This window comes from Rhinichthys klamathensis, unplaced genomic scaffold, assembly GCF_029890125.1.
Source record: "Rhinichthys klamathensis goyatoka isolate OS25496 unplaced genomic scaffold, OSU_Roscu_1.1 h1tg000223l_1, whole genome shotgun sequence".
Lineage (NCBI taxonomy): Eukaryota > Metazoa > Chordata > Actinopteri > Cypriniformes > Leuciscidae > Rhinichthys > Rhinichthys klamathensis.
The window spans coordinates 566,826-638,914 of record NW_026606747.1 but is presented as its reverse complement, the minus strand read 5'-3'; positions in this window follow the sequence as shown (position 1 = coordinate 638,914).

The following is a 72,089-nucleotide window of genomic DNA, read 5'->3' as shown; positions in this document are numbered from 1 at the left end:
TGAAACAATTTTGCAAATTGAGTTATGCCATTAAATTTATATTGCACACAAATTTGCTCTGCTTGTTATTCATAAATGAATTGTGTTTTTACTCAAACAGAAACTGCTTACTACTTCTAATTTAATGGAGATTCAACTTTAAGCTAAAATAACTCCACATTTATTTATTCTGTGTTCTGTTTATGTTATTTTGTTAATTCTTATATTATTGCTTTCCGTAAAGCTGATGCATAGAACAAAATGAACAGATTTGTAACTAAATCTTTGACATGGTTAAATAAATTATTATCTGTGTTCCAAACAAAGAAAGAAAAAAAGAAGAAAAAAAAGGTGAGACAGGTTAGACAATTTAATTCCATAACCTCTGATTGGTTTCACTTTATTTTGATGGTCCCTTTAACACATAGTCTAAGAACATCTTATGATAGCAGTGTAATTTGGTGGTATCATTTTCTATGAATGTTACAAATCCTTGCATGCACTGAATTAACATGTATTGAACCTGAGTAAAGAGAACTAAATAGTTACTAATTTCATCCACTGTCAATTTCAGGTCATTAGAAGGCCATGAATTCAAGCATTAATATATAACACTTAGACTAACATGATAAGCATGTTAAAGTGATACGTTTTAAATTACATTAAGATCTATACAATATTAATGTAACAGACAAGAGAAAGCAATATTTTCTTAGAATTATTATATAGTTATACAATTCAAAATTGTGATATCACATCCAAAACTAACTTTCTTTCTTTCTTTCTTTCTTTCTTTCTTTCTTTCTTTCTTTCTTTCTTTCTTTCTTTCTTTCTTTCTTTCTTTCTTTCTTCACACACGCACACACACACACACCTGTGTTGGTGTGCTGCAAGGGTTCTCAGGAGAGTCTGGTGCCTGCAGTACTGGCTGGTCATACCTTTACTGGAGAGCTGCTCTCTGCCCTCAGGCTACTGCTTAGCTATTCAACTCTGACTACAATCCACAGCCTGTGCCCTTTATAATGCGCCCATTTCAAAGATACAGTGCCGTAATGAATTTACAGACCTTGGGAAGCTCTGTCTGATATACTTCAGACAAGATGAACAGAAAAGACACACTCTGCTTCTCTTTATCTCTCTCTCCTTCGTCTAGCTTGTTGAAATTTGCCTACTTAACTTCATACTGGTGAGCTTCTATAAATACTTAAATTAAATTAATTTTGTAAATGTTGTTTCTGTAAATAGCTGACGCACTGAAGCAGAAAGAGAATAGTAGGACGTTTATAGAGAGCGAGTGAGAAATAGAGAAAAGAGAAAAAAGATCAAATAATAAAGAAGAGGGTGATAAACTGTATGTGTGAGGGTGGGGTGGTGACATTGTGCAGAGGTAAATTATTCTAAGAACACGCAGGAGTAATAAACGTAGATACACAAACAACATTAAAGGGGTCATATAATGGTACATGCACTTTTACAAGTTGATTGTACTGAAATGTGTGTTGGCAGTGCCTGTACACAACCATTATAAAATGATAAAAATACATCCAGTGTTTTTGTTTTAATCTCCTTATATGTTTTCCCCTGCCTCAAATCAAGCCGTTCGACCTTGTGACGTCACACGCTCGGAAGCCCCTCCCACGAGTGTTGATTGACAGCAGCGTTTCAACACAGACCCGCCCTCGCTCGTGAGCCAGCTGTCAATCATAGTCTGCGCAGACCGGCGCGCTCATTGTTGATATGCTGGAGCACTGTCTATGAGCAGAATGGCGTCTAAGCGATTGTGGTGTTCCGTTCTTGGGTGTAATAACGAACACAGCAGTCATTTTAATGTTCCTAAATCCGAACCACTGAAGACGTAGTGGCTGAGTTTGTTTTCGAAGGGAATATTCCCCACGAGCAACGTCAATGCTCTCATGTTTGCGCGAATCATTTCTCACCAGACTGCTTTATAAACGAGGATCAGTATAAAGCTGGTTTTGCTAAGAAGCTGCTCATGAAAAAAGGATCGGTACCAGATATTCGTGTTCCTGCTGAACCTCCAGAACAACTGAAGTGAGTGTAACGTTTTATTAAACTTTATATTTATATTAATCTTTGCAAATCGCTAGCTGCACGCTTCACAATGAATGCGTCTAAGGTTTACACTCAGGGTACATTACGGCATGTTTTCTATGTATGATGTTCTCAATATAATTCATAATCCCACGTTTATACTGAACAACGGTTATGGTTGTTGTGTTATTGAGTTACAAACGGTGTTCGCACAGAACAGAGAGGCGGAGTGAGCAAAGCTCATTATCATTTAAAGGCATATGCACTGAAACGGCGTGCTGAAAACAGAGCTGTTTTTGACCAGGTAAAATAAGTGTTTTCTTACAATACTAATGAGAGCTTTTAATTAAAGTATATTACAAACTTTTAATTTAGACCCTAAAGAATCATACTAGCTTGTACAAAAATGGCATTATATGACCCCTTTAACATCGATAACACTGAACAAAGAACAGAAATATTTTTTTCAAGATGTAAAATAAGAACGCATTTTGCACCCGAGACATTTACGTTTTTGGGGTGGGCAAAAACGCAACATTTTTGTGTGTCTACCTTTTAATACAAATGAGCTATTGCTCCCGGCCCCCTCTCAAGAAGAGGGCGGCGCTTCAAGAGTTCATGCAAAATCAAAACAGGACAATCTCAAGCACTGAAAATGTCAGAAACTGTCAGTAGCGGTGTTCAGTTCAAACCAGATTGACATGGAGATAAAACAGGTACAGTTTAGTTTAATTATGGTTTTGACTTATGTTGTCATCTTGCTTTTATCCACTATTAGTACAAGCCTGTTGTCGCAGACCCCTTTCGAATGATGGCCAAAAGTTTACCAATAAGTTTTATGAAGTTGTACTACTGTTATTGTTGCCACATAAGAAGAAAGTACTTCACACTTTTCACTCCAGAAAACCACAGTAAGAGCTGAACAAAACACAGTACAAGAAGTGCGGATTAAAGTCTTATACATAAACTCTCTCTCTCTCTCTCTCTCTCTCTCTCTCTCTCTCTCTCTCTCTCTCTCCCTTGCATTATCATCAATCATATACAGCGACTTACACAAAAACACTCATTACAACTAACAGTAAACAAATACAGACCTTATTCCTTTTCCGGGGTGCTTAATAAACTGTTAAACTTTATATCTATAATACAATTCTGTTGAACTGTAATAAAATGCATGCTTTCATTAATGCCATAAGCAGTATCGCTCCAGAGACCAGTATAACCAACAGTTGGTACTGATCCATCCTTGAGTAACAACTTTTTAGCAAAACCTGTGTTTTGTATCGTCCCTTTGTATTGACCCTCATTCATAAAGCAGTCTGGTGCAGATGGAGCGGACAGCTAAGCTGAGCTTTCCCCTCTGGGCTCTAAGCATTCAATAATCACTCCACTCCGCTCCGGGTTCACCATTTCTCGCTCACCGCTCCATCTTCGCTCCCTGAGGAAATTTGAGGGTAAAATATTTAAGTATATCAGTAAGTACATTTAAGTAAGTAATTTAAGTAAAATTCTGTTCATAATATATAGGCCTATTAAATGTGTAGTGTCCCCTAAAATATGCTTTTTTGTTTTGAAGTAGGCCTATGCTTTTCATTTTTTGTTTTGTTTAATTCAATGTGATATAACTACATGTTTTGTATCATATCCAATGAGATAATGTGTTGAATATAATGGTACTATTGCTGGCCAGGCCAGTGACTGTTGAGCATGTTTAAGTTTGCTTCATAACGTGAGTTACGTGAAGGGGGAGGAGGAGCATCGAGAGAAGACTGTCAGCAATTTCACTGCTTGTGTTAGAAGTGCGTCATTTTGGAGACTTCACATATTATGTGTAATATAAGGCCCAAAGTGTAGACAAACAATGCTTGTTTTATTTTGTTTTGCTATTTAAACCGTCCAGACTGTACTCTGGTACTCGTCCCTAATAGCTACTGGACTTGATTAGTTTAGACTGTGTTCTACCATATGTACTTCAAGAAATACGTATTGTAGTTCTGTCTGAAGTTAAAGTGCAACACAAAGGTAAAGCGCATTGTTGTTATTTATTATCGTATAGTAGGCCTATGTATCAAAGAATGACACTGTTGTGTTGAAATATTTTAGTTATTCAACAAGAAGTTCCAATTTCACACCATAGCTCGGAACGATAACCCTTTTACTCTTTGGTGTCACTCACTCTCACAACGCATGCGCACACAGAACCCCCGTAACCTTGGTTACCCTGAACTACAAAAATTGTGTTTCAACTTAAACTATAGTTGAGGAGAGATGGCCAAACACCTATACGTGAAAGTCTGTGATAAAGTCCTTCAAGTATGCTGGACGAGCCCTTGCTTGTCCAATGACGTCGACTGCGGCACATCTTGGCCACCCTGATAAGAATCGAGCAGTGGCTGAAGGGGTTGAGGCCCCAATGCTGGCAGAGATGGTTGCAGGGCCTCCCTGACAGGGGAACCTTGAAACTCCGGGCCTGGCCGTGGCTGAACTGGCTCCCGTGGAGGGGCCGGAAGGGGCATGTGCTGTGGCGTTCTCCCACTAGGCTCCCTCGCCGTAGGCACCTGGTTGAGTTGAAAGGGGCTGGCACTTTCCGCAGTCTGTTAGCATGCCAGCGAGAGCCATCGCTCAACAAGAATGTGGCAGACTGTAACTGACGATCCACCTGGAGGGGTTTAGACCAAAACGATGCCATTTTGCTGCTACGGTGGGGTCTGCGGACCCGAACCCAGTCCATCACCGTTATCTTACTCTCCTTGACCTTGTGCCTCTTTTCGAAGCTGTCCTTCATTCGCCTCTGGTTTGACGTTACCGCTGCTTTGGCTGCTACCCAGGTGCCATTCGCTGCTGCTGACAAGTCTTGTGCTCTGAGTCGGTCCAATGGCAATTCCATCTCCCGGCTGAGCATGAGCAAAACAGGAGAGTCCTGGGTGGTGGTGTACTGGCTAGCTTTGTAATGATTCAAAGTTAGGTTGAGTGCTGTTTGGAATGTGAACCCCTTTACAAGATGTGCACGAATGCCGTTCTTAAGGCTCTGATTAAACCTTTCGACCCCGCCGTTCGCTTGGGGGTGGTAGAGTGCAGCCCGGATATGCTTAATTCCCTTATTGCAAAGGAAAGTGGAGAAGTCTGCAGAGGTGAACTGCGGTCCATTGTCAGTAGTGATGGCACGGGGCATGCCCCAGCGAGCAAACAGGCTGTCCAGTATCTGTGTGATGGTCTGTGATGTGACCGTTCCGGCTGGTATTGCCTCAGGCCATTTAGAATGGAGATCATACACGACCACCAGAAAGCGGTGATGATGAGGAACTCTATGGTAATGAATTTCCCCACAAATGTCCTGTTGAAGGTGATTCCATGGGTGAGATGGCCATGGAACAGGTTGAAGAGGGGTTGGAGCTGGTAGTCCAGTCTTCCCACTGAGGAGACAAGGTTCACACTCCCTGACCAGCCCTTCAATGTTGTGGTCAATGCCTGGCCACCAGACCAGGTCCCGGCATCTTTGCTTGAGCTTAACGATGCCCAAGTGGCCCTCATGTCCATTGATAGGACACGTGCAAGCAGGCTGCCCGGCACCATGGTACAGAGGCCCCTGGAGACACAAACCTCACCCCAGCAGGACAGTTCATTTCGTACTTTAGAAAAAGGATTTAACTCCTCAGGCATCCGTGCTGGCCACCCCGAGCATATATATATATGCGGAGTATTGTCAGTGTGGGGTCGCACTTGGATTCCCTCTGCAGCTCCTCCAGGGAGACAGACGCTTTCAGAGGTGCATGGAGCATCTGGATGAGTTTTGGCTCCATGTCATCACTGCCTGGCGAGGCTGTCGGTGTGGGCGCATCAATGGATCGAGACAGAAGATCAGCCACCACGTTGTCCCTCCCTGGTGTGGATTTGAGTTGGTAATCATACTGCCTTAGGCGCTCTGTGCAGACGTAAGGGTTCATGACCTGAGCCGGAGGCTGACAAGAGCGTGATCAGAGCCTGATGGTCAGTGCGGAGGATGAAACGACGACCATAGAGGAAAAGGTGCCATGTTTCAGTTGCCCAGATACACGCGAGGGCCTCGCGTTCACCGACAGAGTAGTGCTGTTCTGTGGGGGTCAGAGCTCTGGAGGCGAATGCTACTGGTCTTTCCACTCCATCCTGCTCTTGTGACAGTACAGCTCCCAAGGCCTGTGTAGATGCATCACAGGTGACGATAGTCTGACTTTCAGGGTCAAAGTGGGTCAGGACAGGTGGTGTGGTAAGCTGTGACTTCAGTGTCTGGATGGCCTCAGAGCATGCTGCAGTCCCGTCTCATGGCTCCTCTCTTTTTTAGTAACTGGCAAAGTGGTGCTGTGGTTCGGGAATACTGAGGCAGGAAACCCGCAGTTGCCACAACTTGAAATGCGTCGGTTTCTCTGCAGCTGTGCAAAATGCACTGGAAAACCTGCATCCTTACTCTCACTTTTTCCTATGGGTAAGGGACTGTAGCCTTGGTGACTGGCAGGTCGGAGTTATTGCATAGGGATATCCACGCGCATCAGCGAGCAGTGTAGAGCATTCGACAGCTGCCTCCACTTGCAGCGAGATTACAACCGCTTGATTTAGTGTTAGTTCGTCAGATTCTAACAACAGTTTTTCCCGTGTTTTTTCACACAGTATCCCTTCAATAAGCTGATCCCAAACGATCTCATCTTGAAGTGTCCCATAATTGCACGAGCGCGCCAGGTCTCGCAGATTAGTTACGTACACCTGCACGGACTCACCCGGCCGCTGAAGCCATTTGCGTAGCTTGTAACGGCGTAGTATGAGTTGTTGCTGGCCCGTGAAGTGGAGAGCAAGCTGAGCGACCGCTTCCTCGTAAGTCTCCGCTTCCCCAAGAACGCGATATATCCTCTGTCCCTCGGCCCCCAGACAGTGACGAAGCAGGGCAATTTTCCTCCGATCCGGAATATCAGTATAGTCCATAGCCTCGAGATACACCTTGAAGCCATCAATCCAACTCGCCCACGGAATAGGCGGTTCACCAGGAATGGGAAGAAAAGGTGTCGGCGGTGGTAAGCTAAACTCAGCCATCCTCGTCGCCAATGTTGTGTTGAAGTTATAGTTATTCAACAAGAAGTTCAATTTCACACCATAGTTCGGAACGATAACCCTTTTACTCTTTTGTGTCACTCACTCTCACAACGCATGCACACACAGAACCCCCGTAACCTTGGTTACCCTGGAAACCTTGAATTATAATACAACAGACACATTTTTGGCTGTCATGGTGTGTGCATGAACGTGTGTGAAATGCCTGCTAATACGCAATATGCTGAATTCCAAATAAATTGGATTATTCTTACTGCTGATATTAAATATGATTTCTTCCTGGATATTTTAGTCTTATTTGCTAATTCTCTTTGAAGTACTTGTCCTGTTTTGATCTGTTTTCCTGGTAAATTTATTTATTTTTATTTTATTTTGTCATCATTATTCTGCTTTAAGGAGATAAAAATGATCCTTATCAACCTTGATTGCCATATAGCAATAAAATTATATGACATTATTTTGGCAGTTAAAGTTTTGGGCAGGTTTTTCCAACATTGGATGGGTTTTGGTGAGCTTTTAGGTTGGAGACCGTCCACCCAATCTGGCAACACTGGTCATTGCACTCGGTGGCCATCTTTGAAACATGGCATTCAAGTGCAGCTCTTATGTCTTTGAATGGGGAAACATTAAATTCTCCAAATAAATTTCATATTTGAAATCACCAATGAAATCTGACAACAACTATCTTATAAACCTTGTTTCTAAACACTTGAATCATGACAAAACACTGCATTTTTCAGGCTGGACTAAGAGCACCTTTACCTGCAAAGATTGCCGACGGCCCCAGATTATTGTTGTTCAACATTCACTGCACTTTAAAACATCACACTCTTACTTGATCTGGACAAACTGAGTATCATTAGAAAGATTAAAAACTCCAGCTTCGATATTTGACCACTGCTTAAGATAAAACTAGGTTGCAGTGATATTAATTTCTTAATTTATGTCAGGAGTGTAAAATAATTAATCTGTAATGTTTCATATTTTGAATAGAATATCGACACGAATATGACTTCCCTCATATCTGCTGAGGTTTATTTTTGTTCACATACACTACCGTTCAAAAGTTTGGGGTCGGTACGATTTTAAATACTTTTAAAAGAATTCTCTTCTGCTAACCATGGCTGGGCTTATTTGATTAAAAATACAACAAAAATCAGTTATAGTATTAAATATTATTCCAGTGTAAATCAGCTGTTTTCTGTGTGAATATATAGTAAAGTGTAATTTATTCCTGTGATCAAAGCTGAATTTTCAGCATCACCAGTGTCAGTGTCTTCAGTGTCAAATGATCCTTCACAAATCAGTATAATATGAGGATTTGATGCTCAAGAAACATTTATTATTATTATCAATGTTGAAACAGTTGTTGGTCTGTCAGTTGTACAGTTTTTTTTTTTTTTTTTTAGGATTCTTTGATGAATAGGAAGTTCAAAAGACTTTTGTAACATTATAAATGTCTTTACTGTCACTTTCGATCAAATTAATTATTCCTTGATAAATAAAAGTATTGATTTCTTTCCTCCAAAAAATAAAAATAAAATTCTCACTGACCCCAAACTTTTTAACGGTAGTGTAGATGCACTAGATAGTGTTTTTTTAGGGCTTTTAGTCCAAAGGTGTGCATATTTGGAGAAATATTGATTTATTCTCACATGTTTGCAAAATATTTCATCATACAGAATAGGCCTACCATTTGTATTCATTTCTCAATTAATTAAGCGACCTGAAGAACTAAAACAGGATGCACAGCGCGCTCTGTCTCTCCTCTTCCTGATTTGCGTCAGTTATGATCTCAGCACTCTCTCATTTGCCGTACAGCTGTCAATCATCTTACATGAATCAACGTGACCATATTCCCTGCCCTTCTGGATGACGCTGTTCTGTAAACACTTCCTCCTTCACAGCTCAGTGAAAACAAACAGAAAGAAACATTTCTACACATGAAACAAGAAGCTAATAAACACACGATTACGATAGTTTATGGTTTGTTTTTGATTTTCATGTGATTTGGTGTATATTCACATGAATAAAGAATGTTTACCGTATACATGGTGTTTCGAAGGTTGTTAAAACCGGGGGTGGAAGTGGGGATAAGCTCCCACTCCCTATAAAATGCCCTCAATGGGCCACTCAAACAGCCTCTGACAACCCAGTCCAGCTCCTGGCCTTCCCGTGTGGCTTAGCTACTAAGTCCGGCGAAACCGTTCCCACTAACAGGAGAAGGGGCAAAGGCGGTCCTCTGGCGCCTCAAAACCAGTTGCTTCGGGCAGATGGGGCTCGTCAACCTTGGATGGTAGCTCATCTAGGAGAAGGCAACTCTGATTCCAAACCTCTGCTGCCTTGCGGCATACCCCTTCAGGGGAAAGGCTAAGGGAGTAAACCCTGACAGAAAATCCGGAGCTGGAGTCCCTAAGGCGGCCTGACATAGTATCGTCTTCACCGGCAACTCCTGCGGCGCAGCTGGAGCCAAGCTGTATCGACTCTGTCTTTCCCTTGGATTCTTCAGCTTCGCGGAGAGGGGGGGCCTGCTGCATGGGCAACAGCTGGTCCTCCATATAACCCTGCCCAGGCTCTGTAGCTCCACTGGAGAGGACACTCCAGCGCCATCGCAAGATGTCGACTCAACACGGGAGGGGGCAGTTACCGGTTATAAGCTCGTCCGATTGGCGAAGGAAGCGAGCGCCAGGGGTCCCCTTCGACGGTGGGAGAGGTCATCGCGCCTCATTGGACAGCTACCGCCCGCCTCAAGCTGGGCAGCCCCCAGCCAGTAAGGTGCCGTCCCGCCATGGCTCACCTGCCCCACTGGGTGCGTGGGGATTAGAGAGGCACCTCTCGAAAAGTGGGCCACTAAACACTCGCACCAGGCAAGTCAAAGGAAGAACCAAGAAAGAAGCCTCCAGCTCTTCGTTTCGCTAGCTGGAACGTCAGGACCATGTGTCCAGGACTAACCGCAGACCTTCTGCAGATCGATGACGCAAGGAAGACGGCCGTCATTGACAGGGAACTGTCACGACTGAACGTCGACATTGCCGCCCTACAGGAGACCCGGCTGGCTGACAACGGCACCATCAGGGAAACAAACTACACTTTCTACTGGCAGGGGAAGTCCCCAGACCAACCCAGGCAACATGGTGTTGGCTTCGCTGTGAAGAACACACTTGTCAGTTTCACCGAGCTCCCCACAGCAGGCACAGAGAGGATACTCACCCTCCGGCTGTCAACGTCTTCTGGCCCAGTCAACATTCTCAGCGTGTACGCCCCAACCCTCTGCTCCACCGCCGAGGAAAAAGATGAGTTCTACCAGGCCCTAGATGAAGCGATATCCAGGTGGCCCAGCACTGAAGGCCTTTACCTCTTAAGAGACTTCAATGCAAGAGTAGGAGCTGACCACAAGGCTTGGCCCACCTGCCTCGGAAGCTTTGGGAGGGGGAAGATAAACGAGAATGGCCAGAGACTGCTCGAGCTCTTGTGCCACCATGGCCTGTGCGTGACCAACACCTTCTTCAAGTGTAAAGAGATCCACCAGGTGTCATGGAGGCACCCCCGATCCCGCCACTGGCACCAGCTTGACCTAGTCATCACCAGAAGAGCGGACATTGGTTGCGTCCTCCTCACCCGCAGTTACCACAGTGCAGACTGCGAAACGGACCACGCCCTCGTAGCAAGCAAGGTGCGCACTACACCCAAAAGGTTGCACCACTCCAAGAAGAAGGGTCGCCCACGCATAAATGCCTGCTATGCCAGCAATCCTGAGAAAACCCAGCAGTTCATCACCAGGCTGGAACACGCCCTCAGCGAGGGAGTGTCAGCAGATGACACCATCGACTCCAAGTGGCCCCGCCTCCGCGACGCGGTTTACAACGCCGCCATCACCGCCTACGGGAAGAAGGAGCGGAAAAATGCCGACTGGTACGAGGCCCACTGGGAAGAAAGGGAGCCTGTGACTGAGGCAAAGAGGAAAGCCCTTCTGGCCTACAGGGCCAATCCAAGCCCTAGTACCCTACAATCCCTCCGGACTGCCAGGAACAAAGCCCAGCAGACCGCCCGCCACTGCGCCAACACCTACTGGCTAAACCTCTGCAGCAGCATACAGAGAGCTGCCGAGACAGGAAACGCAAGAGGGATGTACGAGGGCATCAAGAAGGCAACAGGCCCAACCCCCTCCAAGACCGCCCCCCTCAAGTCCAAGACGGGCGAGGTCATCACCGACCAGGAAAAGCAGATGAAGCGATGGACGGAGCACTACCTCGAGCTATACGCGACGCTGAACGTGGTGACTGACACGGCTCTCAACGCCATCCCAGATCTACCAGTCATGGAGGAGGTAGATACCCCACCAACCATGGACGAGCTCAGCAAAGCTATCGACTGCCTTGCCTGCAGGAAGGCGCCAGGGAGCGATGGAATCCCTCCAGAGGTTCTAACGAGCGGGAAACCAGCCCTGCTACAACCACTCTACGACCTCCTCTGTCTCTGCTGGGAACAGGGCTACATCCCCCAGGACAAGCGAGACGCTAACATTGTCACCTTGTACAAGAACAAGGGAGACCGTAGTGACTGCAACAACTACCGGGGCATCTCCCTCTTCAGCATTGTAGGCAAAGTGTTCGCCCGCGTCGCTCTGGCCCGCCTGCAGACCCTCGCCTCCCGCGTCTACTCCGAGTCCCAGTGCGGCTTCAGGGATGGCCGATCAACAGTAGACATGATCTTCTCACTACGCCAGCTGCAGGAGAAGTGTCAGGAGCAGCACATGCCACTCTACATCGCCTTCATCGACCTCACAAAGGCATTTGATCTGGTCAGCAGAAGCGGACTCTTCAGGTTGCTGCAGAAGATTGGTTGCCCCCCACACCTGCTTGCAGTGGTCACGTCCTTCCACGAGAATATGCACAGCACAGTATGCTACAACGGCGCAACATCCGAAGGCTTCCCAGTCAGCAGCGGAGTGAAACAAGGCTGCGTCCTCGCGCCCACACTATTTGGTATCTTCTTCTCCATGCTCCTCCAACACGCCTTCAAAGACTGCAGCGAGGGTGTCTACATCCGCACCAGGTCGGACGGCAAGCTCTACAACATAGCCCGTCTCCGTGCCAAGACCAAAGTCACAGGGGTACTCATCCGTGAGATGCTCTTCGCTGATGACGCAGCCTTGACCTCACACACGGCAGACGGACTTCAGCAGCTTGTCAACCGCCTCTCACACGCCTGCAAGGAGTTTGGATTGACCATCAGCCTGAAGAAGACCAACGTCATGATGCAGGGAGCAGAGACCCCTCCAAACACCGTCATCGATGGGTACAGCCTGGACGTTGTTGAGAACTTCACGTACCTTGGGTCCACGATCTCCAGCTCGCTATCCATCGACTCTGAGATCAACAGTAGAATCGCCAAGGCAGCCGCAGTCATGGCCAAGTTGAATCAGCGAGTGTGGAACAACTCCAGTCTCACTGAGACGACCAGACTGCGCGTGTACCAAGCCTGCGTGCTCAGTACGCTCCTCTATGGCAGCGAGTCATGGACCACCTACGCAAAGCACGAGAAGAAACTCAACAGCTTCCACATGCGGTGCCTGCGTCGCATACTGCATATCAAGTGGCAGGACAAGATCCCCAACACCGAGGTGCTGGAACGAGCCAACATGAGCAGTATGCATGCAACGCTCAGCGAAAGACGGCTGCGGTGGCTTGGGCATGTCAGGAGGATGGACGCAGGCCGCATCCCCAAAGACCTCCTCTACGGCGAGCTGGCTGAAGGCACCAGAACCACAGGGCGCCCCAAATTGCGCTTCAAAGACGTCTGCAAAAAGGACTTGAAGCAATGCGGCATTGCCCCCAGCGCATGGGAGAGCCTGGCTGATGATCGCTCCGCTTGGCGACAAGCAGTCCGGCAGGCAACAATCAAAGCAGAAGCGGCACGAAACAACACTGCCGTGGCAAAGAGAGCTAGGCGGAAGCAGCGGCAACAGCAGCCTGACCAGCCATCCCCCTTCTCCTGCGCCCAGTGCGGCAAGGACTGCCACTCTAGAATTGGTCTGCACAGCCATTCCCGGCGGTGCAGATAGACACACCGAGCTACACCATCGTCTCCCGAGACGGACGGCTGCCGCCGACGACGACCGTATACATGCTAAGCAGGTGTAGCGATTAGCTAGATATAAAATACTAAATATAACATATTGAACAACATTATATGACTAAAATCCACATTACATCGCGATCGGAAGTTAATGCAAACACATGATGGTTGTTTAAAGTGAGTTTTGAGGAAAGGGGTAATATTAATCTTTTAAATTGTGTTAAGTAGCTTGATCCTAAATGTAGCTCTAATGCACCTGTCGCACAGGAGCTATTCTTTTCCATAATATCAAGAATACGCTTTTTTTTTTTTTCTGGAAAGACTTCAGGTAATAGGTGGATTAATGTATAGTGGGATGAAAGTGGTGTATATGGCCAATGTAATGGCAGAATAAAGGCTAATAATGGCTGACTACAAACAAAAGAATAACGATAAAAGAAAAATGAAGATTAAGTCTCATTCACAGCAGAAGTTTGAAAGGTTCATTGAGAGAGAACAATAGAACATGAATTAAGCAGTTGTCCTCGCCAGACATTAGATAATAGACTGCAAATGGGTGTTTAAAGGGCAGTAAATATTTTATTAGCATCTTGTCAGCCCTTCTCTAAAAAGTCACGACATGGTCTTACAAAATGTTTCAGAAAATGCATCGTTTTAGAGATATCATCCTCAAATTTCAAATGCATTACCACACTTGTGGCTTTACTTTATTTGTGGTTATAAGTTGTTATACTACATTCACATAATATTTTTAAACATTTAAAAATTATATTCTTAATATTTTTATTTTGTTTTATTTCCATTTTAATAACAGTCTTAGTATTTCTGTGTCTTGGACTGTAAACTCTCAAGTGTTGGCTTTCTAAATATATGGCTATGTCATTTATGCCCCACTTACCAAAATGGGGGGTGTGGGGTAAGGGGCTACATCGCGATCGGTGTTAAGCGCACATCTCAGAACACTGACTGTATCTATAGGAACCAGAGATTATAATGGCAGCTGCAGTGACGTGATGACTTCACAATCAGTAATTGGCTCTTTTCTTTAGAAAGTTTCTCCCATTCATAGTAATATGAGTGCACCGTCTTTCTGTGTATAAAGTCTTTGTTATACGTGATTCAGACACCATTCACTCTTAGGGCATTTCCCATAGTGTCAACACCAAAAAGCAGCGTTGAAGTTCCACTTCGAAAGGGAACTCAAAAGGTTCATTGTTGCACAGCAAAGAGTGAGTCAAATATTTCCAGCTGTTACAAATAAGTAAACCTGCATCCAGCTTGACAGGGGTGTGAGAGAGATAAGTTGTCAGGGAGAACAGCAGAGGATTTTGTACATTCTTTTGCTGTAAGCACTTTGTGTGAGACAAGGGATGGAAGCACTCAATGGAAATCCAAATGCTTACATGGCTAATATGGAGGTTGCATTACTAATTTTGTCCACTATAGGGCATCAGGATAAGAAATCTTTTTAGGTCTATGTTTCCCGTCAGTTTAAACAAATCAGTTTTACAAATTTAGAAATTATTTGTCTTTTTTGGTACTAGCATATATTTTGTCAGTGGTTCCATCCAACTTTAACTAACGGTATCAGTGGAGATGCAAGATTGTTTACTTTGCAGTAAAAAAAAAAAAAAAAAAAAATATTTGGAAAGACAAATGGAAATTATTTTACCTAATTGTCTACATGAGCTATTGATGCTTGGACCCTGATGGTTGTAATTTGTGGTTATTTTTTTGTTCTTGATTTTTCTGCCCTAAAAGTGTATGGGCATTTGAGACAGTAAATTGACCCCAAACTAATTGCAGTGTGGTACCAAACATGCACTGTTACTCAGGCACACAGACACACATCCATCCAACACTGAGTGGTCTATAAAGTTTTAAGTCTTTGACTCATTTAGTAACAATGGATTGCTTAAAATCAAGCAGCTTTACTGTATTAAACATAACAGTGTCAGCGTCCCATTTCAACAGAAGTACAATTACATTTTCAACTATAAAGCTGCTCTCCAGTGTGTCCGTGTTTTCACTTGCAGACGTCTGACCTCGATGGACTGTTCAGGAGAAATGAACCAGAAAAGATTTCCTCGAGAAAGAAGGTGGAGCCTCTGCGCACACCTACCTATTATGTAATCGCCATGGACCAATGGTAGTAAAAAGGTGTTTGCCAGTCGTAGCTACCTTTTCCAGAACTTTTCCTTTGGCAAGCTGTTTCAAACTCCCAAAACAAACTCCAAACACATAGTTTTGGTCTGATTTTGTTTGAAATAACATTGCATCAGTTCGTTCTTTGATTTCGCTTGATGTATTCTGGGGCTATAACTTAACATAAACTTAATCGGATAGCCACTTAATCCTTCTTGGTGAGGATTAACTTAATTTGTTCTACTCTGTTGACATTTGTTCTACTTTACCAGAGGTAATTTCTTCATGATGCAGAGCACAACAGTAATGCATAACCTTTTAGAAAATGATTATGGATTGGTCTGCTGCATGATGGTGCATTACTATTTAGTAGGTTTCAGTTCCTTTACTCTTCAGTATATTTTTAATATTTTGATTATGTAAAAAAAATTCTCACAAAATTTGTACCTTTGGTAATTTAAGTTTTGAAATATGAGAGCTGTGTGTTCTAATTCACTTCCTTTATGCTACTGAGCATGTTTTTTGCCATTCCAGTGCAGTACTAATGAGATGGAGCACACAGCAAGCTCTCCCATTAGCCTTTGAGTCGTAAACATGAACCTCAACTACACACACTCATGGCTGCCCAATAATCTTCTCTGACTTCTCTTTTAATTCCACAGAGCAGAATGTATCTCTGGGTATCTTTGTCACTGTTACACACACACACAGAGCAGAAGAGTGAAGTATGGTTGTGTAAATATAAAACCCTCACTTCCTTCCTGGGATTGGTTGGTTTCATTATGGCAGGCAGTAGGGAAACCTAATCGTGCTGAGGCACGGCCCTCTCATCACTCACTGAACTAGATGTCAGCAGTATTCCTCTCTATTCTTCCCTCTCTGTCTCTGTCTCACCAACAGAAATTATGTGAATCGTCATATAGACATAGACATCACATGATATGTGTTCATATGCATCCTGCTACCCATGAATTGAAAAACCGACTTCTATCTCTGGTGTTGAAGTCTACATATATATATGCCTCAATATGCACTTGTCAAGTTGGTCATCAGGTTTTTAATTCTGTGTTTTGCTAAATTGTACTCATGCAGTGTGAACAAAAGGGTGTCAACACTCGGTTTTTGAATATTATGAGCATGGTTTATGGATGGTTTATGATGCAACATACAAACCCCTGAGAGAATTAAAGACATGTAAGTGAGAGACCGAAAGACAGTCTACATAGAGCCTATATTTTCAGTTGACCTGGTCCAGCCTTTGCTCGCTGCGATTATCTAAGTTCCCTTTTTTAGCCTTGACCTTCTGTGAGCTCAGAGTGTTTCCCAGTCAGCAGAATGCTTTATCTCTGAAAGCAACAATCAATAAGGATAATTAATGATGCCTGCTGCAATGATAGCCTCAGCAGTCATTACAGTACATTAATCCATACAGTCAGCACAGGGTCAAGGCCAGTCGCCGCTGCTCACCGGGGGTGGGGCGCAAATTAAAATCATCTCCATGACAGGCTCCACTGTCTGCCACATTCTGATGCATTTAGCCGTCACACTTTAATTAAGACCCGCCCAATGCCCCTGCACCCGCACCAACCCCATGTTTAATATACAGCATTAACACTGCTGAGCAACACAGGACAAGTAATCAACATAACCAGTAACGTTGTTGTGATACTTTTATTCCTTAAAACATAAATCACCTATAGTACCAATTCAAGGACTGTTCACACCAAGATAAATGTTCATCACGCAAATTCAGTGCAATAAACATTTAATTTAAATCAAAGGCTGTTAATGCTACCTCTCAGGCCAACACAAACATTTGGATGCTATCAATGCAACAGAATTTTTTTATTTTTTATGGAGAGGCATCATAATCTCCTTTCCATCACACTGTGACGAAAACTGACCGAACAATAAGATTTGCATTTTTGGTCACGTGTCAAAGCCGCTACCATTACATAAAACTATGTCTTGGTGGCACTCACGCATTTTGCTAAGCCAAGTCACCAAGTCACATTTATATAGTGCTTTATACAGAGTTATACTTTTATACAGAGTTATACAGATTGTTTCAAAGCAGCTCTACAGTGATAACAGGAAAATAATGCATTTCAGTGCAAAAAATTTTTTTGCATATTGGTTGCTTTTCCTTAGCTCAGGACACTTTGTTATGATTCTCATATCTCTTATTAACAGCATTTCAGATGTTTTTTCCTAAAATCCCTTAGAAATAGATACAAATAGATACAAATGAGACGAGAAATAATGTCAAAACAGAATCTGGTAGAAGAAACCATTATTATCCTTTGTCATCTTTTATTATCTTTATTGTATTGCTGTAATCTCTCTAAAGAATCCACTATAGGAATATTGCTCAGAGGTTGCTCTTTTTAAGCTCAGGAGACTTAATTGTGATTCTCAAATATCTCTCATTTTAGTATCAACAGTGTCTCAGATGTTTCTCCTATACTCCTTTGTAAATAAATAAATAAAATAAAAGTAGACATAACTGAGACATGATAAAGTTCTGAGAGAAGAGAGTCCAAAATGAGAATGGGCTGTGAAAAACATGGGAGATCTCTTTATTGTCTTGCAGAGGTTGCACTTTTTTATTATTATTTTTATGGAATTGGGGTTTTTCACCTTTAATGTACAGGAAACAATGGGAAAAGTGAAATGGGAATAGGAGCAGGAAAGTACCTTTAGCTGGGACTTGAACTCGTGCTGTCTGAGGTGCAGTTGTGTCTCAATGTCGATGTGCTTTCCACAAGGCTATGGCTCTGACATAGATTTCTCTAAGCTCAGGATACTAAGTGGTGATTCTCTTATATGTCTCATTTAGGTATAAAATTTTATTTTAGGAGAAATGTTAAATAAATGAAAAAATATGAAAAAAAAGTATATTCCTAATATTGTAAATACTGAAACTATAATTTAAAAACCATTATGCATTTCAGAATATTAAGGGCCCTGCCATACACCCTTTTCAATGCGGCACCAAAACTAGACTTTTTTTTGCTAGTTTTAGCCCGACGCAGTAATTTTTTCACGTCCTGCACCATATTGTTTAAACAGCAAATGCATTTGAACCCATCTGTTCGCCCATGGGCTGCTGGTCTGAAAACGAGGTGTGTTCAGGCGCATTGTTGGTGCGCTGCTATTTTGAGGCAACTGAACTAGACAGCACCATTGACCAACGCAGTATATTTGGCCCAGTATATTTTTGGTTATTTAAAGGGCGCATTAGTAATATGTGCCTATAGGCGGGTGAACAACGCGCGTTAACTCTTCTTATTACACACACAGGGACATGTCAAACACAACACACTAACATGCCAAATATTAAATATAAAAGGATTACAATGTAAAAGATTATTATTGTGTACATAAAGATATGGTGGAATCGGGCTTGTCCCGTAGATGGTCTGCTTGCGAGCTTTAACCTCGCGCACGAGCAGATCTGTTTCCTCTCTGGAGAAGCATTCAGTCTTTCTGCTTGCAAATTACGCCATGTAAATAGCGAATCTGCCATGGAGGAAGGTCATGCACAACTGGCTTTTAAAGGGAATGGGAGATGGGACTCTGATTGGTTTATTGAACGTAACGCCCAAAATACGCTTAAGAGAATAGGGACAACCCTTTTAGACCATGCGCCGGGTGCGCCGACCATTTTCCCTGTGGTTAATTATCTGGGAATCATTCTCTAACAGCAGTCAAGTTGCCATTGTTTGTGTCAAACAAGTTGTGAATTTGTTGTAACATTAAAACAGGAGATCATGACTTACTCTGTGCTCAAAGTGATGCTCGAAGCTCCAGTGGTTTCATTCTGGTGAACGAAACTTTCGGAAGATGTTGTAGCAGAATCATGTGAACAATTCCAGGATATGTTTTTTTTTCATTGGTTGTTGCATTAAATCTTACCCAGATACAATAGTGCTATTTTCTGATTGGCTATTGTGTTGCCCTTTTCTTTTTTTCATTGGCTGATAAGTGGCAGGCTCAACTAAAGGAGACGCGCTTGATTCCTGCCGGTTCCAGTGAGAGCGACACGGCCAGAGACATTTTGGGCACTGCGGCATATTAAATATATTATAAATAGTTTTTCTTCGTGAGAAATACAATGTGTGGCGGGAGTGCGTGACAAAAGACAGAAATTAGTGACTGTCACTCTCAATGCGTGACACTTGAAAGCCCTGACATATAAAGCACATTTTCTAAACACATTAGAAAGACATAAATAAGGTTACATTAACATCAAATAGAGACTTTAGCTTGAGTCTCCTGCTTCTCACACTTGTCTCCTGAGACAAAAACTCTTAATGCTCTCAAAACGGTCTTCTTTAAAGTTTCAGAAGAGATGTCATCATCATCCTCACACACGGTGCTCAGATTTTTTGCCTTAGCTAGAGCTCTTACATTTGTCTCCTCTAAAGATAGATTTTTCTCCTTAGCTAGAGCTCTCAAATTTGTCTCCTCTAAAGATCATTTTTTTGTACCATATAATAGGTATTAATAATCAAATTGGTCAAGGATTGAGTCATAAGCCTTTAATGTGCCTTTCAGCAAAGAAAGCTCCAGGGTTACTGTTCTTTTAGTAAGACCTCTGTAAGTCAGTTTTGATAAAGGCATGAGGTACATTACAATTTCCAAGAACAAATGTTGTGGCGGTTTCACTTTATTTATTTTGATGGTTCCTTTAACACATTCTGTTGACTATAAGTAATGTTGCACTTGCATGTTAATTTACATTCCGTTAATTTTGTGAATTGGTATGTTCCGTCAGGGCAAAGAAATGTAGAGCTGAGTATCGTCAGCGTCACAGTGAAAACTAATGCCATGCTTCCTAATGATATCTCCCAAGGGTAGCATGTACAGCTGTGAAAAACAACGGTCCTAGTACTGAGCCTTGAGGTACTCCATACTGTACTTCATCGATATGACACCTCTTCATTTACTGCTATAAATTGGTAATGGTCAGATATGTATGATTTTAACCATGCCAATGCAATTCCACTAATGGCGACGTAATTTTCTAGACTATTTAAGAGAATGTTGAGGTCTATAGTATCAAAAGGAGCACTAAGATCCAGTAACACTAATAGAGAGATACAACCATGATCGGATGATAACAGCAAATCATTTGTAACTCTAATGAGAGCTGTCTCAGTACTATGATAATGTCTAAATCCTTACTGGAAATCCTTGCAGACACCATTTCATTCTAAAAAGGAACAACGTTTTGAAGATACTGCCTTTTCTAGTATTTTTTGACAGAAAAGGTAGAATCAATGAATGACAGCCAATAACAGCCAGTTTAAAAGTTGTTGGTATGTATCCTAATAACAATGATGAATAATATTCTGTCCCAGACTAAAATGCATATTTGAGCTGTTTTAACTGAAAGAAATTTGCACTGACATATCTAAAAATATGTCAGTGCCATTGTTTTGTTTTAAGATGCACACCAGTAATGTTTTCCTAAGGTATGATTAAAAGCTACTTAAATGTCCTAATTGAACTAAGGCATAATCCAGGCTTAATCTAAGCCTTGTCTGTGAAACCAGGTCATTCAGAAGAGGATGTATAACTTCTGGAAGCATCTCTTTCAGTAGTCTTGCATAGCCAGACTGTTACGTGCTAGGATTTTTGTTCCCTCCCCTTTTGTGGTTCAGGATATAAGGCACTCTGGATAATGGAAGAGGAGGAGCTTGGAGTGTTTGCTGGCTGTGTTACTTTTGTTGTTTGAAGCTACTGACTTTGTGGTGGTTCACTTGCTTGCTTGTGTTAGCTCTGAGGACTTCCTACCTGATCACCTGATCTATACTTCACCAGTCCGGAGAGAAGAGAAGAGAAATGGAAAGTTCATCACGTGACATACATCTTGCAAACATGAAGAATTACCTCTGTTAGACACACTAGGGAAGGAGCGTGTGCAACTCTGTGTAAGTCTTGTTTTAGTTAGTGAAGCTTTAGTTATGGTTAAATTATTATTTATTTTCTGTTTTTGTTTTCGGATAGTTTACAGGGTGGGGATTAGTTAGTGCGTGTTTTGGTTTTGTTATTTTTGTTTGTTTTATTTATGCTTATTTCAATCATCATTTTTCTTTTCTTTTTGCTTAAGTTCTATGTAGCTGTAAATAAGTTTATTTGTTTTTGTGATTTCATTTGTCAATAATTTTTTTCCATATTGTAAATAAAGAGAACCATCTGCTTGCAGTTATCTCGGTTGTCCTTGCGTTATTCACCCACAGTACTCCCCAGAGACCAAAACTATAGGAGTGTGTTAAAATTGTAAAATTATTCCTCATACCTCTATGCCATCAGGGGACGTAACACAGACCCTCGGACTGACGGCAGAAGGTCTGGACTCCATTGCAGCTTTCATTGGCCAAGGACCGCCCAAAGGCCGTCTGACTGACATGTAACAAACCAATCACAGTTTGTTTTGTTCCACATCATGTCCCTACAATAACAGAACCAATGTGCATCTAATAAATTATTCATTCAAGAACGCTGTGCAAGTTTACTGCAACAATGAAGCCGCGAACTTCACATACTTTTGAAAATTCAGCATTTAGTTGATCCTGGTAAGCGCTCATTGTCACAGTTGTAAACACGACAGCTTTCTTCTTACAGAAAGTTTGGCGTCACAACAGTTTGCTTCCAGACGGACTGAAAAACACGACACGCACATCCTGTAGAATTCAACCAATCAGATGACGACTTAGAAAATCCTGAAGTGTTTCCAGTTAAGTGTGTGTGCTATATGCATCAGACGTTCAGCCAAAGGCTGAGACTAATCTTTCAGTAGCTTAGTATGTATGGGGTGTCACGGGTGACGATTATGGAGGCGGAACCTTTGCGGCGGAACTTTTAATTCTGGCCGGAGTTTCCTATGGGGAGCTTTTTTTCGGTGCGAAACCGTGAAGACTTCGGTTCCGGGTATACCGGCCCATGATGGAGATGATTATGAAAGATTGAGAACAGGTGCGGGAGGAGAGTGAGCAGAACAGCGATTGGGGCGCGCCTTGATTGAGGGGAACATAAAAAGGTATTACATTCAAACCAGAGGGGGAAGGAGAGGAGAGAGGAAAAACGAGAAGAGCGCGAGGAGCGCAAGGGAAGAGGGGCTCGGCCATCGAGTTATTCGGGTGGGAGAGGAAGAGAGAGATTTGGATTCGGGCAAGGAGAAAGACGGGCTGAAGGAGAAAGGGAGAAGCTAAAAAGAAGTCAGCACCTCGGGTGAGATAAGTGTCGAACTCTAGCCGGATTATGGAACTTATTGACTTCCCTGTGAATTGTATGGAATAGTATGGTGAGTGAAAGTTCGCTGGAGGACCTGTACTACATTGAGTGGATTGTGCTTCACAGCTGTTTCCCAGCTAGCTTAACATCAGCGAGTGGTGAGTTGTGAGATTTGCAGTGCTTTATATATATATATATATATATATATATGTATATATATATATATATTCACGTGTGATTACTTGTGTGGGTTGCAGTGAAGCACGAGTGTGGGAGTGAATTGCGGAAGCATTGGTGGTCCCAGCCAAAATACTCTCTGTTTGAATCCAGTGGCAGAAGACGCTAAAAGCTGTGAAAGCCCATTGATGTGGTTGAAAATAGTGAATGAAGAGCCGGCTAAAGCCGTGAAGTGTACTCGCCTCCCTTCTCTCTGTCTGAGTCCAGTGAAGAGCCGGCTAAAGCCGTGAAGTGTTCTCACCTCCCTTCTCTCTGTCTGAGTCCAGTGAAGAGCCGGCTAAAGCTGTGAAGTGTACTCACCTCCCTTCTCTCTGTCTGATTCCAGTGAAGAGCCAGCTAAAGCTGCGAAGTGTACTCGCCTCCCTTCTCTCTGTCTGAGTCCAGTGAAGAGCCGGCTAAAGCCGTGAAGTGTACTCGGCTCCCTTCTCTCTGTCTGAGTCCAGTGACAAGCCGGCTAAAGCCGTGAAGTGTACTCGCCTCCCTTCTCTCTGTCTGAGTCCAGTGAAGAGCCAGCTAAAGCTGCGAAGTGTACTCGCCTCCCTTCTCTCTGTCTGAGTCCAGTGACAAGCCGGCAAAAGGCGTAAAGTGTACTCACCTCCCTTCTCTCTGTCTGAGTCCAGTGAAGAGCCTGCTAAAGCCGTGAAGTGTTCTCACCTCCCTTCTCTCTGTCTGAGTCCAGTGACAAGCCGGCTAAAGCCGTAAAGTGTACTCGCCTCCCTTCTCTCTGTCTGAGTCCAGTGACAAGCCAGCTAAAGCCGTAAAGTGTACTCGCCTCCCTTCTCTCTGTCTGAGTCCAGTGACAAGCCGGCTAAAGCCGTAAAGTGTACTCACCTCCCTTCTCTCTGTCTGAGTCCAGTGACAAGCCGGCTAAAGCCGTAAGGTGTACTCACCTCCCTTCTCTCTGTCTGAGTCCAGTGAAGAGCCGGCTAAAGCTGCGAAGTGTACTCGCCTCCCTTCTGTCTGTCTGAGTCCAGTGAAGAGCCGGCTAAAGCTGTGAAGTGTACTCGCCTCCCTTCTCTCTGTTTGAGTCCAGTGAAGAGCCTGCTAAAGCCGTGAAGTGTACTCGCCTCCCTTCTGTCTGTCTGAGTCCAGTGAAGAGCGGGCTAAAGCTGTGAAGTGTACTCGCCTCCCTTCTCTCTGTCTGAGTCCAGTGAAGAGCCTGCTAAAGCCGTGAAGTGTACTCGCCTCCCTTCTCTCTGTCTGAGTCCAGTGACGAGCCGGCTAAAGCCGTGAAATGTACTCACCTCCCTTCTCTCTGTCTGAGTCCAGTGAAGAGCCGGCTAAAGCTGCGAAGTGTACTCGCCTCCCTTCTCTCTGTCTGAGTCCAGTGACAAGCCGGCAAAAGGCGTAAAGTGTACTCACCTCCCTTCTCTCTGTCTGAGTCCAGTGACGAGCCGGCAAAAGCCGTAAAGTGTACTCACCTCCCTTCTCTCTGTCTGAGTCCAGTGACAAGCCGGCAAAAGCCGTAAAGTGTACTCACCTCCCTTCTCTCTGTCTGAGTCCAGTGACAAGCTGGCAAAAGCCGTAAAGTGTACTCACCTCCCTTCTCTCTGTTTGAGTCCAGTGACAAGCCGGCAAAAGCCGTAAAGTGTACTCACCTCCCTTCTCTCTGTCTGAGTCCAGTGACGAGCCGGCTAAAGCCGTAAAGTGTACTCACCTCCCTTCTCTCTGTCTGAGTCCAGTGTCGAGCCGGCTAAAGCCGTAAAGTGTACTCGCCTCCCTTCTCTCTGTCTGAGTCCAGTGAAGAGCCTGCTAAAGCCGTGAAGTGTTCTCACCTCCCTTCTCTCTGTCTGAGTCCAGTGACAAGCCGGCTAAAGCCGTAAAGTGTACTCGCCTCCCTTCTCTCTGTCTGAGTCCAGTGACAAGCCAGCTAAAGCCGTAAAGTGTACTCGCCTCCCTTCTCTCTGTCTGAGTCCAGTGACAAGCCGGCTAAAGCCGTAAAGTGTACTCACCTCCCTTCTCTCTGTCTGAGTCCAGTGACAAGCCGGCTAAAGCCGTAAGGTGTACTCACCTCCCTTCTCTCTGTCTGAGTCCAGTGAAGAGCCGGCTAAAGCTGCGAAGTGTACTCGCCTCCCTTCTGTCTGTCTGAGTCCAGTGAAGAGCCGGCTAAAGCTGTGAAGTGTACTCGCCTCCCTTCTCTCTGTTTGAGTCCAGTGAAGAGCCTGCTAAAGCCGTGAAGTGTACTCGCCTCCCTTCTGTCTGTCTGAGTCCAGTGAAGAGCCGGCTAAAGCTGTGAAGTGTACTCGCCTCCCTTCTCTCTGTCTGAGTCCAGTGAAGAGCCTGCTAAAGCCGTGAAGTGTACTCGCCTCCCTTCTCTCTGTCTGAGTCCAGTGACGAGCCGGCTAAAGCCGTGAAATGTACTCACCTCCCTTCTCTCTGTCTGAGTCCAGTGAAGAGCCGGCTAAAGCTGCGAAGTGTACTCGCCTCCCTTCTCTCTGTCTGAGTCCAGTGACAAGCCGGCAAAAGGCGTAAAGTGTACTCACCTCCCTTCTCTCTGTCTGAGTCCAGTGACGAGCCGGCAAAAGCCGTAAAGTGTACTCACCTCCCTTCTCTCTGTCTGAGTCCAGTGACAAGCCGGCAAAAGCCGTAAAGTGTACTCACCTCCCTTCTCTCTGTCTGAGTCCAGTGACAAGCTGGCAAAAGCCGTAAAGTGTACTCACCTCCCTTCTCTCTGTTTGAGTCCAGTGACAAGCCGGCAAAAGCCGTAAAGTGTACTCACCTCCCTTCTCTCTGTCTGAGTCCAGTGACGAGCCGGCTAAAGCCGTAAAATGTACTCACCTCCCTTCTCTCTGTCTGAGTCCAGTGTCGAGCCGGCTAAAGCCGTAAAGTGTACTCGCCTCCCTTCTCTCTGTCTGAGTCCAGTGAAGAGCCTGCTAAAGCCGTGAAGTGTTCTCACCTCCTTTCTCTCTGTCTGAGTCCAGTGACAAGCCGGCTAAAGCCGTAAAGTGTACTCGCCTCCCTTCTCTCTGTCTGAGTCCAGTGACAAGCCAGCTAAAGCCGTAAAGTGTACTCGCCTCCCTTCTCTCTGTCTGAGTCCAGTGACAAGCCGGCTAAAGCCGTAAAGTGTACTCACCTCCCTTCTCTCTGTCTGAGTCCAGTGACAAGCCGGCTAAAGCCGTAAGGTGTACTCACCTCCCTTCTCTCTGTCTGAGTCCAGTGAAGAGCCGGCTAAAGCTGCGAAGTGTACTCGCCTCCCTTCTGTCTGTCTGAGTCCAGTGAAGAGCCGGCTAAAGCTGTGAAGTGTACTCACCTCCCTTCTCTCTGTCTGAGTCCAGTGAAGAGCCGGCTAAAGCTGCGAAGTGTACTCGCCTCCCTTCTCTCTGTCTGAGTCCAGTGACAAGCCGGCAAAAGGCGTAAAGTGTACTCACCTCCCTTCTCTCTGTCTGAGTCCAGTGACGAGCCGGCAAAAGCCGTAAAGTGTACTCACCTCCCTTCTCTCTGTCTGAGTCCAGTGACAAGCCGGCAAAAGCCGTAAAGTGTACTCACCTCCCTTCTCTCTGTCTGAGTCCAGTGACAAGCTGGCAAAAGCCGTAAAGTGTACTCACCTCCCTTCTCTCTGTTTGAGTCCAGTGACAAGCCGGCAAAAGCCGTAAAGTGTACTCACCTCCCTTCTCTCTGTCTGAGTCCAGTGACGAGCCGGCTAAAGCCGTAAAGTGTACTCACCTCCCTTCTCTCTGTCTGAGTCCAGTGTCGAGCCGGCTAAAGCCGTAAAGTGTACTCGCCTCCCTTCTCTCTGTCTGAGTCCAGTGAAGAGCCTGCTAAAGCCGTGAAGTGTTCTCACCTCCCTTCTCTCTGTCTGAGTCCAGTGACAAGCCGGCTAAAGCCGTAAAGTGTACTCGCCTCCCTTCTCTCTGTCTGAGTCCAGTGACAAGCCAGCTAAAGCCGTAAAGTGTACTCGCCTCCCTTCTCTCTGTCTGAGTCCAGTGACAAGCCGGCTAAAGCCGTAAAGTGTACTCACCTCCCTTCTCTCTGTCTGAGTCCAGTGACAAGCCGGCTAAAGCCGTAAGGTGTACTCACCTCCCTTCTCTCTGTCTGAGTCCAGTGAAGAGCCGGCTAAAGCTGCGAAGTGTACTCGCCTCCCTTCTGTCTGTCTGAGTCCAGTGAAGAGCCGGCTAAAGCTGTGAAGTGTACTCGCCTCCCTTCTCTCTGTTTGAGTCCAGTGAAGAGCCTGCTAAAGCCGTGAAGTGTACTCGCCTCCCTTCTGTCTGTCTGAGTCCAGTGAAGAGCCGGCTAAAGCTGTGAAGTGTACTCGCCTCCCTTCTCTCTGTCTGAGTCCAGTGAAGAGCCTGCTAAAGCCGTGAAGTGTACTCGCCTCCCTTCTCTCTGTCTGAGTCCAGTGACGAGCCGGCTAAAGCCGTGAAATGTACTCACCTCCCTTCTCTCTGTCTGAGTCCAGTGAAGAGCCGGCTAAAGCTGCGAAGTGTACTCGCCTCCCTTCTCTCTGTCTGAGTCCAGTGACAAGCCGGCAAAAGGCGTAAAGTGTACTCACCTCCCTTCTCTCTGTCTGAGTCCAGTGACGAGCCGGCAAAAGCCGTAAAGTGTACTCACCTCCCTTCTCTCTGTCTGAGTCCAGTGACAAGCCGGCAAAAGCCGTAAAGTGTACTCACCTCCCTTCTCTCTGTCTGAGTCCAGTGACAAGCTGGCAAAAGCCGTAAAGTGTACTCACCTCCCTTCTCTCTGTTTGAGTCCAGTGACAAGCCGGCAAAAGCCGTAAAGTGTACTCACCTCCCTTCTCTCTGTCTGAGTCCAGTGACGAGCCGGCTAAAGCCGTAAAATGTACTCACCTCCCTTCTCTCTGTCTGAGTCCAGTGTCGAGCCGGCTAAAGCCGTAAAGTGTACTCGCCTCCCTTCTCTCTGTCTGAGTCCAGTGAAGAGCCTGCTAAAGCCGTGAAGTGTTCTCACCTCCTTTCTCTCTGTCTGAGTCCAGTGACAAGCCGGCTAAAGCCGTAAAGTGTACTCGCCTCCCTTCTCTCTGTCTGAGTCCAGTGACAAGCCAGCTAAAGCCGTAAAGTGTACTCGCCTCCCTTCTCTCTGTCTGAGTCCAGTGACAAGCCGGCTAAAGCCGTAAAGTGTACTCACCTCCCTTCTCTCTGTCTGAGTCCAGTGACAAGCCGGCTAAAGCCGTAAGGTGTACTCACCTCCCTTCTCTCTGTCTGAGTCCAGTGAAGAGCCGGCTAAAGCTGCGAAGTGTACTCGCCTCCCTTCTGTCTGTCTGAGTCCAGTGAAGAGCCGGCTAAAGCTGTGAAGTGTACTCGCCTCCCTTCTCTCTGTTTGAGTCCAGTGAAGAGCCTGCTAAAGCCGTGAAGTGTACTCGCCTCCCTTCTGTCTGTCTGAGTCCAGTGAAGAGCCGGCTAAAGCTGTGAAGTGTACTCGCCTCCCTTCTCTCTGTCTGAGTCCAGTGAAGAGCCTGCTAAAGCCGTGAAGTGTACTCGCCTCCCTTCTCTCTGTCTGAGTCCAGTGACGAGCCGGCTAAAGCAGTGAAATGTACTCACCTCCCTTCTCTCTGTCTGAGTCCAGTGAAGAGCCGGCTAAAGCTGCGAAGTGTACTCGCCTCCCTTCTCTCTGTCTGAGTCCAGTGACAAGCCGGCAAAAGGCGTAAAGTGTACTCACCTCCCTTCTCTCTGTCTGAGTCCAGTGACGAGCCGGCTAAAGCCGTGAAGTGTACTCACCTCCCTTCTCTCTGTCTGAGTCCAGTGACAAGCCGGCAAAAGCCGTAAAGTGTACTCACCTCCCTTCTCTCTGTCTAAGTCCAGTGACAAGCCGGCAAAAGCCGTAAAGTGTACTCACCTCCCTTCTCTCTGTCTGAGTCCAGTGACAAGCTGGCAAAAGCCGTAAAGTGTACTCACCTCCCTTCTCTCTGTTTGAGTCCAGTGACAAGCCGGCAAAAGCCGTAAAGTGTACTCACCTCCCTTCTCTCTGTCTGAGTCCAGTGACGAGCCGGCTAAAGCCGTAAAGTGTACTCACCTCCCTTCTCTCTGTCTGAGTCCAGTGTCGAGCCGGCTAAAGCCGTAAAGTGTACTCGCCTCCCTTCTCTCTGTCTGAGTCCAGTGAAGAGCCTGCTAAAGCCGTGAAGTGTTCTCACCTCCCTTCTCTCTGTCTGAGTCCAGTGACAAGCCGGCTAAAGCCGTAAAGTGTACTCGCCTCCCTTCTCTCTGTCTGAGTCCAGTGACAAGCCAGCTAAAGCCGTAAAGTGTACTCGCCTCCCTTCTCTCTGTCTGAGTCCAGTGACAAGCCGGCTAAAGCCGTAAAGTGTACTCACCTCCCTTCTCTCTGTCTGAGTCCAGTGACAAGCCGGCTAAAGCCGTAAGGTGTACTCACCTCCCTTCTCTCTGTCTGAGTCCAGTGAAGAGCCGGCTAAAGCTGCGAAGTGTACTCGCCTCCCTTCTGTCTGTCTGAGTCCAGTGAAGAGCCGGCTAAAGCTGTGAAGTGTACTCGCCTCCCTTCTCTCTGTTTGAGTCCAGTGAAGAGCCTGCTAAAGCCGTGAAGTGTACTCGCCTCCCTTCTGTCTGTCTGAGTCCAGTGAAGAGCCGGCTAAAGCTGTGAAGTGTACTCGCCTCCCTTCTCTCTGTCTGAGTCCAGTGAAGAGCCTGCTAAAGCCGTGAAGTGTACTCGCCTCCCTTCTGTCTGTCTGAGTCCAGTGAAGAGCCTGTTAAAGCCGTGAAGTGTTCTCACCTTCCTTCTCTCTGTCTGAGTCCAGTGAAGAGCCTGTTAAAGCCATTAAGTGTTCTCACCTTCCTTCTCTCTGTCTGAGTCCAGTGAAGAGCCTGTTAAAGCCGTGAAGTGTTCTCACCTTCCTTCTCTCTGTCTGAGTCCAGTGAAGAGCCGGCTAAAGCCGTGAAGTGTACTCGCCTCCTGTCTCTCTGTCTGAGTCCAGTGAAGAGCCAGCTAAAGCTGTGAAATATACCCACTCCTTCCTCCATTCGAATCCTGTTGAAGAAGAACGCTGAAGTGACTTCAGTAGTGGTTTTACAGAGATGTTTTAAAGTAAATAAAGAGATTTTTATACTTCCCATTTGTTGTCCTGCCTATTGTGTCCTGCGGTTTAGCTCCTCCCGGTGGCGTGCATGTCAGGGGTGCCGGCCCGTCACTGAGAGCTCACCCCGACCTGTGATGGGTCTAACATGCTTGTTGTTAATTTTGATGATTTAACTAGTTTAGACAATTCTTCATCTCCTAAAGCAAAGAATGAATGGATTTTTTTTTCTCAGGGGGCCTATAGCACAGCATCTGATTCGATACTGTAGTAGATGGTTGCATGGTTATAATTTTCTCTCTAATAGTATCAATCTTACAAGTAAAGAAATTCAAAGTCATTACTGCTGTGCTGTTTGGAAACCTCTGAAGTTGAGGCTTTATTTCTCATTAATTTAGCCACTGTATCAAATAACTACATAGGGTTGTGTTTGTTGTCTTCTAAGAGAGTTGGAAAGTAAGCAGATCTAGCAGTTGTTTAGGCCTTTCTGTGCACAATCGTGCTCTCTTTCCACGAAATGCAAAAAAAAAAACTCTAGTTTTGTTTTCTTCCAGCTGCGCTCCATTTTTCGGGGCTGCTTTCTTGAGGGCCAGAGTGTGCTCGTTGTACCACGGCGTCAGACTATTTTCCCTAATCTTCTTTAAGCACAAAGGAGCAACCCTGTCTAAAGTGCTGGAAAAGAGAGTCAATAGTTTATGTTGAAACATCGAGATCTTCTAAACTGTGTGCTATGCCGAGGAGTAGAAACTGATTAGGAAAATTATTTATAAAGCAATCTTTAGTGGTAGAAGTGACAGTTCTACCATATTTGTAACAGGAGGTTTGTTTTGCAGCCTTGGCTAAATTGAGTATACATGAGACTAGATAATGATCTGAGATGTCTTCGCTCTGCTGCAGAATTTCAACGCCATCAACATTGATTCCATGTGACGATATTAGATGTTACGGCCTGTGCCTTGAGTGTGTTTCTTCTCCTTACGTACGACGTCATGACTCTGTTTTTCTTTTCTCTCTGTCTGAGTCTGATTGCTAAGTCCGCCCCTGTGCACCTGCATCTCGTTGTACACGTTGGTGATCAACTATACTAAGGATGCTGAAACGGAGCATGGCAGGAGAGAGGAGATAAGTTAATACTGGTTAATAACAAGTTAATATGGTACTTGTTGCCTTTATACTTTAAAGTGTCTTGTTGTTTGTTTGTGTTTATCATAGTTTGGTAATTATCTTAGAAATATCTTTGCTTTCTTTTCGTTATGATACGTGTTTTCCTAGTTTTGTGATTTAAATAAATGGTTTAAGTGGCCCTTTGGGGCAGCAGTGGCTCAGTGGTTCATGTAGGTTGTCTGCAAACCGAAAGGTTGGTGGTTCAATCCCCGGTTCCACCTGACCAAGTGTCGAGGTGTCCATGAGCAAGACACCTAACCCCAGCTGCTCCCGACGAGCTGGATGGCGCCTTGTATGGCAGACACCGCCGTCGGTGTATGAATGGGTGAATGTGAGGCAAATGTAAAGCGCTTTGGTGGCCATTGGGTCTGTGAAAGCGCTATATAAATGCAGTCCATTTACCTTTTCTGCCAATTTTAAAGAGGGGTTCGTAACATAGATCTGAGTAACATCTGAGTTACAGAACAACATAGATCTGAGTAACATAGTAACTGAGTAACATAGAACACGACAATGAGTATGATTACGACAATGAGCATGTTTACATGCACACCAGTACGCTGATAACTCACAAATATCATTGAAATAACCTGTTGTCCGTGTTTACATGCAAACCAATGTAAGGTATCTGGGGTAAATCATTGACTCTGTCCTGAACGCAAATAAAGCACATTCTTCCTAAAACCCAAAGTTTTAGGATTAATGAAAATTACTGGACTTTGGTGCCAACAAGTCTGCTCCTAACACTTTTACGACCCTGCGACACTCGCCAGAGACTAACCCTAAATTCTCCCACTCACGTAGTCCAAGCTTCAAAGGAATTCCAGAGAACCCCCCCCCCCTGTTGGGTGCTCAATGCACGCAGATACAAACACACACACATATATGAACTTTTACTACTCTCCTCATTTAAAGACATTTACTGAGGTATATTTGATATGTTGTTATGTTTGTCGATTGCCCAGGTCATATGAAGGGATCTATGAGTGTGTGTTAGTTTAAAACAAACTGCAAGGGCAGTTAATTATGCTTTTAATGTAACTTTGCAATATAACTCTCCTTAAATGTCTTTCTTCCTATGTTCAGAATCCTTGTGACCTGACAAGGTCATTTATGTAATTGAACAAGCCATAAAATGTATTTTACTATGTTTTACCATCTTTGGAATGATTCTGAACAAATTCTGACTGATCGTAAAACCTGTGAATGCGGCCATAATTTAGCTTTGACAAGACAAAGAGAATTTTGCCGCCAAGAGTTTCGTTGAATGTCATTGGCCAGTTCGCACCTCAGAGGTGTGGACTCCAGTTCCTTTAAAGAGAACTGGACTCGCTCTTCCTGCCCTGTCTTCCCTCTCTGGCTGATACCCTGGACTGCTCTTCCTCCAACATGTGACGCGCGCTTGACTCTCTCGCTCGCTCATACTCTGGACTCTCCCTTCCTTCATCATGTGACTCCTTGGTCCATCGGGACCTCGTGTTCATGCGATGACCCATCTTTCCTTTGTTTGTCTAGTTCAGTTTTATTTTCCTTTTTGTATTCTCCTTTGTTCATTCTCACCGGCGAGTGAAATGAACTTAGTTTGAATCATTTCTTTGGCAACACCTTCAACGGACGATTTGAACATCCCGCCACACGGGCGCGCCGGAAAGGACCTCTGACCGGGTCCGGAACACACGCACACACACACGAGAGAACATGATCAGCAAGTATTCGTTTTCCTACCGAGATCTAAATACTGCTAAGATTGCCTGCCCTAATTAGGGTACGATTTGACTCTAGTTGTCTCTCTTAACGGTTCTGTGTCTGATGAATTTTGCCAAACTCACCAGCTCTCTCTCTCTCTCTTTCTATATGCATTCTCCTTCCTCGATGTTTTATTGTGTTTGTAAATACATTTATTCCTTGTAACGTTTATTAACCGTATACGTAATCACCTTTATTAAATACATATATTCATTGATTGATTCTGCCTGTGCTCATACTTTAAATCACTTAAATGTTTCGATCAGCTACAAGCTTTGAAATGGTATAATACTTTAAATAGTATTGTGACAAAACAGGAAAGCTATCTTTTACGGCCGTAAAGATCGTCTCTTCCTGCGAGTCTCTTAAAGGTAATTTCTCTGTGGAAATTGATGAAGATCCATGACCAGTTTGCTGGACAAACAGATTATTCGATACCAATTAATTCCATTGAGGAGTATCCTGAGAATCTATATATTCTAGACAATTTGTATATGAATATTGAATTATAATTCGTTATGATTTGATTATTGATAAATAAAATTGATCTATCTTGCCGATCTGTATGAATAATTGATTATACATCCATTATGTTCAGTCGTTCATAACAGATTGGCAACGTAACCCCCTTTGCCGGGTGATTTTTAAAATGTATTGTTATCTGGGTCAAACCCGTATCAATAGTTATTAATTTGTAATTACTAAATATTGAATACATATTCCCCAATGGCCCAAATACTTTACACCAATAACCCGACAACGCAAGTAAACCTCGTTTACAATACTTTATTATGAAAACAGGTAATTTCTCAGCAGTAATGTCAAAACTTAATAATTTGCTTAATAATCTGACTCTGAGTAATTCATTTTTTTATGTTGGTTGTTATGTTAAATAAAGCATTAAAAACCGAAGAAGAATATTGCAAAATGTCAGTGGGAAACTTACAGCTCATCTATGATCCTCTCATGCAGTTACAGATGCAGCATTTTCACTGTACCACTTCTTTTGCTGCATGAGATGAGAGCACTTATATAATTTTTTGGGTCAAAAAAGTGTCTGAGTTTGCGATATATTTCCTCCTTCCTTACTGCAAAATGCTCGCTCTGTCTGGATGCGCTTAAATCCACAGTAAGTATGCATTCCTGTCACATATCACACATGTGCACTTCAATAAGCCAACTGAAAGCAGGTCAATACGTTTACAGGCTGGGCAAAAGCGTAAGGGGCAAAAATCTAGTTGTGATGATTGGTTTATGCTTAAGCCGTTTATGGCCATACTCCGATAAAGGATAATGGGTTAACGTGTTTACATGATCACTTGCATTGTTGGGTTATTGAATGTCAATGTCATTATCTGAATTGAGAGAGTTAGGGAACCGGATGCACTAAGCTCTGTGATATTATTCTATTTAATATAATATAGCCGAATGTCAAATAAAGCTGTTTTCATTTTCTTTTTTTGTTGTTGTCAGACATTAGAACGAGTAGCTATAATATAGTGAATGATTACATTTTGTATAGGCCTATGTGGAACATTATCTGAATTGAGAGAGTTAGGGAAGCGGATGAACTAAGCTCTGTGATAGTGAGTGTTACAAGTAATAAGCACAAGAAAATAAATAAAATGAAAATGGTCAAACTAGATTCTTTAAATATAAAACAAAAGAAAAGCAGTCCATGGAAAAACACTGCTCATTCGCGTCTGTCAGCGCGGCCGTGCGCTCCTCTCAGCCATTCACTGAACAGGGGAGACGCAGCTAGAGAGAGTGACGACAGGGAGAAAGCAAGACCTCGCGCTCGCAGGACAGTACTGGCAACATTTGGAGGTTACTGAGGTTTGTCCAAAAAGTCGCTAAAATTGTCGCTAGTCGCTTTTTTGAAAAAATGTCGCTAAAGGGGTCTGAAAAGTCGCTAAAAATAGCGACAAAGGCGCTAAGTTGGCAACACTGATAGAGATTATACGTTTGGTTAGGATTAGTATGGCAAGCCAAGAGGTTCAGAATTACGCCATAAATGAATCGCGTTTACAGCCAAACGCCGTCATATACGGCATTTTAACATAATATGTGTTTATATATATATATATACCATATAGTAAGGGTAGGCTATATAGTAAGCTTGATGTGTATATTGCCTAATTGCAAGCTTGTTCAGAAATGGTAACAAAAACTTAAAATATAACTGCTTTTCCATCATATTGAACATCATTATATGAGTATTAGGTTGAATGAGTTAGAATTAACTGTTTTATTAATCATTAGAATATAGACATTAAGAGAATAAATTGTTATGCAAGTACTTTTACTTTTAATACTTAAAGTAAATTTAAAATCAGGTACTTTTTACTTTTTACTTAAGTAGGGTTGTCATTGTGGTACTTCTACTTTTACTAAAGTAAATATGTCTCTGGTTATTTGTACTTTTACTTAAGTACTGAGATTCGGTACTTCCTCCACCACTGATGACTGTTACGGATGGTGTATGGCTGGAAGCACGAGGAGACGAGGATACCAGGAAAACAGGATTTAATAAACAAAAACTCAGGAACCATACAACACACTCAACATTAACGCACCATATACAAACGAGAACCGACCAGGAGTGAGGGAGAACACAGGGTTTACATACACAGAGAACGGATCATGGGAACAAGACACAGCTGGGGCAAATTAACTAGAAACAGGTGAATGAACTGAACACAAACGAGGAGCGGGAAAACTGGGACACTGGACTGAACCAAAAATACTAAACAGGGGGAAACACAGGACATACATGTAACATTAGCTCCCCCTCCTGCAAGGCGCGTCCTCGCGCCGAGTAACATCAATAAGGGTGGGGGGGGGGGGGTGGGCGCCCTGGAGGCTGACGAGGGAGTGGCCTACCCGTAGCAGGAAGCCTCCAGGGCGGAGCAGGACGTGCAGGAGGCCAGGGCGGAGACTTTTCCTCGGGCGGCCATGGCGGAGAATCCCCTTCGGGCGGCCATGGCGGAGAATCCCCTTCGGGCGGCCATGGCGGAGAATCCCCTTTGGGCGGCCATGGTGGAGAAGCCACTTCGGGTGGCCATGGCGGAGAATCCCCTTCGGGCAGCCATGGCGGAGAATCCCCTTCGGGCGGCCATGGCGGAGAATCCCCTTCGGGCGGCCATGGCGGAGAATCCCCTTCGGGCGGCCATGGCGGAGACGCACCTTCAGGTGGCCTATATCCCCCCCCCCAAAACTTTCTTGGGGGGAATCACAGGCTCTGGGACAGGCTCTGGGACGTGGACAGTCTCAGGGTGGGCAGACGGGACATGGAAAGTCTCTGGCTGAGCTAGCGGTGAAGGCCCGGCTATGCTGGATGGAACCAGCGGTGAAGGCTCAGAAGGGCTGGACGGGACCAACGGAGAAGGCTCTGGCTCGGCCGGCGTGACGCGAAGCTCCGGCTCGGCAGGCGTGCAGGTAAGCTCAGGCTCGGCAGGCGTGCAGGGAGGCTCCGGCTCGGCTGGCGTGCAGGGAAGCTCAGGCTCGGCAGGCGTGCAGGGAAGCTCAGGCTCGGCAGGCGTGCAGGGAAGCTCAGGCTCGGCAGGCGTGCAGGGAAGCTCAGGCTCGGCAGGCGTGCAGGGAAGCTCAGGCTCGGCAGGCGTGCAGGGAAGCTCAGGCTCGGCAGGCGTGCAGGGAAGCTCAGGCTCGGCAGGCGTGCAGGGAAGCTCAGGCTCGGCAGGCGTGCAGGGAAGCTCAGGCTCGGCAGGCGTGCAGGGAAGCTCAGGCTCGGCAGGCGTGCAGGGAAGCTCAGGCTCGGCAGGGCTGCAGGGAAGCTCAGGCTCGGCAGGGCTGCAGGGAAGCTCAGGCTCGGCAGGCGTGCAGGGAAGCTCAGGCTCGGCAGGGCTGCAGGGAAGCTCAGGCTCGGCAGGGCTGCAGGGAAGCTCAGGCTCGGCAGGGCTGCAGGGAAGCTCAGGCTCGGCAGGACTGCAGTGGGGCTCAGGCTCGGCAGGGCTGCAGTGGGGCGCAGGCGGGCAGGCGACGTGAAGCTGCGGTGCAGGCCTGGCTGGGCTGGACAGAACCAGTGGTGCAGGCTTGGCTGGGCTGGACGGAACCAGCGGAGAAGGCTTGGCTGGGCTGGACGGAACCAGTGGTGCAGGCTGCTCTGGACTGGACAGGACCAGCGGCGAAGACGGCTCTGAGCTGGACAGGACCAGCGGCGAAGACGGCTCTGAGCTGGACAGGACAGGACCAGCGGCGAAGAGGGCTCTGGGCTGGACAGGACCAGCGGCGAAGAGGGCTTTGAGCTGGACAGGACCAGCGGCGAAGAGGGCTCTGGACTGGACAGGACCAGCGGCGCAGAGGGCTCTGGACTGGACAGGACCAGCGGCGAAGAGGGCTTTGAGCTGGACAGGACCAGCGGCGAAGAGGGCTTTGAGCTGGACAGGACCAGCGGCGAAGAGGGCTTTGAGCTGGACAGGACCAGCGGCGAAGAGGGCTCTGAGCTGGACAGGACCAGCGGCGAAGAGGGCTCTGAGCTGGACAGGACCAGCGGCGAAGAGGGCTCTGAGCTGGACAGGACCAGCGGCGAAGACGGCTCTGGACTGGACAGGACCAGTGGCGAAGATTTTGAGCTGGGCAGGACCAGCGTTGAAGAGGGCTTTGAGCTGGGTAGGACCAGCGTTGAAGAGGGCTTTGAGCTGGGTGGAACCAGCGGTGAAGTGGGCTTTGAGCTGGGCGGAACCAGCGGTGAAGAGAGCTCTGAGCTGGGTAGGACCAGCGACGAAAAGGGCTCTGAGCTGGACAGGACCAGCGGCGAAGGCTTGATCCAGGACGGATCTGTCTCAGGCTGGGCAGGCATGACGTGAATCGTCTCTGGCTGGGCAGGCTGGACGTGAATCGTCTCTGGCTGGGCAGGCTGGACGTGAATCGTCTCTGGCTGGGCAGGCTTCCTGGGAACGAGGATGAGACGAGGCCGCCTACTCGGCTGGAGATTCCCCAGAAGTGTTGCGGGGTTCATGTTGTTTTGGTCGGTTCTTCTGTTACGGATGGTGTATGGCTGGAAGCACGAGGAGACGAGGATACCAGGAAAACAGGATTTAATAAACAAAAACTCAGGAACCATACAACACACTCAACATTAACGCACCATATACAAACGAGAACCGACCAGGAGTGAGGGAGAACACAGGGTTTACATACACAGAGAACGGATCATGGGAACAAGACACAGCTGGGGCAAATTAACTAGAAACAGGTGAATGAACTGAACACAAACGAGGAGCGGGAAAACTGGGACACTGGACTGAACCAAAAATACTAAACAGGGGGAAACACAGGACATACATGTAACATTAGCTCCCCCTCCTGCAAGGCGCGTCCTCGCGCCGAGTAACATCAATAAGGGTGGGGGGGGGGGTGGGCGCCCTGGAGGCTGACGAGGGAGTGGCCTACCCGGAGCAGGAAGCCTCCAGGGCGGAGCAGGACGTGCAGGAGGCCAGGGCGGAGACTTTTCCTCGGGCGGCCATGGCGGAGAATCCCCTTCGGGCGGCCATGGCGGAGAATCCCCTTCGGGCGGCCATGGCGGAGAATCCCCTTTGGGCGGCCATGGTGGAGAAGCCACTTCGGGTGGCCATGGCGGAGAATCCCCTTCGGGCAGCCATGGCGGAGAATCCCCTTCGGGCGGCCATGGCGGAGAATCCCCTTCGGGCGGCCATGGCGGAGAATCCCCTTCGGGCGGCCATGGCGGAGACGCACCTTCAGGTGGCCTATATCCCCCCCCCCAAAACTTTCTTGGGGGGAATCACAGGCTCTGGGACAGGCTCTGGGACGTGGACAGTCTCAGGGTGGGCAGACGGGACATGGAAAGTCTCTGGCTGAGCTAGCGGTGAAGGCCCGGCTATGCTGGATGGAACCAGCGGTGAAGGCTCAGAAGGGCTGGACGGGACCAACGGAGAAGGCTCTGGCTCGGCCGGCGTGACGCGAAGCTCCGGCTCGGCAGGCGTGCAGGTAAGCTCAGGCTCGGCAGGCGTGCAGGGAGGCTCCGGCTCGGCTGGCGTGCAGGGAAGCTCAGGCTCGGCAGGCGTGCAGGGAAGCTCAGGCTCGGCAGGCGTGCAGGGAAGCTCAGGCTCGGCAGGCGTGCAGGGAAGCTCAGGCTCGGCAGGCGTGCAGGGAAGCTCAGGCTCGGCAGGCGTGCAGGGAAGCTCAGGCTCGGCAGGCGTGCAGGGAAGCTCAGGCTCGGCAGGCGTGCAGGGAAGCTCAGGCTCGGCAGGCGTGCAGGGAAGCTCAGGCTCGGCAGGCGTGCAGGGAAGCTCAGGCTCGGCAGGCGTGCAGGGAAGCTCAGGCTCGGCAGGGCTGCAGGGAAGCTCAGGCTCGGCAGGGCTGCAGGGAAGCTCAGGCTCGGCAGGCGTGCAGGGAAGCTCAGGCTCGGCAGGGCTGCAGGGAAGCTCAGGCTCGGCAGGGCTGCAGGGAAGCTCAGGCTCGGCAGGACTGCAGTGGGGCTCAGGCTCGGCAGGGCTGCAGTGGGGCGCAGGCGGGCAGGCGACGTGAAGCTGCGGTGCAGGCCTGGCTGGGCTGGACAGAACCAGTGGTGCAGGCTTGGCTGGGCTGGACGGAACCAGCGGAGAAGGCTTGGCTGGGCTGGACGGAACCAGTGGTGCAGGCTGCTCTGGACTGGACAGGACCAGCGGCGAAGACGGCTCTGAGCTGGACAGGACCAGCGGCGAAGACGGCTCTGAGCTGGACAGGACAGGACCAGCGGCGAAGAGGGCTCTGGGCTGGACAGGACCAGCGGCGAAGAGGGCTTTGAGCTGGACAGGACCAGCGGCGAAGAGGGCTCTGGACTGGACAGGACCAGCGGCGCAGAGGGCTCTGGACTGGACAGGACCAGCGGCGAAGAGGGCTTTGAGCTGGACAGGACCAGCGGCGAAGAGGGCTTTGAGCTGGACAGGACCAGCGGCGAAGAGGGCTTTGAGCTGGACAGGACCAGCGGCGAAGAGGGCTCTGAGCTGGACAGGACCAGCGGCGAAGAGGGCTCTGAGCTGGACAGGACCAGCGGCGAAGAGGGCTCTGAGCTGGACAGGACCAGCGGCGAAGACGGCTCTGGACTGGACAGGACCAGTGGCGAAGATTTTGAGCTGGGCAGGACCAGCGTTGAAGAGGGCTTTGAGCTGGGTAGGACCAGCGTTGAAGAGGGCTTTGAGCTGGGTGGAACCAGCGGTGAAGTGGGCTTTGAGCTGGGCGGAACCAGCGGTGAAGAGAGCTCTGAGCTGGGTAGGACCAGCGACGAAAAGGGCTCTGAGCTGGACAGGACCAGCGGCGAAGGCTTGATCCAGGACGGATCTGTCTCAGGCTGGGCAGGCATGACGTGAATCGTCTCTGGCTGGGCAGGCTGGACGTGAATCGTCTCTGGCTGGGCAGGCTGGACGTGAATCGTCTCTGGCTGGGCAGGCTTCCTGGGAACGAGGATGAGACGAGGCCGCCTACTCGGCTGGAGATTCCCCAGAAGTGTTGCGGGGTTCATGTTGTTTTGGTCGGTTCTTCTGTTACGGATGGTGTATGGCTGGAAGCACGAGGAGACGAGGATACCAGGAAAACAGGATTTAATAAACAAAAACTCAGGAACCATACAACACACTCAACATTAACGCACCATATACAAACGAGAACCGACCAGGAGTGAGGGAGAACACAGGGTTTACATACACAGAGAACGGATCATGGGAACAAGACACAGCTGGGGCAAATTAACTAGAAACAGGTGAATGAACTGAACACAAACGAGGAGCGGGAAAACTGGGACACTGGACTGAACCAAAAATACTAAACAGGGGGAAACACAGGACATACATGTAACAATGACATTACATAAAGCACCATCACAGACTGGAAACTGAAATATTACTATAAATTACAGCAACCCTTTGCCTTTCAGTCAGCTCATGTTTATAACAGTAATCTTTGGGGGTGGATCCATTTAAAGTAATGTAATCATCTGTTTTTAGATTGGTTTCTGTCAAACACGGCACATCTAGGTTATGATGTGTGGTCATGTCATTTACAAAAAGTGCTTTTGTAGAAAGGGATCTAATATTCAGCAAACCAAGCTTTATCACATTGCTTTGTTCATCTGTATTATATCTGGGGTTTTTTTTATTAGTTAAACATCAATTAAATTTTACTCTTAAATGGGTTTTGGGAGTTTTCTGTATTTCTGATATGGTAGACAAGGGGCTAAAGTTTTCACAGAAGTAATAGTGTTTTTTTTTTATTGCAGCTTCTGTCATGGTAGACAGGGGGCTAAAGTTTTCACAGAAGTAGTAGTGCACATACACTAAGCATACACTTTACGGCACCGTCTTTGATTTAGCACAACTCTTTGCTGTATCGCTGCCATAGTTTGACCAAACTCCCCACCACAAACATTCTCTTTAAATAGACCCCTAAGCCTTTACTACCTAATGGTTTTCCAGCTGATATACCTTTGTAAAACATAATTAAAAAGATGACAACAATTAGTGTAATGACAATTTTATTCTTTGCATGAAAACAATTGAATTAGCTTAATTGAACACTAGGTGTATTACAAATTCAGAATTATATTCGTATAGACTGAGATGTAAAGAAGCTTTTTGCAGTGGTGGCCCCAAGCGAAGTGAACTGTCAATGGTGATAAGGTAAAGCTAAGAGTGGTCCAGACCAACTTACTGAACGTATGACTTACAGAAGGTATTATTATCTAAGAACGTTTCTGGAAACATGTATTAATGATAACAATAAGGTACAGCTTAAGGTATAACTTAAGAACTACGTAACGTTAAGAAGGTTTTTTTTATATAAATCTTTTTACAATACAGATTGTATCAAAGCAGCTTCACAGTGATAACATGAAAATAATACAACTAAGTTTGTTTCTAAAAGAAAATTGCGTCATCGTCCACCTTAAGTAAGGCAGAACAGTAATATAGTTGAATAATATAGGTCCCCAACTAAGCAAGCCAAAAGCCAAGGCAACAGTGGCAAGGAACCAAAACTCTATAAGGTGACAGAATGGAGAAATAAACCTTGGGAGAACCCAGGCTCAGTCGGGGGCCAGTTCTCCTCTGGGCAACGAACGAACAGTGTATGATTATGATTCAGGTAGCATTTCATGGAGCTTTAAGATTTATTTCTAATTGCAGACCCTTCACTCATCACTGTACACTTTACTCCACAGTGAATTTGCCTTCTCTGTCAAATCGCCGGCTTACTCACCTTCATATCTTTATATATAAGGGCATTATAGGCAGGCTTCCATGTTACATATCTGAATTTCTTTCTTTTACACAGAGCACCCATGGTTTACGGTCCCAGAAAACTATTTCATTGAATGTCCCTCAAGCCCGGACAGAGTTGTTCAAAAAGGCTTTCATGTTTTTTGCACCTTCTACTTGGAATGATCTACAGAAAACACTTAAACTACAGTGTCTAATTTCCTTAAATGATTTTAAAGGTTATGTTAAAACTATAGAACATGAATCCATCCACACGTGCAAATGTTTTAATTAATGGCACTTTTATTTAAATTGAAATGTACTTGAGTTGTCTTTGCCTATTTTGTGTTTGTTTTGTGATTGTGTTTGTTTTGTGATTGTGTGATCTAATTTGTTCTGCTATCTTGGCCAGGTCTCTCTTGAAAAAGAGATTTTATATCTCAATGAGACAAACCTGGTTAAATAAAGGTTAAAATATTAATCCAGTTCCATCTGGATGAAAGTCTGAGTCATCACGCCAGTATGGAGACGAGTTTGTTGAGGATCAGTGCCGATGGCTGTCGTGTCGATGAGGCCTTCACAGGGCTGATGAGGCTGGTACTTCAGGGATGCGTCATGGATGGGTCCAGGTGCAGGTCCACCATCTGATCTGGATATGGCCGGGATCCGGCTGACTTCAGTAAACAGGGAAGGGACTGCGTTGTCATCGTGTCTAGGTGCAGGTCCTGCATCAGATCTAGATATAGCCTGGATCCGGTGGACTGCGGTAAACCTCGGATAAACAGAGAGACTAATATTAGCGTAGATGGCTAGACGCCATCCTTCTTATGATGTAACAAGTACATCAGGATTTGTGGGGAGTGTTCCCGGTTCCGGCTGATCTAAACTATGCAGCCTAAATTGAATTATAGAAGTCTATAATGTGTTGTGTATGCTAGGCCAAAGAGATATGTTTTTAGTCTAGCTTTGAACTGACAGAGTGTGTCTGCTTCCCGGACAATGTTAGGAAGATTGTTCCAAAGTTTTGGTGCTAAATAGGAAAAGGATCTACTGCCAGCAGTCGATTTTGATATTCTAGGTATTATCAACTGGTCGGAATTTTGAGATTGCGATAGACGTGAATGTCAGAATGAGAGTCGTAGATCCATTTGCAAGTAAGCAGTTTATTAAGACAGACAGGACAGCGGAAAATACTCAAAACAGCACAGTTCAAAGGCTGGCGACCTCAATGCAACAATCCAAGGAGAGAGAGATGAAGAGACAGGAATCAAACACAGCGTGGTAACACAGACCGGACAGCTGGTTGAAGAAAACTCAAGAACGATCTCCTAGCTGCTTGGAGGCACAAACGTAGAATGACTCATCTTGCAACTTCAGACACAGGAACTGGGTGAGAGAACAAAACAAGAGTGACGAACCGACACCAAGCATATCTCACTCCAGCTAAAAATAGGCAGCTGACTAGCTGCGGATCCATGAACCGTGACAGTGAAGGATTATAATGCGTTGAAGGTGCAGTGTGTATTTTTAGCGACATCTAGCGGTTTGGTAGCGAGTTGCACTAAGGGCCCACTGCTCACCCCTCCCTTTCGAAGAAGCTACGGTGGCTACAACGGGACAAACATATCGTCGTCTGAGACGGCAGAGAATAGCCAGAGTAAGCCAAGAGTGTGTAACATTGTCACTGTTTCTGTACCACAGTCCATTATAAACCACATCATGGATAAAGTTTACAAAGCCATAGTCAGGTGAGGATCAAGGGTCTTAATATATAATATAATAATAGTAATCAGCTGATTGTCTCACAAACGTAACCAGCTCATTTCTCCCCACATAGCAAACCCATAATACAGCGAGGAAGAAGTACCACATGAAACTATGCAACTATATATTTTTTCTAACAGGGTAATAAAAGTTTAGCTGGCTAATATGAGCTGTTACTGTGGCTGAGCTGGTTAAAGCGCAAAGCCTTGTTTAAACTCGACGCATCCGCATGAGCCCAAAGGTGCGCGCGGCAAAAATGACATGATTGTAACAGCGCGCGCGCCTCCGCATCCCCTAGACACCATTTACTACACACAATAGGCTTTTTTCTCTGATTTTGACAACTCTTCGCGATCGACTTAAAATGCTTCCAAGATCGACTTGTCAACCGCGATCGACGGGTTGGTGATTCCTGTAGCATACTGTTTTACGGTCAATGACAAGAGTACTAATCAGCTGTCTCACGAACGTAACCAGCACATTTATCCCCACATAGCAAAGCCATACCACAGCGAGGGAGAAGAACTAAGTTACATGAAACAATCCAACTACATATTTTACACCACTGAGAAGGGAAAAGTCACTACTCACGGTGTCTATGGCTAGCTTCTAGCTTTCTGCTGCTTCTCTTTCAAGGTATGAACGAAACGCGCTCTGTAGCGCTGTTTGTTCGCTGTCTGCTACGGTAGAAACATGACTTCACAATATGTCGACCTTCATAGAAGGGGGTGCCCGCGGTTATGTAGATATAAATGTCTCATTCTAAGGTAATAAAAACATTACGGTTTATTAAGTAAGTTCTTTATACACCGCTGAAAACATAGTTATGGATGTCATATTGCATTTCTGTCAATAGATCCTCAAAATTTTTACACATTGCACCTTTAAGAGCTTGCTCAAGTACTGGGGAGCTAAACCATTTAGTGCTTTGTAAGTAATCAGCAATATTTTAACATTTATACGATGTTTAATAGGGAGCCAATGCAGTGTTGAAAGAACCGGGCAAATATGGTCATACTTCCTGGTTCTGGTAAGAACTCCAGCTGCTGCGTTTTGGGCCAGCTATAGTTTGTTTATTAAGCGTGCAGGGCAACCACCCATAATAGCATTACAATAATCTAACCTTGATGTCATGAACGCATGAACTAATTGTTCTGCATTTTTCATTGAGAGCATATGACGCAATTTAGATATATTTTTAAGATGAAAAAATGCGGTTTTACAGATGTTAGACACGTGACTTTCAAATGAAAGGTTGGTATCAAAGAGCACACCCAGGTTCCTAACCGATGCCGAAGACTTGACAGAGCAGCCATCAAGTGTTTGACAGTATTCTAGATTATTACATGAGGAAGTTTTTTGTCCAATAATTAGAATCTCTGTTTTTTCAGAACTAGGTGGTAGGAAGTTGCTAGTCATCCTTTTTTTTTTATATCAGCTATACATTCCGTTAATTTTGGGAATTGGTAAGGTTCGTCAGGATGTGAAGAAATCACAAATCTGCGTATCATCAGCAACAGTGAAAACTAATGCCATGCTTCCTAATGATATCTCCCAAGGGTAGCATGTATAGAGTGAACAGCAACGGTCCTAGTACTGAGCCTTGTGGTACACCATACTTGTGATCGATAAGACATCTCTTCATTTAATGCTACAAACTGATAACGGTCAGATAAGTATGATTTAAACCATGCTAATGTATTTCCACTAATGCCAACATAATTTTCGAGTCTATTTAAAATAATGTTATGGTCGATTGGTATCAAATGCAGCACTAACATTGAGTAACACTAATAGAGAGATACAACCACGATCGGATGATAAGAGCAAATCATTTGTGACTCTAATGAGAGCAGTCTCAGTACTATGGTATGGTCTGAATCCTGATTGAAAATTCTCGCAGATATCATTTCTTTCTAAAAAAGGAACATAGTTGTGAAGATACTGCCTTTTCTAGTATCTTTGACAGAAAAGGTAGATTCGAGATCGGCCTGTAATTGACTAATTCTGTAGGATCAAGTTGTGGTTTTTTTAACAAGCGGTTTAATCATAGCCAGCTTAAAACTTTTTGGTATATATCCTAGTGACAAAAATGAATTAATGATATTAAGAAGAGGATCTTTGACCTCTGGAAGCATCTCTTTCATTAGCTTAGTTGGTAGAAATTTAAAAGTTAGCATATGAGAGATTTTCTCCAAATGCATATTATTTTAAATCTTGTCTTAAATTCTACATGTTCTAATTCATTGTAATGTTAAAATAAAGTGAAGTAGCATAATACAAATAAATTTAGCCAAAATGTTTGGGGTCCAATCTCCAATAGCCTATGTGGATGATGAGCGATCCAAGTGAAATGTGGTTTTTACAGAAAAGTCTGACTTCGTTGCTGAAAGTTAGGGTTTGATTAAACGGCTACAGCAACAGACAGGTGTAAAAAGGGGCAACTGACTTTTAAAAAAAAACCCGTTAGATTACTGTTAGATTAATCTTACTGTTAGATTTTAAAAAAATCTGTTATAAAAATTGTTTAGTGTCATAAGGCATGTGATCATAATACGTATATGTGGTGTATATGTGCCCACTGAAGCCGTAGGGGTGGAGAGACGGAGCGCAGCGGAAGGTATGCAAGTCCGTGGTGGATGCAGAGTGACGACTGAGCAAGGAGAGCCGGTGTGATGAGGCAACTCGGTGGAGCTGCAAGGCCAAGGGTATCAGGTGACAAACGGCAAGTATTTTTTTAACAAATTAGAAAGGCAGATAAAAGTTTTAAGATTTAATATTGTTCGGGCTTAAAGCAATGATTAAGAAGAAACAATTGATTCTGTCATAGACGGTTGCAAAGTATAAGATAAAATGTACTGTAAAGTTGCATACTATAGCACCACCTGGTGGTCAATTTTTATATTTGGTACACATGGTCATTCACATTTTATGTTATTAGCTGCTGAAAATTGATTGGCTGCTGATGGCCTTGTTTTTTAAGTATCCAAGCGTCCGAAATCACAACCCTACTATATAGTAGGCGAAAAACAGTATGTGACAAATAAGTATGTCCAAATTCACAGTATGCACTGTGAATTTGGACAGTGAGTAGACAAAAAGTAGCAAAAAGAACCCAGATGACTTCTTCCAGTGAGATTCTGAAGTGTTCATAGAATGGAGACTTTACTACCCCATGAGGCCACGGGAGAGGATTTGTAAATGGCAGTGAAGCAACTAACTGGCGCTGGTAGGTCACGTGATAATGACAACATGGCAAATATAGTCCGTCCGGATTATATTCATGCAGCACACATTCATACTATATAGAATATGCTTTTATAGAAGTCGTTAAGTAATTAATTACTCAAAATAAGTACCTAGTCAAGAGAGTATGCGGTTTCGGAAGCAGACTATATGTTAGGACATCCACCAAAGAAGATGCATACCAATTTTCAACTTCATGGATCATATGGTTGCAGAGTTATAATTGTTTTTTAGTTGTAGCTTAGTTAAAAGTAAGCATTACTGTTTAGTTTCAGCTATTGGTGGAATTTTACAAAACTTGGTGTGCGGCCTCAGAATTTCCTGTTGTCTTCATTAATCGTCAAGTTTCATTAATCTTGGAGATTGCATTCGGAAGGTATATGTCAACTCCTAAAAATGGGCGTTGCCTGAACAATTAATTAGCTTACATCAATGCAATGCTTCAATAAATCAAAACTCTTTTGATAACTTTTTGCCAGCACCGTCCCCAGCTGCTGTGTTCCTATTCTGGTGAAGCTCAGACCAACGGCCTAGGAGAAGTGTCACGGGGTGACAAGCGACTTGGCGGAACTTTTCTTTTTGGGATATGTTCCCCTGGGGGACAATGACGGCCGAACACCAGAACGGTTCCGGTTCCCTATGAGAAGATCATGGCGGCGGGCGAGGTTTGATGAGAAAACTCGCGTCAGGTGGCGGCGCGTGGGATTATGATCCGCGATTGGGACACGTATTAGGAGAGAGCATTATAAAAGCCATTCTGAATGAGAGAACAGGGCTGTGGTGGACTCGGAGGAATACAGGCAGTGGGGCAGAGATTGTGAAGACTCCTATCAATTCTAGTGGGTGAAGAGCTATATATTCTTTGAATGAATAATGAGGATTGTGGAAAACGCGCTGTGAGTTTGGCCGAGCTTCGACTCCTCCTCCGATTGACTTCTGATTATTACTGTGGCAACCTTGGACAGTTAAGTACCACCTTTGTAATTCTAAAGAGAAGATAAAGATTTACAGTTCCTACTGTGGAGGCTGAGTCATGTGTCTGAAAGCTGGGAATTAATTAAAACGTCTTTCTGATTTATTCGATGTCAGTAACAACAGTGTTAAACTGACTCATGCTTATTCGTGCTTATGTGCAGCCCATGCTTATTCGATTCCATTGGGGAGGAAATGTCAGCTGGACGGTGAGGGGAAAGCCTTGGGTGCACCGTGAGTCTGTTCAATTTTGCAGTCCAATTGTTGAGGTGAGCACAAGTGAGTTCTTGCAGTGTTCTGGTGAATTTGTGTGAGTGTGGATTTGTGGTTTTTGCTTTCCACTCCAAATCACAGCTGACTACTTTCTTCCATGCCGGGGCCGCTGAGCCATGTTGTTTAAATGACTCCATGTCTATCGAAGAGGTGTTATACAGAGAGGTTTTCCAGTCCCTTCTGCTTTCTGGGGCAAAGTAACGGAGTCGACAGAAAGTCCTGAGGTGGCCGACACCGTCTAGACCACCCTGGTGAGATCGACCAATTCGATTGTGTTGTATACTGATAAGTGACTCTGATGTGTTCTCCAGCAGAAGACTAATATTGAAGCTCTGTTGTCTGGGCGGCCATCTGCCCAGAGTCCAGTATCCCCTGAAGAGGAGTCGTTATACGTTACCCGCCACCTACCTGGCCCTTGCTGCTCCACTGTGAAGCTCTGCCGACCGAGAACCCACCTGGTCCACGCTGTTCCGTTGTGAAGCTCTGTTGTCTGAGCGGCCATCTGCCCAGAGTCCAGTATCCCCTGAAGAGGAGTCGTTATACGTTGCCCGCCACCTACCTGGCCCTTGCTGCTCCATTGTGAAGCTCTGCTGTCTGAGAACCCACCTGGCCCACGGTGTTCCGTTGTGAAGCTCTGTTGTTTGAGCGGCCATCCGCCTAGAGTCCAGTATCCCCTGAAGAGGAGTCGTTATACGTTGCCCGCCACCTACCTGGCCCTTGCTGCTCCACTGTGAAGCTCTGCTGTCTGAGAACCCACCTGGCCCACGGTGTTCCGTTGTGAAGCTCTGTTGTTTGAGCGGCCATCCGCCTAGAGTCCAGTCTCCCCTGAAGAGGAGTCGTTATACGTTACCCGCCACCTACCTGGCCCTTGCTGCTCCACTGTGAAGTTCTGCCGTTTGAGAACCCACCTGGTCCACGCTGTTCCACTGTGAAGCTCTGTCGTCTGAGCGGCCATCTGCCTAGAGCTCAGTATTCGCTGAAGAGGAATCATTATACGTTACCTGGTCCTCCCCTCACTTAAAGCCTAGAGAAGATACGCCGATTGACTCTTAATATTCTTGTTCTTAACTTAATAAAGCAAAGACTTTTATTCTTTTAACTTTGTTGTCCTGCCTTTTCACTGGTTTGCTCCTGGAGGTGACACACCTATTAGGAGTGGTGGTGGGTCGGCCACTCCGGCCTGTGACAGAAGTTCGAAAAAGTAGTTTTTTATGAAAATGGAAAATTGCAGAAAAATGCATGGAAATTAACACATTTTGTAGGGCTTGACTCAAGGATCCAAAATTATCATATTTTTTTGATTGTTTCTAGCCTTTAGGGTTCCAAAGTTATGATTCAAAATGCAAATTGCCTTATTAAAGTTCCACCTAGTTTTACATCTTGTGTGTCTGTTCACCTGAGTAATTGGGACCATCCTGCCGTGTTTGGGGTCTCTGATTTACAGTCTCTGATGCCAATACCCTTTTAGGGCCGAAAAATAAAGTGGTAATGTATACAACCTTTTGTAAAGCGTTAGAAATCATCGCTTTTAAACACCACAAAAGCATAAAATGTTTTCTTAAGTAGTAATACGTTTACTTAAAGTCCCCCTGTGGTGAAAATCAAGCTTTTAATGTTGTTTTATGTCTATTGTGTTTTTAATGTGCTTTAAAGGTGCAGTGTGCAAAATTTACGAGGATCTATTGTCAGAAATGCATTATAATATACATACTGTAACTATGTTTTGAGTGGTGTATAAAGACCTTACAAAATGAACGGTTATGTTTTTATTACCTTATAATAAGCCATTTCTACTTGTTATACTACTTATAACAAGCACCACGGGTCCCCTTACATGTTAAGTTGCCATTTTGAGCCGCCATGCTACTACAGTAGCTCTAAACGGACAAACTTCTCTACAGAGCGCGTTTCGTCACTCTCTTGTTTTTGCTGCTTCTTCGTTTGTGTTTTTAGAGGCAACTTGCACCGTCACTGTAACAAGTGGATTGTTAGTTTTCCTGTCATGTTCCCAAGGGGACAGATTTGAGTGACGCACGGACAGATTTGAGTGACATACAGACAGAGAGCTAGGCTATGGCACTTGTAATGGTGTTATGCACATGTGATAAATAAAGTAAGCAATGATACTGCTTTAATCGTCCATTCTGTGTAGTTTGATAAAACAGAACAGTATGAAACATGGTGGCAGCGGTCGTGAATTCAGCTGAAGTTAGTAACGAGCCGTGAAGACTGAAAAGTGCCGCTAGCTTGTTGTAGTTAGCCTAGCCCGCGAGCTCGAGCAAGGGACAGCCCAGTGTTTACGGAGCCGAAGCGGGAGCAGAAAAGAGCGCCAGACGTCGCGATGGATGGTCTCAGGCCGCCTCCAATATTTTGTTTGGATACAGCCAACTTAGCTGTATCTAGCTGTATCAACTTAGCATGAGGGAAAGACTGTTAAGGGAATAAAACTTAACGCTGGATAAGTGCATGCAAATATGCAGAGCTACTGAACTGTCAGAGAACAGCAAAACCATACAAGGTAAAACGGTGGAAGAAATACATGCAATGAAGACAAATCCAAGGAGAGACAAAAAGGAGGAGATTAACTGTAACTTTTGTGGCAACACAAATGAGAAAATAAACACAAATGTCCAGCCCATGGAAAGAAGTGTAAAAATAAAGTAAGCAATGATACTGCTTTAATCGTCCATTCTGTATAGTTTGATAAAACAGAACAGTATGAAACAGTCACTACGTTGAATACGCACGAAGAAGTAGTAGTAGATACGTTAGAAGTGAAATTTGAACAAATGGAGGACCACAGATTATCAATCTTTGTTGGCAAAGAAAAGAAAACATGATGCAGCCAGACAAAGTCGGGACAGACGATGGCAGAAATCCCGGATTAACATCGGTGTGGCCTTTTCCAGATGGAAGATGCTGATGCAGGAAAAATATTTTAAAATCGACGAAGTTGCCTGTTTTCTGCTGGACAGGTAAGTTAGTCCAACTTCAGCAATGTAACGTTAAGTGAAAACTGTTGTTTGGATTCTTTAGCTACAAAAATGGGCATATTCACCACGAGAAGTAACGTTTCTCCCTTGTCAATGTTGAAAATATGTCATTGGATTGTAATTTCACGTAACAGGACCGTGTACCTATCAAGTGACCAATAATGCTTACTTTCAGAATTTGCATAAATAAAGTGTAACTTATTTGTTGGCATTTCTCCGCTACTGTGCACACAAAGGTGTAATTTGGTACTGAAAAGGTTAAATGCCTATTGCAAACGTTTCATCATTTTACCACAAACTCAAACGATGTTGCTTGACTGGCTATTCTCTGCTGTCTCAGACGATGATATGTTTGTCCTGTTTTAGCCACCGTAGCTTCTTCGAAAGGGAGGGGTGAGCGGTGGGCTGAGCCATTAGTTGTAATTCGCAATCGAACTGCTAGATGCTGCTAAAATCTACACACTGCACCTTTAAGACAAACCATGTGCAAATGCATACCATTGATGAGTATTTTCTCCTTAAAACTGCAGTGAACCAAATACTCAAAAACACGGTTTGAAATCGCTGGTGTTTCTGACGTCACAAACTACCTTGTAACCAATCAGATCAACGTGTGATCGTCAACGAGTGGATCTCTGAGCTGGTGTGAGTGAGTGGAGGTGGGGCTAATTTGCATATTCTTAGAACCCTGTATACTAAATAAGGCAAGGGTGTAGAGTTACATTCAACCTATTTTAAGGCATAAAAAAAACATTTCAAGGAAAAAACTTTAAATATATCATTTTGGTGATCAAAGATGAGTTTTAAGGGGTTCAAATGATTGACTACAGGGGGACTTTAAGTTAACATTTTCAGTACTCTTTCCACCTCTTTCTGTAGCAAATTAATCTACCGAACACTACTGACAGCTACAGTAACAGAATGTTGACATAAGGCTTGGGCATCTCCAGCCCCCACAAATCAGGGTGGTGATATTACTCTTAAACAGCATATAAAGTTAAAGATAAAGAGCATTTGTCCTACATAACAGCGCCCATACATACATTTTTAGCTCTAGGATATTACAGACAGACCTTTTTCCTACAGGTTCTTTTTTTTTTTCAACTTGTTTTGTATCTTTTTTTTAGAAATACTTTTTTCTTATCAAGAAGGCCCCTCAAAGTTAAACAAACCACAAGTCATCCTCTTTTCCTATTAATAGAAGGTGCAAAATCAACTTGACCTTTCCATCCAGTTGTGCAAATAAAATAAAGTTCTTGCCACATAAAGTACACTTAAGTTTTTCTGCCCTGTCTTTACCATTTTCCTCCTGTTAGGAAAATAAATAGTTACATTAGCAACATGCATATAAAGGACTGTCAATCATTTGAAATTAACTTCATAATGCTGCTGATGATTTTACTAGAGATTGGTGCAACACACATCATTAGAGGTGGCAGAGCGTGTTGGCAAGCTGAATAGCTGTCACAAAACAGTAATGAATAAAGACAGCAGAAAATCATGATTAAAAAAGAGAGGTTGGCTACCTTACTCTCATGCTTTCATTTGTTCTTTCATCGCTTTTATTATGAAGTGATAGTAAATAACTATAAATGGATCCTTGTTTGTCTATACCTGTCCACACTAAAACAAATGTTTGGCACGAAAATTCGGTCCAATTTTCATATGAAATTAGTATTTTCAGACCAATGCGTAAAAATCGGAAGATGTTTGCATAAAAAAAAAACAGCAAATTTGAATTCATCATTCATCATCGTAACTATGTGAATACATCTATTTATGCTGTTAAAATTATGTTAATTTTAATGCAAATAAACAATACTATAGATTTAAAGTCTCCATGAAATAAAAATGGACCATTTTTAATTTTTTTACACAGAATGTTGCAGTGTTTCTTATAGATGATTTATCCATGCACATTATTATTATTATTTTTAATTCATGTGTAAATATCCCTCACAGTTGACTGCATACTGACATTCATATCTGCCTCCATTTATTTGGCAATGCCCAAATTCCTACCATCCAATCAATTCCCGAGGACAAAATCCAGTCCTGACCTTCTCATTTCAGAAGCCGAAACTCTGATATACTACGTCACAATGTGGAAGAAACGACGATCGCAACTTCCGCTTCAAATTTAAAAATTACCCAGGCAGACCAGATCATTGATCTCATTTATGCCGCCAATGAGATCAAGCGGCATAAATGGATCCGGAGGCTGAGTCGGAGCCTCAGCAACGAGCGTCCGAGGTGAAGCCAGGGTGCCAGAGGACTGAGGCAGACTGGGGAGCCCAGTGGAGCCATTTGAATGCTGGCCCCAGGTGGAGCCAATGGTGAGAGGAGCCAAGGTGGAGATGACTGATCTGGCGTGCCTCACCCACTATCCGAACCACTCACTCTGCATATTTGTTTACCCCAGTCTTAACGAGCGGTCCAAGGCACACCTTCCTTCATGTGGTCCTCAAGGTTTTGCTCTTTCTTCTCTAAACAGAGCAAATGGAGCAAAGTGTATTTGCTCTTACAGCACAGAAAACATGTCGACATGTCAAAAACACTAACCAAACTCTTCCAGGCCTCAGCTACAACTACATTGTTTGAGGGCGGTTCAAAGTAGACATTGTTCGTGGGCAGCCAATGAAGACGAATGCAAATTTGTTACAAACCTACGTAGTGTAACAGTGTAGCTGTGTACAAAGTGGACAACGCAGGAGAATACGATGCAAATAGTCTTTAATCCAATAATGCACAAAACAAGCTGAAGAAACTCAGGAAACACAACCCCTTCCCATGAACGAGATTGGACAAAGAACTGAAAGAACAAGGGCTTATAAACACAAGAGGTAATCAAGTGAGAAACAGAACAGGTGTGATCTAATTTGGAATAATAGAAACTACCAAACGAGGAGATTAACTAGAAATCAGGCAAACAGTAACTGAGAACAAAGAAAAATAAATCAAAACATAATACAACAGAATATACTCGTTACATTAGCTGCCCCTCCCAGAAGGCATGTCCTCGTGCCGTAACAGGTAATAGTTTACCAGAGGAACCAGGAGGAGTAAGTAAAGAGAGTTCCCACGGTGGAGCCGATGGCGGGAGGAGCCAGGGTTGAGCTTTGGCTAAAGGGCTGGGTGGAAGCTGGGGACTGATGGATGGAGGCAGAACCAGGGTGCCTAGAGGAACCAGAGGAGCAGAGAAGCAGACGGACCAGGCCGACCTCTACGGCCCGGAAGCCCAAGGCGGAGCTACTGGCTCGTGGGACAGAGGGGGAGACAGGGACTCAGCTGACCAGGGCAATGATGGAGCGAGCGAAGATGAAGGGGAAACCAGAAAAGGGGAGGAGCCCGGTGGAACCGAAGAAATTGAGGGTCGAGGCGCAGCTGGAAACATGGAAGTCCATGGCAGAAGCTGAGTGAAGACCGACGAGGTTGATCTTGAGGGACAAGGGTGCCTGGAGGAGTCCCAGGGAAGACGATCCACGGTGGAGACGAGGGAACGCAGAGCCAGGGCGAAGACGACGGGGTGACATGCCGAGGTGGAGAGACATAGGCCTGGAGGCCCGAGGTGCAGTCGGTGCCTCACACCGAGCTGGTGGAGGGGTAACCTGAGGCAGAGCTATAGAGCCGCATGGAGCTAGCGGCGGGGGCAGGAAGTCAGGCAGGAACATTGGAGGGAGCAGAATTCCGGACGGGACCGAAGAAGATGGTGAAGATTCAAGGGTCGGCATATGGGTGGGAACTGTATCCGCAGACCATAAATCTGTCAGACACAGGTCCGCTCCTGGCTTTAAGATGGACTGAGCAGTGCACGTAGACTCCGCTTTGTTGGTAGCCACTCTGGTTCTAAGATAAGCTTGGTGAGTGCCTCGGGCTGGCAGGCTGTGAGGGGGTGGTCGCCATGGAGCCATATTTGGAACCATAGAAACTAACTACCAAATGATAAGATTAACTAGAAATCAGGCAAACAGGAACTGAGAACAAAACTTCAATCAAAACAGAATATAACAGAATATACTCATTACACGTAGGCTCAAGCATGATATAAGACTGGAATTTCTGATGACTTGTTTCAGGCAGTTCAGAATCGGTTCTTTGGGAGACAATAACTCCATTTATCATACACTTTGATATTTGGAACTTTGCAGATCTTTTACATTTACAAATGGCTATATGGGCCATTTTACAGAATTGGTGCAAACTGCTGTCCCACAACCAAAAAACACATTTTAAAACCATTTAAGTACAACAGCATTTATGTTTACAAAGATCCTTCTATTATCTATTGAATCCCACAATAATATTTAAAATATCAGTAAGCTTAATATTAGGGCTGTCAGTTAAACGCGTTATTAACGGCGTCAATTTTTTTATCGCGCGATTAACGGTATTTTTGGCCTAGCAAACTTTGTAGTTTTTTTTCACAAGCTTTTGCAACAGGATGCGGCATGCGCGCTTTGGGCTTGCGAGCTGGCCAAATAATAGGTTAACGTTAAGTTTTGAGTGGATGACGAGCGCGAGACGCCGAAATGGATGCCAATAAGATTCTGAATGGAAAGTTTACTTTTAAAAAGTTGCCAAATGGTTCCATTGACAAGACCAAAGTGATCTGTGTGTTTTGTCGTTGTGAACTGAGCTATCATCATCGCAGCACGTCCAGTCTGAAATACCACTTGATGATGGCCAAACACACACACACACAGCTGATGCGAATGTATGTTCAAACTAATGAATCCTTAACTTTGAAATCAGTATGATTAAACCTTTTACAAAGAAAGATTGGATTCAAAATACAAAAAATCTTATAAATTATACTTGGAATATTCTTAAAATTGTAAGTTATTGATTTACTTGTGAAAGCTTTTTTTTTAAATAGCAAAAATATATATTTACAAGGTAGATCTAAACAAAATATTAATAGGTCAATATAAGCCTTCTTAAATTATTTATTATTGTGTTTCGGTAGTGACAAATTTGGGGAGAAGAAAAATATTCCAAAACTTTATGAAAATACAATATGATAAATAACTGCACAATTACTAGAAATGTGTACCTTGGAAATTATACAATTTGCATACATACAAAATTAGTGGAAAAATATTTTTTTTTTCAAGCCTTTTTTTTTTGTGGAAAAAGACTTTTTTTATTTATTTTTTATTCTGTAGAATGGCCCATATGTAACAGTGTTTTCCAACCCTGTTCCTGGAGGCACATCAACAAGTGCCTGGAGTGCACATTTTGAATAGCTCCCTTATCTGACCCATCTATTTCTGGTCCTGGAGTCTCTACTAACAAGGTGATTAGTTGAATCAGGTGTGTTTGATTAGGAAGAGTTTGGAAATGTGTGGTGTTGTTGTGCCTCGAGAAACAGGGTTGGGAAATGCTGATAAAACATACAACATGAAAGGTAACATATAAAAAAGAATATTCGGGCACTTTAAGAGTAAACATTTTTTGTAAGTTTTTCAATAACCATGCATAAATAATATTCTCTCAAAAATACAAACATGTACATACATGTTGCTCAAATATTATGGTAGCCCCGTTTGTGCTATATAGAGTGAATTTACACCGTTGCCATTAACATGTTTATAAATAACTGAAAAAAGCACAAATGTCAGTGCATGTCAAAACATCCCAAGGGCCTCAAAAAACATTGGTCCCCAGAGGGTTAAAAGCATTTAAGTGTAACCTGGGTGAAGTTGAGCATTTGAATGTAGTTTAAGTAGAGTACTTTTTTTTTTTTTTTTTTTTTTTTTTAAATAAGTACTCTACTTAAACTACATTCAAATGCTCAACTTCACCCAGGTTACATAAGTACAACAGCATTTATGTTTACAAAGATCCTTTGTAAACATAAATGACTTTAAAGACTGACCTTACAGACTGTAAAAAAAGATTTTAATCAAAAATGTATTTTGTAACTATATCAGAAGCAGCATACCATTTTATATATTATTGCCATTATTAAAGAAAATACTTGCTGTTGTAACCCAGAAATAACTTCATTTCCTGTGCGAAGCTGCAGCTCTGTCATGCAGGAGACACTCTCAGTGTAAAAACCCAAATAAACACAGTGTAAAAAACAGGCCTTCTCTCCACAGTAGTTTCATTTATCAATAACCATTTCTCTTGATTATCTTAAATGATCATGCCTAAAAGTCACAAGGTGTAAACAAATGAAACCCCAAGCCTCCAGTATTCAACATTCATCATTACATCATCTGTTGGTTTGTTGAAATACAGAAAAACTCCACTCAAGAACTGCAAGTATTACTTATACGCAGGCCTGTTCAAAATGAGTGGCCTCAGGAGAAATGCCCTTGAATCTGTGCCTGACCACAACTGTTTAGTTAGAAAGAGTGTGATATGGTTCACCCTTAATTTCACATCTAGAAAGCCACTAACTGTTTAATTTCCTGCCTTACACTGAGGGCTCTCATATCTTTTGGTTAAAGTGATTACAAGTTTCCTGTTATTTTCAGAACAAATAACATTCAAAATATATCTATCTATCTATCTATCTATCTATCTATCTATCTATCTATCTATCTATCTATCTATCTATCTATAAAAACATGATGAACTCTCTCATTGTGTGATAGCTATAAACATACAATTTAAAATGTCATTAGCGTGAGCGGCATCACAGCCTGTCAAAAAGTCAATACTCAGTTCTTTATGTCTGTACAAACATGGAGTAATTATCCCTTTATTAGGGAGCAGAGCAGCTCGCCAATAACGAACTTCGAGAATGAGGCATTCATTACTGTCAGCCACACCTGACTCTGGGCTTATTAAAAACATTAATAATGGAAAATAAAACCTAATTAGTAAACAAATGCAATCACTCACAGGTGTGTCAGAGAAAATACGCACTTGTGACTTTGATTTTTCACTTAGCTTGTATCTCTCTTTCTTACATGCAGGCAGACACACAAATACACTCACACATAATGGCATGGGAGCAATAAAGACTATTTTCTTTCATCTAATGAAAATCAAAAGAGGAAGAGAAGGAAATTAAATAAGAAGTGTTTATATTTGTAAGGACACACAAAAAAAGTGGGAAGAGGAAAACACACTCCCCCTCTTCATTTCCCTCTCTCATCATTAGCTATAACACTCTCTCCATCACCACTCGCCCCTCAGCGACCAAACATTCAATTAACGTCTAATGAGGCTTAATGCATGGTAAATACATGCACCCGCTAAAGGCAAACAAGCGCTCCTGATAGGAGCGGACAAAAGAGAGACAGCCATAACCACTGCCATGAATAAATGAAGAGAAGGTCATATCACTATCGCCAGGGTCGAACCTGTTTTTAAACACTATTGAGGCGTTGGGGTCAGTTCTGCCTGACCTACGCTGTTTTATTAATAGCAATGTGTGGAGAACATGGCGTGCTGGCCTCTTGGCTGCAGCCTTTTTGGAATTGGGGATCAATATCACAGGTGTTTATCTGGCATCTTGGTCAATCAGGTCCCGCTAGAACAGCGATCTTTTGGTCTGTCTTAGTCCTTGGTGAATATGTTAGAGACTCCAGAGCATACATGTGTGCATGTGCACTTCAGTTCAATTTGACATTTAAATAACTTTCTAACCTAAAGGAGATTGTCAGAGTGTACCATGTAAGACGTAATATGCAGTCAGCCGGTCATTATCCGATTTATTTTGTGACTGTTTTATTATCTGACCACTGAATGCTGTGATTGACCAATCGGAATGAAGCATTCCAAAGAGCTGTTTAATAAGAGCCAATAAAAGGCCATTTGATTAAACACGATGAATATCTTTAAAAAGTTCAGGCTATGGTGTTCTTCTGAACCAAGAAATAGTAAGCAAGTAATTTGCTCTAATGTTTATGATATCTGCAGAGAATCAGACAAAGAGAAATGGAGATGGGGGGAGGGGTGCTCATGAGTTTCGTCCTACCTTCTATGTCCCCCAAAAAACTAAACGCATACACACACCCAAAGCACTTCACATAAGATTTATTACAGCCAAGCAGAAATATTATCTTCTGAAGGTGCCATTCATCAACCTCACTTTGAAAGCCACTGAATTATATGATGGAATTATGCAGATCAGGGATGTCTGAGGGAGGATTCCATTTGGTAACCTTGGCAACCTCAGGTGCTCGTACCCCAGTCCTGAATACAGCCCTGCACATCAATTAATGACCATACTTTAGAGAGCCGGAGAGAGAGAAAAAAACTTGCACTAATTGGTATGTAATTGTTAATGCAATATTAAAATGATGGCGTTTTTTTTTAATTGAGTGCCTCTCGCTCTCCTCCTATTTCCTACAGAAAATGAGAAAATAAACCTTTTGTGTGTTTCTGAGCTGTGAGGTAAAATGAACAATGAATTAGGCTACTGTATAACCTATGTATATGTATATATATTATTCTCGTACAATTATCCCTTTTTTATTATTTTAAATTCCTTGCTACTAAAATTGCTTTTCCCACCTTTAAATGTTGAGTAATTTTACTTAAAGCATTTCACTCAAGGGGAGCAGGGATTGTGCTTAATAGAACATAATTACTGAACAACACTGAACACATCCTAAACAGGCATTTTTGCTTGACTGAATTTGCGTCTTGAATGCAAGCAGCCGCTAACTCAATTAGAATGCAAGCATGCCTTCTTGAAAAGTGTAGCCCATTGTAATTAAGACACACTCATACCTATTTGTAGCTTGTGTCCTGATATTATGCAAATTGTATGCAAATCATCTCAAATTATCTTGTGTTAGCTGTGGTCTACTGAGAGACTTCTAGTCATATTGTAAGTAAGCCCATCTTACCAGCTCAGAGCAAAATATGGAGGAAAAGCTAGCTTCACTTACCTTCACACATGCACATATGTGTGCAAACTCAGGAAAAACATAAATGATTAGCAACTCAAATATCCACAGTGGTGCTGTGTTTATTACCATCTCCGGAACAATCCCAAGGTGTTTTTTTTTTTTGTGTTTTCTTCTTCATGCGCTTAAGCTTTGCGCATTAATTGCACCTGAACACTGCCACATGCTTCAATGAAAAATAAATTGCTTTTAATTTGTGATTTCCTTTCTGCCACTGCCGGCGTCACTTAATTTCATTAGCTCTGAACCTGTTGATCGCGTTCAAAGCATCAGCCGCTCTCGAAAATAAAAAGACGCAGGCTCTTTTTATTTATTCATTCATTTATTTATTTCTATATCTTTGCCCCTCCTCTCCCACTCTTCAATTAACAGAATCGTTCCCTTTCAACTAAAATGAATGTTATTGAAACCAATTAGCATAGACTGGAAAATCTCTCATTAATGAGAGCAGTGTGAGTGAGTAAACAGAAATGTAAAGATGAAATTAGAGGAGAGCCTCTTCTTGTTGGCCCAGAATAATTACACGCTTAGTCGCCTAATTGTCTGGTGAAAGGCGCTGTGGCGATAGTAACAGATTGCCGTGTTCATTAGGCTGCAATGGGCCACCTGCTGCTGGGGCCACAGCGCCCCCGCTCCCCATACACGTGTTTATCCCAGGGGGGAGGGTTTTTTGGACCCAACACTCACTGTGAAAAGCAAATGAGCCTGCCAATATGCCACAGTGATAATGAGTCTTATGTGTTTGCTTTAAAACGGTCCAATAATCCCTGTTTTCTCAGATGTTTTAGGGTCCTTTTGGTCTTACCCCTGAATATTTCATTGAATTGTTTAGGCTAAATTGTACAGAAGCTGCACGGCTTCTGCTGTATTGATATCTGACTGGGAAAAAGGGGGTGATACTCGTGTGTTGTTTTCACTTCTAATGAAATATTCAATTATAGTTCTGCAAGCTTATAAGCATAAGGATAATGTGTGGGACGCTAATAATACTTATACATAATTGTAAATCACCTTGAGCAGTGAATTGCTCTGGATATTTTTTTAGGAGTTCAATCACACAAGCATTGCACAATTCCGTTTGTATTTTATATGAACTTGACTGAGATTCAATAACATAAGGAATGTGACAGTTGTTGGTGATAGGCCTACTGTCTGTCTGTCTCTTTCTCTATATATATGTGTGTGTGTGTGTGTGTGTGTGTGTGTGTGTGTGTGTGTGTGTGTGTGTGTGTGTGTGTGTGTGTTTTTTGGGGGGTTCTGGTAAACTCTACATTTTGGGGGAAAATGACCCCACAAAGATGGCAATATCCAAAATCATGGTCCCCATGAGGAAAACAGCCTATAAATCATACTAATTGATGTATTTTTGAAAATGTAAAAATGCAGTGTGTGTGTGTGTGTGTGTGTGTGTGTGTGTGTGTGTGTGTGTGTGTGTGTGTGTGTGTGTGTGTGTGTGTGTGTTTTTTTTGGGGGGTTCTGGTAAACTCTACATTTTGGGGGAAAATGACCCCACAAAGATGGCAATATCCAAAATCATGGTCCCCATGAGGAAAACAGCCTATAAATCATACTAATTGATGTATTTTTGAAAATGTAAAAATGCAGTGCGTGTGTGTGTGTGTGTGTGTGTGTGTGTGTGTGTGTGTGTGTGTGTGTGTGTTGTATATGGAGGCAGAGATTGGCTGAAGTCTTCACAGCATTTGCCTTAATTTCATTTTGAATAGTGTGAACGCTGAACGTTGGTACCAAACAAGCGGGCCGAGACCCCTGAAAAGATGGGTCTCGCTTAGCTTCCAAACAAAACCTGGTGTGGTTCGACTGAAATATGAAGGCAACACAGACCAAAGATATCTAAACGAACCCCCTAAACGAAAAAAAGGCTGTGATGCCACAAACTTCGTTATGTACATTTTTCAAGTATCTGAGTACTGTACTTTATATACTTTTTTATTTTGGGAAACTTTTACTTCACTAAATATAGTGAAGTAGAAGTTTCCCAAAATAAAAAAAGTACAAAGCATAATATTGTACTTTTTACTCCACTACATTTCATTAAAAACCTGTCATTCCTCGTTATTTTGAACTGAAGAAATCGTCACCCGCTCCGAGATGCAAGTGGTACTCGCTGCAGAGTCAAACGATGTCCTGCTCCACCTCTCTGGATGTCTAATGGGGTGGAGGGATAGACATGTGGGTATAGGGTAAGGGTGTGGTTGGATATTCTAGCTCCACCCATTAGGCCCAAATTACATTCGCTAGACGTCCAGCGAGGAGGAGCTAGACGTAAGCTCCACCCATTTGTTCTGCATTGAGAAGCCTCTCCCGAGATGCTATAGCGGTGTCCGATTCGTGAATGGTCTGATTCTTTTCAATCAACCTCCTAAATCAGTTCGCAACTCGCACTTAACGATTCATAAGTGAATTGAAAAGATCCAATCGCATCTGTTCTCGATTCAACAACTCGCTGATCAAATGATCTCCAGTTAACTTTATTAAACAGTACAAAACATCAGAGGATTAAGTTAATACAGATAGACATGGAAACAACTAAACAAAGACAAAAATAATTATCTCCAGTTACCTTTTCACTGAATTCACAAGTCTGACTCAAAATGAGCCATCCTTAGAGCTTGACTGATGGCGTGAAAAGTACGTTACTAATGCCGAATTTTAGGATGTATTATTGTTGATGAAAAACATAATTTTAGGTCACGACTGTCAGTTGTTTGTGAACTAAATCTGCTGTAAAATGGCGAGCTGTGTAAGTATAAAATGCTTGAATGTGGACATGTCCACATTTGTGTATTACTGTCTTAATGGGTTAGGTTTTAGGTAAAAATAAAACATAATGTAAAAGTAACAAAAGATTAATGCCCATGCATCTTCCCCGCTGCCGTATCAGTTTTAAATGATGTAAATTAGTAGGCCTATGTTTGCATAACTTTCTTCTTAAAATGTTAGGCCTAACACATTTTGCCCTATGTGATGTCTGTTTTATGTTTATACTGAAGTTAAACAATCAGCTTTTAGATGTTAACACTGCTCTATATCCAAAGTTAAATGTATTCTCTCTCTCTGTCTCTTTCCAAAGAAATACAGTGTTCTGGGACAAAATCTTAATTGATTTACCTTATGTGGAATTAGATGACCGCTCTGCGCAGATGAATATATGGATATTTGTCAGGACAGGAGGAATTAATGTTCTTGTATGAATGGATAGCTTAATTGAGTAATTTTCAGGGAAAAAGGAACAGAGGGTCGATCTCCATACTGATGAGTGTCAATACATTGTTTTAGGACTTTGGCTGGATAAGGTTCGTCTCTGTTTGGAGTCTTTTGGGGATTGGGCTGCCGTATATACAGGAATGGGTTATCTCAGTATAGATTATCAATGAACAGACACATTCCTGACAAGCAAAGCTATAATTACTACCTCATCTGGTTGTTTAGTAATCTAATAAAGCATGTCTAATATTGGAAACCAATGATTAATTGATGGCTTTGGAGACAGACATGAAAATCTTGCAAGACTGTTTTTTTTTTAACCTTGTCCTGACATTTTGTATCACTAAATAGTGCTGGTTTTCTAGTATTTGATCATTTTAACAGAAATTGAGACTTTGTAGATGAGTATTGTTAGATTTGCACTCATCTTAACTTTTGGCCCTCTAGCAGTTAAAAAACAAAACTGCATGCATTTTGCAGAAGAACACTGTTTTGGTTATGCTTCAGCCTTCCATGACCCTTTACAAAATGCTTTACAATGAACTGTTAGAGAGCTACATATGTCAATTCATCTGTTCAATAAGATATGTCTCCGCGTTGCATTTACAACATTTTAAATCCCTCAGTTCTCACCATCTCCGAAAAGCCAAGCCAATGTTGATTCTTGTTTTATTACGAGCTCTGTCTCGTTCTTTTTTTGCCAGCAGACTCTCCTCTGTTCTTGTTTAAAATGGGTGATTTCCTGGAGGTTTAAGATTTAGCTGTGCCATGTCAACCTTTCTCACTCAACTAACCTCTGCCAACACGTTTTGGAAGAAGGATTGATGGTTTATTGACTCATTATTTACATTTTGTTAATTTTGAAAAAAAAAAAAGTCCCATAGTGTACCTTGAAAAATGCCATTATGAGACTTTATCTTACTATTTACAGATGTATTTCCACTACAATTAGTAAAGAGACAACACCTGACCACTCACTGCATAATGTGAGGAATGTTAAAGGGACATTACGGATCGTACATGGACCATCTGATGATGTGATATAAACTGATGAGCTGGTTTCATACTTTTTTTGGGAGAAATGGCGTTAAATCTTTGAAAGGTATTCACAAGTTTAGTTTGAGATACTTAATTTCAAGTAAATTATCACTCATTCAATTCAGCTTTGCTCGATATATCTGATTTCAGATTAAGGGGCTGTTTACACGACACCGTTTGCAACTAAAATTGTTAAACTTTTTATGCGTTTTGGCTGTTCATTTACAGGACAACAGCATTTTGGGTGCCTGAAAACACACACTTTGGAAAACGGGTTTCAAAGTGCAAGTTTTTGAAAATGCTCTCGGTGTAAACAACAAAAACACGAATCTCTGAAGACGTCATGTACATGCGCGTATTACATGTTCAGGCTACAGTTTTTCATCGCCATCTAATGGCCTGGCGGCAGAATACAGCATTTTTAGTTGTTTTCGCGGATCCGTGTGAATGGGGATCGTTTTGACAATGGTTTCGTCTGTATGCAGACAACTCAAAGGAAAAACTTCTCTGTTTTAATCATATCATTGTTGTCCGGTCTCCTCAGTACATGAGAGTGAACTTACCCAACTGCTCACCTTGATATACCTACTACCTTCATCGTCCTCTCCAAGCTACTCAATCCTTCAGACCAGATATCCTCGGCGTGTTCATCTTCCATCCTACAAAAGAAAGACTTATCAGTAAAGTGTGATTATCGTTTGAACTGCTGCTTATGCTCTTCACTCACCTGTTTGATGGTCCAATAGATCGCAGCATCCTGTGAATAAAGAACTGTATGTTTACCTCTGTGTCTCCTCTCTCTGTGTTTCATGACACTGTTCTCATCTGCCTGTTAAAGGGGCACTTGGCAACTATTTTTCAACTTAATAACACCGTTTAGAAATCATTTGAATGATTTAATAACCTGTTCTGGTGAGAATGGTGACTTTCCCCGCTCCCTCCAGCGTCCCCAGGCGGAAAACCAACCTTGCAACATGGGGACTAACGTCCCGGAAAGTTGGAAATAGAAGTCTCGTGAGAAGCGAGAACGAGCGAGAAACACGAACTGCTTTATGGCAATTCGACATAATTCTATGATACTGTGTATGATGTATTACCCACTCGGTAGACACAGCTCCACACGATAAAGTTGGCCGGCTCCGATAATAACAAATGCACATGAGCAGCGGTAGAAAGTGGGAGGAAGGTGCCGCAAATGAGTTTTTTTATGACAGTGTTGTGAAAATATACGCCGCACAGCTGTAGGGGGAGCTCGATGAGAAAACATGCAACAACAAAAGTGAAAATCAGCGAAGAAATGAATAGAGTTGCCAAGTGCCCCTTTAAATAATGTCTGCATCTAGGCCTCATACACAAAGCTAAAGATTCCAAGTAGCAACAAATCTGCCTTTTCTCAAAAATGCATTATATGCAAAATACTATTATTAATAATTCATAATGATAAGTAAAATACAATTAGGATTACCCACCAAGCCTGCCTGAAATAATTAATTAAATTTGTTCAGCATAATCAGCGCAATATCATACAGGTATAAATTAATTTTTAATTGATCATTAAATAGTTTAATTAAGGTTTATACATGCTAGTTTCCATGACAGAGTTCAAGATAAATCTTTTCATTACTACTGGAGCTGTCTACGCCAGAACCTGCGCAAAATTCCCTTTATAAAACCCAGTCAGTGGAAGATTGGGCGTACCTGCATCTCCACCCAGTCTCCTCCTCAAAATAACCATAAATGGAGCTTACAACGCCTCGTTTTACTATACACAACGTCATCTGCATATCATTTCCATGCATATTCCCATCCATGTGATACCATGTGTAACACAAGACATTAGGAAAATATGAGAAAAGGACGATGTGCCGTCACATTGCATTACTAAAAATCACTCAGTGTCCTTGCCTTGTTTTAGAATAAATAGTCCCTAAATCAATGTTGTATAAAATTTAAATTTCAGAGAAAGTTTTCAGAGAAGAGTTCTTCTCAATCTTTTCCACTTTTCCAACCAAACAGTAGGTTATTTTAATTGCTTTAAGCAAATCAAATGTATGCAATTTTGAGGTAAACATATTTTAGGCTGGTTTGTATATTTTTTATGGAAACAGATTGGCCTTACTTTTTGCAGTGTAAGTAATTGTCTGACTCAGTGCTTCACTGACAAAACATTTTAAAAAATAAAACGTGCATATCTTACCATTACCTTCAACCTCTATCCTTCAAATGCAATCGTTTTTTTCATAATATTGGGAAGACCCTGAAAATGGTTATCATTAGGCTACTGTCTGTCTGTCCACGACACCAACAGCCCCTGTGTGCAGCAGAGGTTTTAGAGCCTACTGCCATCGGACTTATTCAAACCCGCCAATGGACCGTTTAATCACCCTTCTGGATAATGATTTCATGAAATTTCAGTGCTTAACTCAATTAATGAGAGTGGCATATTTAATCTAAATGTGTATATCAGATGTGAAACAGTTTAAATCATTCTACTTCATTACTTTGGTCACTCCAGTAAAAGAGTGCGTACACACAGTCTAGAGTGGCCGCACATAATAACGCTAAGTTTATTTTTTTTATAAATCCCGATATGTGTGTGAAAATTGCGTACACACATTTCAGTGCTTTTTTATGCATATGCAACGTTTATAGGTTTCTTCAAGTTAAATTCAAGTCTTTTTAAGACCATTTATATAAAAAATTAATACCTATTTCACGTCCCTACCAGCAAAGAAAAACAAATTCTTTCAACTTGTGTTCATTTATTTTTCAAATGTGGAATGGGTAAAAGATGATAAGCCAAGCAGGTGTGAAAAATAAAAACATTTCAGTAGGCCACAAGTGTCACGGTTGGTGTATGCAGAGGAAGAAGGAGGCTGAGTCAAAAAGATCCAATTCCAACATTTACTAATTAACTCCAAAAATCAAACTGGTACAGGCGGGCAGAGAACACAAACACCAGGTAACATTTACAAGAACCGACAAAGACAGACTGAACAGAGAGAACTAAATACAGATACAAACGACCACTAACGAGGTGAGGACAGGTGACACAGATGATAAAGACGATGAACAGGTGGATGATTTGAGGGAGTGAATTCAGGTGTGGAGACAAGGAGGATTCTGGGTAGTGTAGTGCAGACTAAGACAGACTGGTGCAGACGGAGACTGTGACAACAAGAAAGTTTGCCGAACAATGTTAAGTTGTGTTTTTTAACATTAGCTAGCTACTTATTCCATGCTGGGAATATGGGGAACTGAGAGACCCCTGAACAATAAACATCGAAAATCATAATATTCGTGGTTGACAAATGAAACTTTTGAGGAAAAATACAATACGGAGAAGTTACATACAGCAGTGTTAATTTTGACAGCAAATTTTGATTTAGTTTTAGTCTCAGTCTTTTGACTAAAAATATGACAAACTAATTTTAGTCATATTTTAGTCATCTGAATTGTTTTAGTTTTAGTCTAGTTTTAGTTGACGAAATACAATGAGATTTTAGTGATTTTTGATTTTAGTTTTTTTAGATTTTCTAAATCTACTGTAAACTAAATCTACAGTAGATTTAGTCGACTAAAATATAATGGTTTTAGGTAAATTGTAATGCGTTAATTTAGAATTTCTCTAAAATTTCCAAACCCATACACTCCCGGAGAAAACATATATTATTAAGCTATTAATATGAATGATTTTTAAGTTTGAACATGCAATACAGATACAGATTTAACTACTGTGACTTAAAAAAATATCTTAAAATTAAATAAAACCACTTTTCCTAAAGTAAAACAGTCTTCTTTTCAATTAATGACATATGCATTCTTTATAACAACTTACATACATCATCCTTTATTCTTTCAAGTAGACAATTATTTGTATGAATTAAATATAATTAATCCTTATTAAAGCTATTAACAAACAGTGAATGCTTTTCTCTTTTTTTATTTTGTTGCTTGATCAAAATTAATGACACAGACCGCATTATGTTTATTGCCACTGTCACTTATTTAAGACATCGGCCAATGGGACTTTGGACTTTAAGACATGTCCAATGACATGCGGATACGATTGCACTGATGCACACCCGATACAACTGTTTAACATAACCGACATAGTTTACATGAATACTGTCCAAACTGGACATTTAGACATAATGTTGTGTGTATTTGTCCATTCAGACACGAAAGAGAGCTCATCAGTTCAGTACTCGCGCGCTGTATGGTGTCGGCACGGCTGCACGCTTCGGGTTGGTGCGTGGTTGGTTTACATTTTTAACATTTTATGAGACCACGGGGTAGATCAGCACGTTACAGTACAAATGTGTGCATCTAGCACACACGCAGGACATCAGTTCTGACTGGATCGCTTCAAAGATCGACACTATCTAACATTTTCATCTAGTTTTTATTCGTTGACGAAAATGTCAACGATTGAAAAAGTCAATGATTTTCGTCATAGTTTTTGTCATTCAAAACTAGGTTTTATTTAGGTAGCGTCTCGTTTTCGTCAGTGAAGAATGTTGTTGAAGAAAAGTTTTCGTCATTATATTCGTCAATGAAATACACTGACATACAGCACAATTTTTAAGACCCAGACATCAAAATTTAAGACTTTGTAAAGACTTTTTAAGGTATTATTTCCAAATTCATAAATTCAATGCTTTTAAGGCTTTTTAAGACCCCGCGGGAACCCTGTTTTTAGATTGTGTTTTGTTTATGTTTGTACGGCATTTGTCCCTGAGGGGCTGCCGCTTTTCTTTCGTTTTGTTTGTTTATTATTAAAGTGTTTAAACGTTCGCCGGTTCCAGCCTCCTTCTTTCCTTATCAACAAATGAGCTACCTAATAAAGTGGCCGGTGAGTGAATATGGTAACATTTATATGTTATTTTTAATGTGGCCTCTGATAAATCAAATTTTGCTTTTGAAAAGATTTTGTTTCAGCTTCTTGATTGGTCAAAGAGAGATAATGAATAGTGGAAACATTACCTCAAAACAATTACATGAACTCTACTCAAGGTAACCTCTAGAGACTTTTTTTTTTTTTTTTTAGGATTTAAAGGGGACCTAATATGCAAAATTCCTTATTATGGAATTATTATGTAAAATAAAATTCACTTTTATATTGTTTTTGAACATATTTATGTGTCTGCAGTGTGTGTACACAACCACCCTATTTTGGTAAAAAATCCATCCACCCCATTTGTTTTCTCCCGTCCCATAAATCTGAAACACTGGCTGCCTCCGAAATCGCACTCTCTTGTGTAGGTACTTATTATGATTAAGTAAAAGGGATGCACCGATACCACTTTTTCCAGAACGAGTCCAATACCGATACTTTCATTTTTGGTACTTGCCGATACAGTGCCATGCTTCGGATGTACGCGTTCATGAAACTTCTTGACCTGCAAACATCCTGTAATAATGTTAGGAACCACTGGTTATGTGTGCTGAGTGAACGATCAGCAATCAAGAGCATTCAACAGAAGTGCTCTCTCTCTCTCATCAAGTTAAGGTCAATAATACATGCCTCGTTTTACTTTCTTTGACGTTGACATCTAACTGAACTGTAAACTTTCCACTGATGTCTGTGAAAAAGGGATGCGCACTACAAGCTTGTGCGACTGTGCTGCTGCGCGCTCAATCCACTGCGCGCACCACAGCTATATCGGCGTTACTATATTTTATTTAATATTCCACTAAATAGATACATTTTCTTCATAGACAGCCTTCTTTTTTATCCCCATTATACTCTCTGTTGTCTGTGTTTCTTTGTCTGGACACAAACACTGGACACATGCTCTGGTATCGGTTGTTGGTATTGGAACATTTTTATGAGTATGATTACGAGAACACGAGCGCAGTATCGGGCCTGATACCTATGATCGGTGCATCCCTAAATTAAGTAATTACTTCACCACTGCTAAAAAAGTATGTTCTATATAGTTTGAATGTGTGTAGTATAAATGTAATCTTGCAAACTAGTTTAGCTCCTCCCCTGAGTGAGCTGTACACAGTCCGCCATGTTTATCTCCTCACTAGAGCATTTAACAGCAGCATTCAAGTAACAAATGTATTCTTATTAAAATTTTCTGTTTTTGTTTTGTTGATGGATTAAATTTACAGCATATATAGCAGTTAGTACTGTATATTACACTGCTTTCACTTTAATACACAGCTCTAATATACACATGCAATTTCTTTCCCTGCTGTTTACGTTCACAGACATAATAGACTGTTTACGTGAAATTTGACAGTTTAAGCGCAATTAACGTGAAAGAGAAGTTAGTTTAATACTCACGGGACACTTTCTATGCGCTCAGAAAACCATATATCAGATGTTTAAACTTGATATGGCTTTAAAATGCATGCAAATAAAAAACTTTCATGATGTGGAAGAACTGTAATGTCACATGAGCTTGGCCGCGATAGAGATGATAATCAAAACCAAACAGATGCTTTGTTTTTGGCAGAGTCTCCGGACTGAGGCACGAGCTGTAAAGACTCCGCCCTCTTCTGGAAATGGGGGCGGGGAGCAGCAGCTCATTTGCATTTAAAGATACATGCACGCAAACAGCATTGTTTCCTTCCAATCAAAAATGGGTATTTACAACATGATAAAATAAATAATCTGTGGTGTATTTTCAGCTAAAACTTAACAGACACATTCTGGGTACAGCTGAGATTTATATTAAATCTTGTAATAAGGGGCATAATAGGTCCCCTTTAAAGTATTGGCTCAAAAACAAATCTTTGCCTATGTAATGCAGAATTTGTAAAAGTTTGGAGTTGTGTGTATTGTTCTATAGCTAATACTTAATTTGCTCAGTAAATGCTCAGGATTGTCTTTTAGCACAGATGCATTAAATGTAGCATGCTAAGTAATGTGTAATACCGGTAGTAAATGTTTTGAATAAATGAGCACATAATGCACTGATTTATCGGTACATGGGTTGTTTGGGTTCCAAGCAATGTCCCTGTTTTATCTACTCTTCCTGTGCCATGAGTCAATAAAGTGCAAACACATGCACACACCCGACATGCAAACACACCGATCCAGACGCACCGCTACTCAATTAGGGCCCTGGGCACGGCCTACACCCTGCTGTCACTCATCTGTTTCCTCTTGGAAATGACATGGTCCTGCCAGCGTGGCATGATGGGAAATGACCTGTCATCGCCGTGATAGGCCTCTGCAGTTGCTAATCAGATATGGGCGTCAGGGAGAGGCAGTATTGCAGGAATAGAGCTTGGCTGCACCAATAGTCCATTTGTTGCCCTGTTTCCTCCTGAGTGGGTCCATAGTTTTAACTGACCAGACAAGACAAATATTTAGCCCCAGGAGGGAAATGTGTATTTCCTGTCACTGAGCAGAGAACAATAAATCTCTCTCTCTCTCTCTCTGAGTGTGAATGGACTGAAGTTACTGCTTTGGGTTTCTCAGAATAGCAACAATTATCACACTTCCCTTTATTATGTGGTTACTCTCATTGTCTTAGGAAATTTAGCAGTAAGCTTGAGTTTAAACCGGAAAGGCTTAACTAATAGTTTGTCTGAGTGAGGCAGCTGAAGCATGCATGGGTGTAGGACAGCAAACGCAGCCCGGCTCAAGAGAGAAGAATGAAAGGTCAGCCTGTTTGGTTATTGAAGCATCAGGCTTGGGGGATTGAAGAGTCTTTTTCCTCGTAATGGCCATTTGGCAGTCGGACAATAAACAGTACTTACTATTTAAGTTCTTGTGGGCAATCTAATTTTATTTAACAGGAATCTTTTTACAAATTCTAATATATATAAATATATATACACA